Source organism: Malania oleifera, chromosome 11 (genome assembly GCF_029873635.1).
Source record: "Malania oleifera isolate guangnan ecotype guangnan chromosome 11, ASM2987363v1, whole genome shotgun sequence".
Taxonomy (NCBI): domain Eukaryota; kingdom Viridiplantae; phylum Streptophyta; class Magnoliopsida; order Santalales; family Ximeniaceae; genus Malania; species Malania oleifera.
The window spans coordinates 67,166,635-67,238,723 of NC_080427.1; the positions used below are offsets into that span (position 1 = coordinate 67,166,635).

General features: G+C 36.0%; 2 protein-coding genes across 2 annotated transcripts; one reads left to right on the forward strand and one right to left on the reverse strand.

Moving 5' to 3' along the window:
- The first annotated feature begins 11,520 nt into the window (after positions 1 to 11,520).
- LOC131167769 (late embryogenesis abundant protein EMB564-like) lies at positions 11,521 to 12,461 on the forward strand. The gene is made up of 2 exons (XM_058126653.1): positions 11,521 to 11,815; positions 11,930 to 12,461. The coding sequence occupies exons 1-2, from the start codon at positions 11,689 to 11,691 to the stop codon at positions 12,091 to 12,093; spliced, it is 291 nt and encodes a 96-aa protein (XP_057982636.1). The 5' UTR covers positions 11,521 to 11,688; the 3' UTR covers positions 12,094 to 12,461.
- Positions 12,462 to 13,656: 1,195 nt separating this feature from the next.
- LOC131167770 (chlorophyll synthase, chloroplastic) lies at positions 13,657 to 35,606 on the reverse strand. Its single transcript, XM_058126654.1, has 15 exons — positions 35,323 to 35,606; positions 35,178 to 35,222; positions 34,972 to 35,060; positions 32,608 to 32,695; positions 23,264 to 23,349; positions 23,090 to 23,176; positions 22,942 to 23,011; positions 22,779 to 22,858; positions 22,603 to 22,664; positions 21,537 to 21,612; positions 21,380 to 21,442; positions 21,176 to 21,257; positions 15,958 to 16,034; positions 14,124 to 14,171; positions 13,657 to 13,977 (listed from the first exon to the last, which is right to left on the reverse strand). The coding sequence occupies exons 1-15, from the start codon at positions 35,426 to 35,428 to the stop codon at positions 13,915 to 13,917; spliced, it is 1,122 nt and encodes a 373-aa protein (XP_057982637.1). The 5' UTR covers positions 35,429 to 35,606; the 3' UTR covers positions 13,657 to 13,914.
- Between the last annotated feature and the right edge of the window lie 36,483 nt (positions 35,607 to 72,089).

A 72,089-nucleotide genomic window follows, 5' to 3' on the forward strand; every position in this document is an offset into this window, starting at 1 on the left:
ACTAGCTTTAATTTTCATTGAAAATTTTCATGTAATTATAAAAATGTCACTTTGTTTTTATTATTTTCTACATTTATGATTTCTTTATATTGTAGTTGAAAGCATCACATTCATATATTGAATTTGGATTTGTTTGAATTAAGAATTTTTTTTTTTTGGTCTGACACTTGTAGAAGGACCTTTAAAGGCACTACTATGGGAAGACTTTGAATTAAATATACAATTCACTTATGGAAAACTACTATAGCTACAAATATTCCACTACTACATTCGTTTAATATAATTTGAACTTCAAAAAAATTCTCTTACTTGCTGAAAGACCATTGTTTTCTTGCCAACTTTCACCCGGCTTTCCCTACTTAATGGAAAGGGGAAATCGCCGAAAGGTTCCATCTCTAGAAGTCTGGCTTATGCGGCATCCCTCTCATCACAAATCCAATATTCACAAAGTTATATCTTGGGAAGTTGTCTTTAAAAGAACCAAGGTGGTATACATTCTTTCTCCGATTCATATTCAACACCTCAAAAGTATCAATCAACCATCTCATCACAATAAACATCAACAAATATGCAAAGGCAATCCAAATATTCTCGCAAGGAAATAAAATTCTCCATCTCCGCTAACGGAAAATGGAGAGGTAATTGACTGAGCTCAAAGGTTTTCCCCTATTCAATTCAAAATTATAAAACATTGAACTACACAAAAATCATTAAGCGAAGATAACATTATAATGATAAATAAAAATAACAATAACAAGTCTTAAGTCCCACTAAGTAATGGTAGTTATATCAATCTTAGAAAGTGATATTGCAATGATGCTCTTTTTAATTCGAGCTTTAACTTTGAATTTGTGTAGATTTGAACAAATTTCAATACAATTTTATATTACATTTTGTTTAAATTTACATAAATCCATATTTAAAGCCTCTCTCAAACACAATCTTAAACTATTCAGTATAGTTACGATAATTTAGACATAGTTAGGGAGATGAATTTGTAGGGTATTAAATCATAACTACATGACGCTCAAGTTTAGACATCATACACAAAGAAGGATCTTGCATCAAAATTGGACCCGAATGGACTTGGCAAGTATGGGTCTATAGCTATATGCAATTGGAATTTTGGATCCAAGTGGAGTTCGGAATGTCAAAAATGTTGAATTTGTAAAATTTGGGTCGTGGCTTGGAAAATGATACCACCTTTGAAATAGGTTACAAAATTCAATTATAGAATTATTGTAAATATTAACTACATGTTTGGTAGGTAAGAATTGAATGAAATAAAAGATCATAATGGAATTAAATTTATTATCTGATTTTTTTGTATTTCTCATTCAAATTTTTATTCCATTGGCAAATCAAACATTTCATTATGCTTTTGATTAAAACCAACTCAAATGTCATTTTGAACTTCATAACAATTTTGAATTTTTTATTGTAATTAGGAAAAAACACTATCTCAAACTCAAGGGTAATTTTTGACATTTTAAAAAGCTGTCCAATTATATTTCTTGTTGACAATTAAAAAATAAATTAAAATATTAAAAAATAATTAGATGATTTTTTATGACTATATTTTGAAAAAAAAAATCATTGAATATTTTGAAGTGCCAAAAATAAACATCATGCAAAATGACATGCACAAGAATTATGTATCATTTGAGTTTGAAGAAATGAGAGGAATAAAGATAATTCAATTTTTCTAAGGGCATGTAAAAAATGTTGTTTCATTCATTCTCATTTACCAAAATATTAAAAAGAAAAATCAAAAAACACAAATATAAAAGAAATTGAAAAAATTTACACAAATGTACCTAACCAACTTTCCAAAAGTCGGTTTGGGCTTTAAAAAAAAAAGTCAGCCGCAACTTTTGACTGCCAAAATGAAATAAAAAATAAAAATTGAGAACCGACTTTCCAAAAGTCGGTTTGAGCTTTAAAATTTTTTTAAAAAAAGTCAGTCGCAATTCTTGACTGCCAAAATAAAAATAAAAAATAAAAATTGAGAACCGACTTTTCAAAAGTCACCCCCCCCCCAACCTCAAAAAAACCAAATCCCAATCCCCCACCCAAAATAAAAAGAATAAAATATATATTATTTTTAATTTAAATAATAATAAAATATATATTATTTTTCAAAATTTAAGATTTAAAAAAAATTGTAAATAAAAAATATTATATAAAAATATTTTTAAGTGTCATTTAATATAAAAAATATTTTCTACTTTTTATTTATTTTTCAAATGAATTAAAAAAAGTAAATTAATTTTTTAATTTCAAAATATTATATAAAAATGAATACAATAACAAAAAAATTGAAATAATTTACTTTTGAGAATAATAAAACAAAAAGGACATCTTACTTCCTAATAACATAAAAAAAATTATTAAAAAAAACTAACTTCCATTTTTTTTCCAAAATAGAAAATTTGTCTTAAATTTTAATTAATCTTTCATTTCCTCGCTATTCTACTTTTCTTTCGAATCAAATAGGACCAATGTACATGTACTACAATGGAATCTATCATCTCTTTACCAGTACAGCCCGAAGGGAACTGTGTAGGGTAACATCATTTGGGCTCACTCCATCTCTAAGGACCTCATCAACTGTATCACCCTTGACCCGACCATCTACCCGTCCAAGCCCTTTGACATAAATGGGTGTTAGTCCGGATCTGCCACCATCCTCCCGGGCAGCAAACCCATCATCCTCTACACTAGACTCAACCCCCAGAACAGGCAGGTCCAGAACTACGTCGTACCCGCTAACCTATCCAACCTGTATCTCTGTGAATAGATCAAACCCTACGACAACCCCCTTGTGGTTCCCATCTCAAACATGAACACGAGCGCGTTTCGTGACCCAACCACGGGTTTGATCGAGCGAGATGAGCATTGGAGAATGGTCGTCAGCAGTCGAAGGAAGCATCGGGAAATGGCCTACTTGTACCAAACCAGAGATTTTGTGAATTAGGTCAAGGCGAAGCACCCACTCCACTATACTCTGAAAATCGGAATGTGAGAATGCTCGGATTTTTACCCAGTTGTGGTGCGCGGGCGGCACGGGTTGGACACATCGGTGATAGGAGAACACGTGAAGCATGTGTTATAATTTTTTTATTTCATTACATTTTTCTTCCATTCCATTATTTCATTCTAATTGTTTTTTGTGCCTAGATTTTTGTGCAAGTTTTTTATTTTGTTTTATTTCTTTTAATCCAAACCGACTTTTGAAAAGTTGGTTAGGTAAGAAATATTAAATTTTAAAATTTTCCTATATAAAATATAATAATATGTTAAATAATTTTTTCATTCTTAATTATATATTAAATAATTTTTTTATGTAATTAGGAAGTAAAATGTCATTTTTTGTCTTAATATTCCCAAAAGTAAATTATTTCAAAATTTTTTGTTATTGTATTCATTTTTATATAATTTTTTGAAATTAAAAAATTAACTTACTTTTTTTAATTCATTTGAAAAATAAATAAAATGTAAAAAATATTTTTGTATTAAACCACACTTAAAAATATATTTTTTATTTATAACTTTTTATTTAAATATTAAAATTTGAAAAATAATATATATTTTATTATTTGATTTTGGGTGGAGGGTTGGGATTTGGTTTTTGGGGGGTGACTTTTGAAAAGTGGGTTCTCAATTTTTATTTTTTATTTTTATTTTGGCAGTCAAGAATTGTGGCTGACTTTTTTTTTTTTTTAATTTTAAAGCCCAAACCGACGTTTGGAAAGTCAGTTTTCAATTTTTATTTTTATTTTATTTTGGCAGTCAAGAATTGCAGCTGATTTTTTTTTTTTTATTTTAAAGCCCAATTACATTTGTATAAATTTTACCAGTTTCCTTCGTATTTGTGTTTTTTGATTTCTTTTTTTTAATATTTTGGTAAAAAACTCGTTTCATTCAACGTTTTTTAATTAAAAATTCTATTTAGCGTACGGCCTTTTAATGATCACGTGTTATCTGTGTACGATTAAAAAATGTTAAATTATTTTTAAATAATTTTTATTAAAATAATATTAAATTTGAAAAAAACCTCTGAGTTTTTTCCCATTTTATTATTAAAAAGAAATAAAATATAAAATAACACTCTGATTGGGAAAATTTTTCCCAAAATAATGCTCACGTAATCTCGCAGTTTCATGCTATGAGATTTAAAAGCCCAGCCAATGAGAAGCTGACGCGTGGCACGGTTGCAGAGAAAATTTCGCAGCATGAAGCTGCAAGATTTAAAGCCTCAGACCAACAGGGTGGTGACACGTGACAGTGAGCAAATCTCGCAGGTTAGTCCTGTGAGATTTACGGCTATAATTACTATCCTTTTTTATAAATTTAAATTTAAATAATAAACATTCCCTTTTAATAAATTTAATCATAACTTTCCCTTATAAATAAAATTTTAAGTTAAATTTAAATTTAAACTTAAATTTAAAGTTAAATTTAAATTTTTAAATTTTAAATATATAATTTTTTTTAAAAAATTTATATAAAAGAAATTATTGATTATAAATAAGTATTTTGTCATAAAATATGGATAAAATCCAAAAAAAAAATTTCAAAATATGATTCTAACCCCTGAATTTACAAAAAAAATACTAAAAAATTTCTTATAATTTAATTTTATTGACGAAATGAATATTTTGTTAGTTAACTATTAAATGCATGTGGAATAACAAAATTTGTCCTTAATAAAATGATATTTTAAAATGACATTAATTTAGTAAATAAAAAAATATATATGATTAATATAATGATTAAAGTCAAATAAGTGGATTAGAGACCAAACAAAAATTTCGAATTGACTGCTTTGATGCTTTGGGCCAACTAATTATATAAGTATGACAAAATAATTTGTATTATTTCAAAATTTTATAAAAATATAATTGGAAAAAATAAATTTCTCAATAAGTTATAAAAATGCCTAGTAATTATAATGCTGCAAAATGTTTATTGGATGTAATATTTAAAATTAACAATTAAACATTTTGCAAGACAAATTTAAATTTATTATTTAAATTTAAATTTAATTTTGTAAAAAGGGAAAGTTATAATTAAATTTAAATTATAACTTTAAAAAATTTAAATTTAATTAAATTTTAAATTTATAAGGAAAAGTTATATTTTAACAATTAAACAATTGTTATATTTTAAATTTAAGTTTTATAAAATTTATAAACTTAAATTTTATATTTTAAATTATAATTAAATTTAAATAAAACACATTGTTAATTTTAACTGAGAAATGATTAAAATTATACGAAAATTATCTTAGGATACTATCATATGGGTAGGTAGATTATTCTTATTTAATTTATTATTTTGAGATAAGGTATAAAATTGTTTTATTAAAAAGTCATTTATTAAAACTCGATTACAGTTAAATACAATAAATAGTCTTAAACACCTATGACACTAGTTTCCACGCACACTTAAATGTCTAATTTGTTTTCATAGTCTTAGAAAATTATACGAAAATTATCTTAAAAAAAATGCAAGCTATTTTTTTTTAATACACAAGTAATCTTACTTTGACTGCCCACAACACTAAATACACCGCAAAAAGTAAAATCCATTAACCAAATACCATACATATTTTAGCGATACGAATTTTGCAGTAAAAGACAATTCAATTTAAGGAATTAACTTAACTAGACATGCAAATTTTAGCGATACGAATTATGTGTCATTTTTTATATTTGGCAGTATTGAATTCTTTAGAGATACGAATTATTAAATGATATATACAAAAGAATAAAAAAAATAATCAATTATATACAAATGAAATCAAAACAATCATTGATATACATACAAATAAAATGCAATTAAAATAATACTAAACTACTCCGTGCTGCAGCGAGGTCATCTCTGGGGTCGTGGTGACTGCCGTCTGCGTCTACCCTCTCCTTGCTGGTCAGCATCATCAGGTGTCCTGTCCCGTCGTGCTGGATGTGGATCCTCTCCCCCAAGAGGTGCTGCATAATCATCATCAGCCATGCGGAGCGCACATAGTGAGAAATGATACGATGTCTCGGGACGAAAACTAGGCGGCATAGGGGGTGCATCGACCTCCACCCCATCGAAAAGATCGTCCAATAAAAATGACATCGATGGGGTAGCAGCAGAGTCGGATGGGGCATCAGTCGGTCTGCTCGACGATCCGGCAATATCAGTTGCAGTGGAAGGCGCATAAGGCGCTGACGGGCTGAACAAGTACTCGGCCTGTACAACTGGTGGGGAGGACATAAGAGTCCCTGGACGACTAGAGGAGGCATGTCGTCCTCCTCGTATTGGAGCTGGTCGACCTCCTCGTTCTAGGATTCGTCGACCGTCCTCGTGGACGAGATCCAGTGCAGCACTCATCAATCGGTGGATTGCAGGATCCGACGAGATCTGGTCTGCCTCAATGACTATGTCAACCTGCAGGATATGAATATATATTATTAACGCATTCAAATCGGAACGTATATATCATAAAATGAGTTGTGGCATTAGTCTTCTTACGAGGCTCAAATATACAGCTGCGGTCCTGTCGACGAAGCGGCGTGTGATAGACCTATACCAAGTGAAGTATGGGTCATCTAGACGCATCGGACCATGCTCCGCCACTCCTCGTACGATGTAGTCTCGCCGATGCTCCCACGCAGTGACGAATATCGCGTGCGTACTCGACCAGTCTGTGACCCCCTCGACCGCGCCCATCCATGCCGTGGAGATCGTCCCCAACAATATCTACCCCCGAAGTCATAAATGGGGTGGGAATGACCTGTCGAAACCCGAACTGTCGCATGACTCGATCGGGGAGATACCACTCAATAATATGAAAGCATATGAGTGGCACTCAAGCTACCCACAAGTCCCTCCCGTTTGCATAGGCAGGCTGCATGTCGGCTAAAATCTCTTCCGTGTAGGGCATTCATAAAAACTGCACTTACACAAAACAAAAAGATAAGCGGACTATACACAATTGAAAGAAATAAAGAAAATCATGTGTTATGTTTTAACTGATTTATACCTCATGCTCCCGGTGCATGTCCAACTCGAACCTGTACCAGGGTAATGTGTGAAGCGCAACCATCGATGCCCTCAAGTCGTCCCTCCATCTATATAAGATGAAACGTAAGTTCTCAAATGCGAGAGGAGTTCATTCAAGCATGTGTGGGGACCACCATATTGAGTGATTTCGAAGAATCGATGTTTCTGACGATACATCGCATGCAGTCTCCAACTGCATTCAAAGTTCTTACACCTAACAACCCATAATAGTGGGGTCGACTGCAGGACGTGGAAGTCATGGTGCGTTCGAGCGTGATATATTCGCACAACAGCTATCAATTAATCTTTCGACCCGAATAGCATCCCTTTACTCAGTTCTGATGATTCATCCCAACGAGTTACCCGTATAGAAAGCTCGTCACCATGGGACAAATCTGCAGCATCTACGTCAATTACACCATACATAGGAGGTTCGTCCATGAAATCTGCCGTATACATCGCATCGTTCGATTGACGGGGGGGTGGGTCGACATCATCGGGGAACTCGTTCGTCCCTTCACCAATTTCCTCCTCGTACATGTCATCTTGTAAATGAACATCGTTCGTGATGTTCATCCCCACATTTAGCGCGTTGTTCGCTATTGCGAACAACGATCCTGGTTGTTCTGCTGAAACTTCTTCGCAAACACCATGATAATTCGTATGAATAGTAGTTCCTTCGTACGTGTACGTCTGCGGCTTGAATGACGATCGTGGACATTCGTTCATATCCACAACAGGCATCCCACCAACATCTACATATTCTTCCTCCGCTTCAACCACGTGCTCAATAGACGTTCCCGGTTGCCCATCTGCGGCGACACCCATCTGAGGAATGTTTTCGACATACAGTTGCACAGTCAAATATGTTGTCCTTACGCAGTGTGCATCCAACACCATGCGCAAACCGTAATCACTAGTTACGGGAACAACCTCATAGAAGATTGTATCATGATGCCCCTTAATCGGGTATCTTGCGGTTACCCGCAATGCATATTGATTTGGATCAATATGCAAGTGCTTGTATATCTTCGTATGCAATTTAGTTAATTACACCTATGACCAATTCTAATAGGTTGAACTGGCGGAATACTATAACTAACACCGGTTTTTCTGGTTATAATGTTACCCCTCATGTACAACAATACCGGAATCGGAATACTGCTTGAACTTCCTACCATCTAGATTGACGCCCAGGAAATATAAAAGACCTACGCAAAACAATAATTTTATGTATAAGTGATATGCTAAGTGAATAGTAAACAAAAATTATTTTCACTACGTTCATGTACATGCAATATTCTCTAAATGTTTCACTTGTCACTTTGAAAATATTTTTACTTGCAATTCTGACTTTTCTAAGAAAAGTCGTATCGAAATTTCGGTAGCATGCCGAGTGTAATTTGAACATTTACCCATTTTTACAATGACCCTTAAAAGTTTGCAGACAATATAATAATATAGTTTAAGCATGCGAGAACCTATGATATCTACTAGCATGCAATTCACATCACTGCATCAGCCATGCAGGAGGCATTTAAATTCGTGCTTAGAAAAAAGAAGACTTCTTAGATATAACATATAATATCTTTGAAACTTTTTTGTAAGCAAGCCTTCAATTAATGCGTGTGTCACAAATATTTATTTAATATTTTATAAAAATTAATTAACATTTTATATTCATATTATATAATAAAATTAATTATATATATATGTATGTATATATACATATCTCAAATATAGATTGCAAAGCTCCAAAACATCATGTGCCATTGAGTGTATACTAAATAATTAACTTATAATTCCTTCAACTTATATGCATGCCACTATCATATTCACATTGCTGCCAAACATTAATAAAAAATTATTTTTAATATATCATTTATCTCCAATGAACTCATCTTGTCACTAATTTAGAAAGTTATTTTTGATACATAAGAAAGAAAATGAGATTCATTTTTCTATTTTTTCTTAAACAAAATTTGGGAGGAGTGAGAATCCACACATCAGTTATGATTAAAGTTTAGGCTATGTTGAATTTTAAATATAAATGAAAAAAATTTCTTGATGACAGTGACTTAGGGATGTTTATGGACTAGTTTATATATATATTGTATTTTTTATGTTTATGGACTAGTTTATATATATATTGTATTTTTTATGATGTCTAATATCGTAAGCTTATCGACAAATTTCAGTTTTATTTTGGACACATCGAAAATAAGAATTTAATTACTACTTTAACTTCAACAAGTACTTGCAATTAAAGTAAGGTAAGTTTCGATTGTTTCAAATATGTATTTGTATTTATCATGTTTATTTACTTACTAGCTAATTAAGATATTAAGGACAAACATTTTAAAAGTAATTAATTACTCGAGATAAATAAGGGATGTTATGTACACATCCCGCGTTTTCATTGATTAGTTTGGTGAAATATTTTTTTGTGTATATAATTTTTAGTGTTTGATATTATGAGCTCGTGGTCCCATATTGATATTTAAAATTTAAGTAACTTCATTTAAGCCAATTGTCTTATTTAATGTAACCAATCCTTATATATTTCAACATAATGTATGATAATCTTGAAATATATAGCCCTTTTATTTGCATATATGCATGTCAAAAGAATAAATTTCTTTTTCGATTTGAAAAATTTTGATCTCCTTGAAAATAAAAAGTAGTATCTACAAATGTTGGGCATAGTTTGGTTAACTGAACAATGCCCTCGAACCGTTAACCGAACCAATATTTCGATTCTCTACAAAATGCGAATTGAAATTAGTTCACTTAAAATGGTAATTGAAATTCGGTTGATAGATTTTAAAATTAATTTCCATGGTTAATTGAACCGAACTATTAAGTATAATTTGAAAATTTAAAGACACTACAAACAGTATTTTTTCTTTGATATTAATGAATATGTAAATTTAAAATATTCAAGATAAAATTTGAAGCATGAATATTAGATCAATATACTTTTTTTAATTTAAAATATTCAAGATTAAATTATTAAAAATTTACATGATATTATACATAATATGCATTATATATATATATATATATATATATATATATATATATATATATTTATAGTATATTGGTTTGGTTTGGTTAATTGTGATTATTGAATGGGCCAAATAAAAACCAAACTGATAAATGAAAAAAAATTAAAATTTTGTGACCAAAATTGAACCAAAGAAATGGTTAACCAATTTTTCGATTTGGTTTGGTTTGATGTTGCGGTTCGATTTTTTATTATGAAACATAGAATCTTAAGTAATATCAATTAAGCAAATAATAAATAAATTTTCTAAACTGAAATATTCAAAACTATTCAAGTGACACAATTGAAATTAAACATTGAATTTCTAAAGATAGTAATAATAAACCTGGAAATGGAAAAAAAAATTATTTTCAAGAACTAAACAGGCCCTAAGTGTACAGCAATACCAAATTCTACAAATCTTTATGCACACGGAGTATATACACATACTAACAGAGACACAAACATTAATGAAATTATTAATTAAAAAAACTAACCTTCCTCTAGATGCAGCAACGAATCCAAATAGTCAGAACGAAAATATGATACGAAACCAACTCAAAATATAAAATAAATTTCAGTAAGTTAAATAATATATTCACGTTTTTTTCTAAATAAAAAATAGCATACCCTATCTTCGGCCCTTAAATAGCCTCGCCTTCACCCGAATGGTCACCTGCCACCTCGAACGGTAACCTGCCACCTCGAACGGTCCTCTGCAAGCTCAGCTCAAACGGTCCTCTGCAACCTTTTCTCCTCTACGATATTGTCTTCTGAGAGAGCTCGGGAAGGATTTGAGTAGACAAAACAAATCTCGTAGAACTATCCTGCGAGATTTATCACGTGTCACCATGCGGATGGATTTCAAGCGCAAATCTCGCAGCTTAGTCCTGCGAGATTTACGTGTCACTACGCAGATGGATTTCAGGCGCAAATCTCGCAGTTTAGTCTTGCGAGATTTCCGCCACGCGTCACGTTCCAGTTCGATGCCTCATTAAATCTCGCAACTCCAAGCTACAAGATTTCGTCAAGCGTCGCCACGCGTCACCTGCCCGCTGTTTCTCTCCTTGCCACGCGTCGAAGGCAGAGTAGTCGTGAGTTTAAATCTTGTAGCATGAAGCTGTGAGTTTAAATCTTGTAACATGAAGCTGTGAGATTACGTGAGCATTATTTTGGGAAAAATTTTCCCAATCAGAGTGTTATTTTATATTTTATTTCTTTTTTATAATAAAATGGGAAAAAACTCAAAATCTCTTATGTTGATGCATGCCGCATGAGGTGGAGGACACGTGGAGGAGAGGCAATGGACATGTTGCAACGTGTCATTCTGGTTGGCAGCTGAGACTCTTCGTAGACAACCTACGTGTCCAAAGCGCGTGGCTGCTCTCCTACACTTCTGCCGCGTATGCATCCTACTCATCACCTTCCCTCTTCCCTGCCTCTCCCACTCCCCGCCTATTAAATCTATCCGACATCTCGACCAAGCGACTTAAACACTCCAGTCAATTGGGAGCAGTGAGATCTAGCGAGCTTGTAGCGTGCGATTTGGTCGGGTTAATTCTATATATAGAAAACATCGTGATATCATCATGTCGTCGGGGCAGTATCAGCAGGCGAGTAGGGAGGAACTGGACGCCAGGGCCAGGCAGGGAGAAACCGTCGTCCCTGGCGGCACTGGTGGCCTGAGCCTCGAAGCTCAGGAGCATCTAGCTGAAGGTACTTCCACCTCATCTCTCTCTCTCTCTCTCTCTCTCTGTGAGCGTTAATGGTGTTTGTATATATTGTCTTGTTGAGTACTGATTGGTGCTGTGTGTGTGTGCATACATATAGGGAGGAGCCGAGGAGGGCAGACTCGGAGGGAGCAGATGGGAAAAGAAGGGTACCAGGAGATGGGGCGGAAGGGTGGGCTGTCCAGCCTGGACGCCTCCGGAGGGGAACGTGCTGCTGAAGAGGGCATTGAGATCGACGAGTCCAAGTACAAGATCCGAAACTAGATAGCCTAGATCGCCTCTTCCTCTTTTTTCCTTGCTTGTTACGTGTAGGGTGCTCGGTAGCGTAGCCTTAGGCAGCTAGCTTTCTTTGTCTGTATGTTTGCGTTGTCTGTTCCTGGGTTTAAATTAAGCTAGTAGCAGTCTGTTTGTAGTAGTAGGTAGCAGCAGTACTTGTGAGTCGCCGCTGCATGCACGCGCTTGGGGTCTGCATGCGGTGGGTCTAGGTCTAACTAGAAGTGGAGGTCGAGGGCTTCCCGGCGCTCTGGTGGGGTAGTCCTGTTTTGTTGTGCAGTGGTTTCTGCACTGCGCCTCTTCCTGTCTATGTAACATAATGTGGCGACTGTTCATAATGAAATAACTCTTTTATCCAACGTCTCATCATTTTTATCATTACTAATCCTTATTAAGGAAGATGGTAGAGGTAAGATTCTGTTTTCGAGGGGAAGTCTTGCTGAATACTGAACGGATCGAGTAGGGTATTAGAGCTAATTAAAGTTGCCGTGCGAGTGCTGGAGCGACCGACTCTACAAAAGCTCATCTCACGTACATGTACTTCAAAAAACTCTATGGATTGTTTGGATTTGGGTATGATACATTCTAACTATTTTTAAAACATTAAAAGGTAAAATTATATCTTTCATTTTGCGTTTTTGAAAAATTCACTGGGTAAATTTCACTTTGTGTTGTAAATTTTAGATGCCTTTTCCAACTCCAATTGTCATTTTTAAATTTTTTCACGTCTTTTGCTGTCTCACTTCATGGTTAAGTTTTGTGTGAAATAATTATAGCAAGCAATTCAAACAACTATCATGTAACATATATTTGTGAAAGTTAATAGTGACTTCGAACTTTTCTTAGAGATATGATATAAAATATTATTTGTGTAGCATTTTAGAGTAACTTCCCAAATTCAGTCATTCAAGGAGCATGGTGATTAAACTTGGTTGGAAGTTGGTATTAAGGTATTTGTGGTGGAAAGTTGTCATTGATCGTTTACTACTGGAAATTTATTAATTTAAGGTCAATGAACTCATTACTTTCGAGTATATACATACAATCAAAATTGATCCTTCGATATACAATTTGTTGGCATTCTGACTGATCTATTATGTATAGTTTGCGCTGTGAGTTTGGACCCTTGAAAATTCCCAAGGCTAAAATTCGGACTGAAAACCCAACGAGCTTATGTGGGTTCGGGTCCAAATACGACTTCGTTGGCTAATATGAGTTCAAATTCAGAGAATTAAAGTTTTGCTAGTTTCAAATTCTAGCATTCTTGGAAAGCAAATATATGCTTTAACATAAAAAAAATACTGCTGCACTTGCACAGATGTTAATAGCTATTACCGCAGGCTATGTTAGATATAAAGACCAGATGCTGCTAAAAGGGTTTCAGCTTTATGGCCGATTGAATTCAAGACGAGCTGCTTCTTGGATTGTGTTTTTTCTTATATTGTACTGCCATTTATTGGTCTATTGTTCTATCGTAATGCTAAATAGCGAGCCCTACTTGGCTCAAAGCTCATAAATGAATCTCACTTTGTGCTAAAAACAAAAACAAAACGAAAAAGCAAAATAAAACCAACTAAAATAGGCTGCTCGGAAGATACATAAGGAACTACCCCAACAACATCTTATCATACAACAACTGCTCGAATCCTACTCCTGGGAAATAAACAAAATTTTACGAGGGAGAATTTTCGGCATAAATGTTACAAACAGCATGCTCGGGACAGGGGCAGCTCAGCTAAACTGGTGCATCACCTTTGCCATTTTGCATCGCTGGGCTTATTTCATTCTGCACTCTTAAGAGATCACCAAAGATCAATGGCTGGTTGCCAAAGCAGTCACCAAGAGACCAAGCACAAGAAATGGCTGGGCACTGGCCTGAAATAACAGAACAGTGATTAATTAAGGAGCGAGCATCAGCCATATTTGATGGGCAATTCGGGCGAAAGTACTTCCCACTTGAATGGTTTCAGCCGCAGTTTACATAAGCTGGGAAATTATTGACGAGCTAGAGGAGAAAATACCTGATATTTGACGTCATATTTAACTGGGTCTTTGAGGAAGTACTGAAACTGCATCATTGCGCAAAGAGGATTGGTTCAAATTAGAACTAAAGCTAGCGTTTGTTTACACCACAATAAACATTCTCTTGAAATGTTAGGTTGGGAGAGAGTAGACACTATAATGTTCTCGAGTGGCTCATGTTTATGCATCTACTGTGTGGGTTTCCTTTCCCATCCTCTGCTCCCCCAGTCATCTATCATGTGTCCTTCGGAGATCAATGGTCATAATAAGCCACGTTGTCAACTAGTGACGAGGAAAAAGTGCATTTTTTTATCTTGTTACGAAAAATTGTGATAAGTGTTCTTCTACATGTCTCTGTGTCTTTTGTTTAGATATTGAAGCACGTCATGTAAATCCAATTAACGTAGAAGGGCAGTCACTTTCTATAGTTCCTCTACATTTACAATGTGCCCTATCATGGTCCACTCAACGCCAAAAGGGGCCTAAAAGGGCCATGTGATAGAGAACTGGCTCTTACACACCATGCATACTTGGGTCACTAAAACCTATTAAAACCTAAAGTTCAATCCCAAAGAGGAATCCAAAGAGAAATCAGCAATGTCCGCATGTGTGTGTGTACATATATATATATATATGATGTATGCATTATGACAATAATATTACACTAATTTAAGATAATATTTTAAAAATTATTAGTCATGAGCACCTATTAGGATAGGTCAAAATTTGCTATTAACACATTTTAAATAAAAATTAGTAATTTTTTATTAAATAATTTTTGAAACTTATTATTATTCAAAATTTAAACAAGCATTTACTTGATATAAATAACTTCTTAATTCAATTAATAATTTTCTTATGCTATGTATAATATTAGTGTATTTATTATTTACTTTGTGATACACAAACAAAGTAAAGCTGATATAACAGTACTTCACATCTTGAAAACATGTCCAGGTACCAAGTTCAAGCTAGGTGGCTTTCTTTCTTTCACTTTATTTTATTTTATTTTATTTTTTCAATGACGCACCAGGTTGATCCGCGCCTCACACTGATTTCAACTAGGTCGGTCTAGCTGTCACTAGCACAGCTGGGTAAATTCTGGTTTGTGTTAATTTCATATTTCGAGATTTGATCAGAATGACCTCAGACCGCAGGTCCAAGTTTTAAAACCTCGATCGATCTACAAGTGGTTTGTGAATATGATGGGTGGCAGGACTCAACCAATAAACCATTTCATAAATAAAATTCATGAAATATGAAGTGAAGACTTTCAAATGTATAGCTCACTTGCACTTATGTTTGGGTCCAGTTCTCCTAAAATATCCACGTTAGGTTAAATTAGGTTAAATTAGAATATATATATATATATAGGGAGAATTCACTTTAAAGCGACGACTATTCCCTATATACATTCAGCGTGACATTTTCTTTCACAATTGAATCTATTTTAAAAAGTAACATGCCCTTAATGCTCATTTAAGATTGGGTCAAAATGTCAAGTCTTGAGCTACATGTTTTCTAAATATCATAGCATACTTCAACAACTTCTATAGACACTTCCAATCAATTGATCTTCGTCCACAGACCAGGCTACCTTTTACTTGTAGAACACTCGACTGCTAGCAAATATTTGTTTTACACAATGTCCTTTGTTCTTTCATTGCTAGCAACTATATTCAAAGTCATGCTTGCAATCAAATAAAAGAATGTTTGAAATGTACATATAGCGATGCAATAAGAGAAAATGTTGGAAATTAAGTATTGCCAATAAAAAATCAGTACAACCATAAACCTCAGCAATGACACAAATTTTCATAAAATATGCTTTACCTGGAAAACAACCTGTGGAATAATCAGACCAAGTAAGGCTAAGGCATAATATGGTTTACCAGCCCCTAGTAAATATCCTGCAATCATTAAAATACTACAATGAAATTACATTGTTGATCTGTTAAAAGCAAACAGTTTATTCAAATGCAGTGTTTAAACTGCACACAAAATTACAAAAATAAAATTTAACATGATCTTTAGCTCGGAAAGTGAAGTTGCACAGTGTCATCAATGCAGACTAATAAAACCCAAATGGGACAGAAATTAGAATAGTGGCTCCTGTTTCAGCCCATTCTTCTCAAAATGTAATTTGGCCTTTTCAGTTTTCATTAAAACTGAAACTGGGACCAAAACAGAGCATCAGTTTTCTTTTTTACCCAAAAAAATAAAACAGAATTAAAATGAAAAACAGCTTGATTTTAATCCATTGTCAGAATTTTTTTGTTAAATTTTCTTACACCCTTATCTATCAGCACCACACTACATGACCATCCATGGGCCTATTTAATTCTTTTGAACAGTTTCCTACCAGTTTCAGTCTCTGATTCAGGATCACAATTTTTATGTATTCTGCTCCATTCAAACACGTGAATGCGCTCACACACAGAGATGTATTATAGAAGGGTGGTTCTGACCCCATTTTGTGCAAATAGAAATATAATCAGTGACTGCATACCCCATATTAGCTATGTGCCTTTCAACATAAATGTTACAGTAGCTAATTGATTCAAAAACAAAATAGCAAACTCATGGACAGACCACAAGCATGGATCAACAGCCCAAGTTTAGAGATAGTCAAGAGTTATCTTAAATTCAAGATTTTTTAGAGGGAATATTTTTTATTTTATTTATTTTGAGATATTTTTTCCTAATTTCCACAGGAATTTTAGAGGCATATTTAAAGACCATACTTTAAGATATTTTGGTATTTTAGGGCCACACTTTAAGATATTTTGCTAAGTTCTTGATTAGGAAATTAGTGATTGAGCTACAGTTGGTGGTATTTGTTTCTTCTTTTCCAAACATATTTAAGATGCCCTAGAATGTACTGCTTTTTTAGGAGACTTGATTTACAGGTTTATTTTAAGTGTTTCGAATTTCCCAAGGTGCGTCCTCCATCTGCTGTATCCTCTTTCTTTCTTCTTCTCTCTCTTTCCTTCATGTTTGCTCTCTCCTATGCCTATCCCTCCATATTTTGTTTCTCTTTCTTCTCCATTCCTCCTCTCCTACATCACTCAACCAATACCATTACAATCAGCTATAGTCGGGAAACCCCAAAACTCTCCACAAAAATGACTTTACAACTTTAATCAGACAAAGTTGCAAACAAATATATTTATGCCCTCCAATTGATTGCACTAAATGCCATGGACTCTTCAAAGTTACTTCTGATGCCTAACATAAAATGTGTGCAAATGTCTAGCAAGCTTAAACATAAGAATATGTAGAGATTTATCATTATTAGAGTGATATAGCTGCTGCTTTTAAATAAATAGGATTACACAATCCAAAATATACAAAATTGAAGTACAGGAATGCTTATAGGCCACTAATGCACAAGTGCGTTCTTGAAGCCCTTGCACATGTCAACATGAAAATGATGCAATCAGGGAAAAGAAGCAAAAAAGGCAAATTTATAAATCAAATGACTTGGTATGGTTGAATTGTGGGACAATGCAAAGGATTGAAATGAATATCGCGTTCAATTACTAGTCAAAGGACTGTAGCCAATACTGCTCCTGAGCAATGTAGAAGTCCTAGACTCCCACATTACTGCAGTACAAGCACTGTTCTTGATAACTGTAGCAATGTTCAGAAGGGTGGGGGATTTTCATTTCATCATGGGGTTCTGTATTCTTTATTTTCAGTTCTTTACTAGAATTCTTTTTTATTTTATCTAGTTCAATTTGTATTATGAATACTTTTTGAGGATCTTGCTTGGTCAAGATTAGTAGTTTCAAAGTTCGAGATCTTTTTTTAGTAGTGTTAAGCTACCAAGAGGCACATATATAATATTTGTACAAATTTTCTCAAATAATTAACTAAGAATTGTCTGCAGTCATTTTAGTAGTGCTAAGCGACCAAGAGGCACATATATAATATTTGTACAAATTTTCTCAAATAATTAACTAGAATTGTCTGCGGTCATTGCTAAACCTTAAGAGGTAGTGGTTGGGAGCATGGATCAGGGATTGGATTTGTAATTGAGTTTGGAAGAAACGTAACACAATTTTATACTACATTTTGTTCAAATCCACACAAATTCAAATATAAAATTCCATGCTCCAAAACACAAGGTGAAAGATTTTGTTCTCCCAGAAGCAATTCCTAGAACCTATTAGTGTGATACTAATATTTTTACGTAACCCAATCTCTGTTAGTTTTTGATTTATGGCCTCCAAGCCAGACTTAAATCCATAATTTCTAGCCTGATTTCACTGATTCCCAATTTTTTCTACAAACCCTATGCTAAATCAGTTTCCCTTTTTTCCCCTACTTGGCCTGTGTCAGATAGGTATCAAAGCAGGGCAGCAGGCACCACCATGATGTTCTCATATTGTGGGAGATCTTGTACACCTACTGCAGCATGTTGGAAGAATTTGAAGATGCGCCTTCAAGAAACTGTTTCAAGATTGAGAAAAGCAGAACCCTATGACAAGCTCTTAAATTGACTCTGATTGATTATGCTCAAAAGTTTGAAGAATTAACCATCATATGTGGAGTTATTGAGGATGAAAGAATCCCTATAGCTTGATTTAGGAATGATCTCAAATATGAAATTTGAAAGGAGATGTCTCAGGCACAAATAGTTGACTTGAAAGATGCTATTGAAGTGGCTGTCATGTGGAAGAAATTATTTAGGTTCATGAGATCAGATAACCATGCCCTGGAAACTGCTTCTTGTAACCCCTGCCAGCCATCAAATTGGCAAGGCAATAAAGGTAGACAAGCAAACCAGAAAGCTTAAAGAAAAAGCAGAGAAGGCTATACAGAAAATGGAACGGTTTAAGAAACAAGTAGAAAAGCCTCGAGAGCAAGCAAAACTAGACAACATTCATAAGCATGAACAGTGAGCTGCAAAGCAAATTCAGTAATGGGAACACCCAGAAAATCAAATTTGAAGTTCAGATGTTCAGGCTACTGGCAAGAAGAAACAACCCCCCCCCCCCCCCCAGCAACTTGAAAAGTTGAAATACTGCTCAGCCCAATGTTACCTAGAATGTGGAATGCTCTGGTTCATGGAACAAGAACGGGATCAAAATACAGCACTTACTCTAAAATGTGGAACATTAGGGGTATACATAAATTGATATATTGGTGCAAAAAATGTAAAGGCACTTGTATATTTTGGAGAGGATGTTCAGGTGTTTCTAAATGTTGAAGAGATTTTCTGTTGAAAAAAAGATTAATAATGACAGAAATAGAATTAAAATGTGATGATTCCCCACTTTTAACAAATAAAAAGTTATGTTATGTGGAAAATATTGAATTATCATTATATTTAGCATTCTAGAATGAAAATGTCCACATTTTGGAACATTTGTACCAATACGTGGTTCATTAGGGTGTTGAGCTTTCTGGTAACTATGGCTCAGCCTAATATAATGTCTCAAAAAGTTGCAAAGCCTGCTAAATCCGAAGCAAGTTTACGTGCAACAAAGGGGTTGATTGGAAGTACAAAAGGCAAACCAGTAAGTTGAAAGGCCTACACAGGGTACTGTAATGCAAAAACAGCAAGGAAGCTAAAACAGATGGAACATCACACCATAGAAAGCCTAGGCATCAAGAAAGTCTATTAGAAGATTGTGAATTGCTTGTTGAATCACCTGTACCAGGCACCAAGGGTTAAAAACAGCTTGCTGGAAGGAAGACAGTCGAGGTTGATTCTCCAAAGGAAATCTAGAAGCGCACAAGACAGGGAAATTGAAGTAGAAACTAATTAAGGACACTTAGGAAAGATTTGGTGATTTGACAAGCCTGTTACAGCACCATATATTCCTCATGCAGCCAGTTTTATTGTCCTAGAGGAGTAAAAGCACAGGACAATGGAACATACTGGTTTTTTATCAGTATAGTGATTGTTCAGTGTACAGATGGAAGATACTTTGTTCACTGAAAGATTTAAAGAAACTAAGGCTAATCAGCGCACTACTTTAGTTCACAATCCAAAGCTTAAAGCCAACTTACTGCATAAAAGTCATATTTCTGCCATTGAGTTTGTAGTCATGACAAGTTCAATAGCAGGGTTGACAAGCAATTCACTGTGAAATCATTCCAACCACCAATTAAGAATGCGAGGCGGTATCAACATCAGCCCTGTCATTATGAGCTATGCATGCAATCCCAGAAATCAAGGCGTTTAACTCTAGACCATTTCAAAGCTCAAATACAAATTTTCCCCATCCAGGGCAAAACGATGCAATCAGGGCTACTTTTATTTCACCACAGGTCCTATATTAAAGTATTTTGGGTCATCAATTATTTCTGAAGTGTTATTTTATTTAGTCCATTGCTAAGGTTAAGCTACCAACAGGTTCTTATATTATCTTCGTACTGATTTTCTCCAATAATCAATGAATTGTCAACTTTGTTGCAAAACCTTAAACCTTAGAAGGTGATAATTCTTCCCCTTGGAATGACTCCTATAACTGTAGAACCTACTAGTGTTATACAAATATTTTTATGTGATCATATCTCTGTTACTTTGATTAACAGCACTCCAAACCTTAAACCCCTAATTTTCCTGCCCACTTTCACCTATTTCCCAATCTCTTCCACAAGGCCTACACTAAATCAATTTCTCTAACCATTTAATTAGAATACATATCTAGGAAAACCATTTAATTAGAAGAAACCAGACTGGTGTTAGGCTAGAGTTTTGAAGAGGATGTCTAACCGCAGAACCCTTTGTATTCAAAATGAAATTACAATAGAGTGCAGTGAAAAGTCACAATGCTGCTTGCCCTTAAAGTCTACATAAGGTCACGATTCAGAAGTCAGAACACATTATTATCCGCCTGCTGACAACTAATTTATAAAAAAGAGCAGGATGCAGAGCACGCACTGCTATCACCATTTTAATCTAATCCACAAGTCTCAAACTGATTAACAAAGACATTTAGTGAAAAATGCCTTTAATGATAAAACAAAACAAAAAAAAAAAAAAAAACAGTAGCATGAACATGGAAATAATTAGAAAAAAATTTATTTAATTTACCTGCCACAGATATCTGAGTAATGTCAATAGCACCAACACAAATCCATTTTGCAGCCTCAGGACCAAAAGCTACAGGAATTGACTGTTCACACAGCATTTCCATACAGAAGGTCATAAAAGAAAATTTTATTTAAGAATGTTTTATAATTTATTTTTAGATTGGAAAGATGTTCATGTCACTAGCATGTAAAAGAGAGAGAAGACCTGAAGTCCCAGAGCTCTATCTCCTTCAACACTTTTGAAGTCATTCACAATGGCAATACCCAACTACAATGCCAAACAGTAAAATTAAATTAGTGTTGGGTTGGTTTGCACTAAACCACTATGTAAGATATATTTTGTGATTTTATGAAATGCATACCCCAGCTAAGCTGTACAAGAGTGTGAGAACTATTATGTCAGGTGTGAGGGTCCCAAACAATGCTTGACCAGCCCACCTATCATTAAATAACTGAAATATATCATGTTACCCAACATAGTGAGAGTGCAGAAAATAACTATTCATTGATGAAATCCCAAAAGAGTAATAAAATAAATACAATGCAACACACTAGCCATTGCTTACACTAGATGTCACTATGATGCAGGACAAGATGCCAGATATTGGATGGATTGATTTGACCCTCTCTGGAGGCTGATACCCAAAAATAGGATCAACAATTTGTTGGGTCCTAATCCCATTTATGTTTAGTTAATTAATGAGTTATATTTATGCAGGTGCTTATTTTAATTACTGCATCTTATGTGTGTTTTATGTAATTAGTAAAGGATTGATCTGTAATCTCCCCTCTCTCTTTAATACTCCTCTCGCTGTCTCCCTCCTCCTCTCAACAGTTTGTTGGGTCCTAATCCCATTTATGTTTAGTTAATTAATGAGTTATATTTATGCAGGTGTTTATTTTAATTATGGCATCTTATGTGTGTTTTATGTAATTAGTAAAGAATTGATCCCTCTCTCTCTTTAATACGCCTCCTCCTCCTCTCTTCACAGCACATTAGACTGTCAAAGGCATCCTGGATGTCATGTTTTGCATAATCTTATGGAAAGGATTTTAACTAACAAGTTAATAGCTGTTCCTACCTAAATGAACAAGATTATGGGGATAATACACAATTATTGTTGTTCTTTTTGACAATCTATTGTACTCCTTTAATGGAGTATCCATGTAAGTAGCACAACCTCACTGAATTTCAAGAAAAAATTTGGGATTGATCACTCTTACGTCAATTTTTTATGCAAAAATTATCAAATGTGCCTCAACCCTTGTATATGCATTATGCGCATGACATCGTTTGTCATCAATTACTGACTGCTATACAGATCCCTTGCAGTTAAAATCAGCAGGAATCAAATCAATCAGTTAACATGACATCATAAATCCATCTACATCAAGGCCACCAAAAGCAGTTAACAGAAAATATCCTACCATGGCAAACTGATATAGCTTGCTCCTAGGGCAAAATTTCCAATCCATCCATTTTGTTTAAGCTGCCAGAAAATTTGGAATTTAAATTAGGTACTGTGCATAGTCCTTCTCCAATGTTAAAGAGATATATATATATATATATAAAGTGGTTAAAAAGAGATGAACAAGGACTTTACCTTCAAAGGAGGGGCAGAATATATGTATGACAATAAGGACCCACCCAGAGCAAGGTAAAAAACTATTGGGAAATCATGCCCTGCCTAAAAGGGAGAGCGATTCAGACACTGACATTTTTACAAATTAACAGGATTAAAAAAAATTGCTCTGTGCTCAAAAGACTTGCCCATATGTCTAATAAACCAGCCAAACCAAGGCCCCCTAAAAGTAGCAACCATATTTGTGTGATGACCTGAATAAAATCCAAGACAAACATTAAAAACAAAGTAAATATTAAGCGTTTGTATAAGACAACAGTTATATCACGTACCTCATGCTCAGATATAGCCCCAGAAGGTATTGGCCGATAAGGTTCATTAATTGCATCAATTTCTCTGTCATACCAATCATTCAGTGTCTGCAAAAATAATAGGTGCACAAATGTTATATGATTTTGAACGTCATTCAAGAAAATTCAAGAACCATACATCCATAAGGAGAGCACCTGTGTATAACCAGTGAGACATGGGCCAGACATCATCATGCAAGCAATAGATTTGGCAATATCCTCAAAATTCCAGTGGAAGTTTCCTGCCAAGTCAAGGGTGACACTTCAGAGGCATATAGAAGTTTATAAAGGCATATTATCCCTTCAAAATTCTATCACCATTCACCAAAGACATCAATCAAAACACGAAGAAAGAATATCAAAAGTGGACTCCCTCATATAAAGCATTTAGCTGTCAACATCCCAAATCAACAGATCTATGAACGACAAGCCTCAAAATAACTGTAATCTGGTGCTCACTTTAACCTCGATCTGAGGCACATCATATTTGATTTGGCAACAGGAACAAATACTAAGCCCTTGTGCAAACAAATCACACGCATGTAGAAACTGCCCAGGATCCTAGATATATTAAACAAAATTTTTATGCATAAGGAAATTTTATAGGACTATTATAATGCTCAATAACAAGAGTATAGAACAGTGTATTTGGAGGCTAATGCCCTTGGAGATCCTGGACAGCACCAGAACCAAATGCGCTCAGGGTGGTTCGGTCCATAGTATTGAAGGGGCTTGGAGGAATATGATGCTAGAGAAATCAGATTCTCATGTTTGGTTTGCCATAGAAATCCCACATTCTGAGAATCTAAGATGCCTCCAGAATGTGATATTACCACAAACCATGGGAAGCTAGTATCCACCCTCATCTTATGTGATGTTTGATTCTTAGAGGCATCCAAATTTATGGGACTAAAAGGTCCAATATTTAGCCATTTGAGACAAAAAATACCCATTAAAATGAAGAATTATCATACAACTATGGTATTCATACTAACAAATTATAATGATATTAAAAATATGAAGTAATATCAGAATTAAGCAGGTAAGACAAGGGCTCAGTTTTGATGATAGGGCCAAAAGAGTTTTGTTAAAGAAGGAGCTGACCGAGGCTATAAGCCTTGAAGAGATCTACTAGGGGCAGATATCTAGAGCCTAATAGCTCAAGGCGGGAGACTGGAATACCAGATTTTTTCACCGAACCACGAATGCCCATCGTAGACTGAACACCATTTCCAACATTGCAATCAGAGAGAACACCTTCACTGAGGAGGCGGCCATTAAAAGGGGAATCTGCAATTTTTATAAAGCTCTTTACTCTGAATACAAAAGCTGGAGATTTGTAGTGGACACATCAATTTCAAATCTCTCAGCCCCTCCACCACAGAGTGGCTTGAGAGACCCTTTGAGGAAGCTGAAATCCACCAAGCCATTGGAGATTGCAAGTAATTTGCAACAGAGACAAAGTGCAAGGGCCAGATGGGTTCTCCTTATCATTCTTTCAGTCAAACTAGGGTGAGCTTAAGCAGGATTTTACCAACACTTTTGAGGAATTCTATAGATCAGGAAGATTTTTAAGCAGCATCAATGCCACTTTCCTTACCCTGATCCTGAAGAAACCTGGGCCAACCAACATTAAGGACTTTCATCCAATTAGCCTGGTGGGAAGTATCTATAAAATCCTTGCTAAAGTCCATGCCAGTAGGCTTAAAAAAGCCACTCCGGAGGTCATTGGGCAATATCAACACGCCTTTGTGGCAGGAAGACAAATCATGGATGCAGCCCCAATAGCTAACGAGGTAGAGGATACTTACTGAAGGGAAAAGAAAAACATAGTGGTGTGCAAACTCGATATGGAGAAATATTTCTCTTTTACTCAAGAAAATGGGTTTTGGGGAGCATTGGTGTAGTTGGATTGCTCATTGCATCAACACACCAAGCTTCTCTGCAATAATCAACCGGCAACCCACTGATTTTTTCTGCTCCTCTAGAGGTCTGAGACAAAGGGACCCTCTATCCCCCTTTTTGTTCATCGTGGTGATGGAGGTGTTGAGCCTCATGTTGATTAAAGCTACAAGAGAAAGATTGCTTAAAGGCCTTAGAGTTGGCAGACACAATAGGTCTATGGAGGTCACACATCTCCTGTTCGCTAATGACACTATCACTTTTTGTGAGGATGACCCTCTCCACATTCTGAAACTGTGATGTGTCTTGGCAGGGTTTGAGGCAGTTATGGGTTTGAAAGTTAACCTTGAAAAAAATGACATCATTCCGATTGGATAAAATGTAGATGGGCCTCTCCTTGCTGATCTTCTGGGCAGCAAAATGGATACTTTCCCTATTAACTACCTTGGGCTACCTCTCGGAGCCAAATTCAAAGACAAAGGAGTGTGGGATCCCATCATTGAAAATTTTGCAAAAAGGCTGGCAAGATGGAAAGAGGAATTACTTATCAAAAGGTGGCAAACTCACTCGCATCAAAAGCACCTTGACAAATCTCCATGTTTACTTCATGTATCTCCTTCCCTTTCCAACTTCAAATGCCAAGAGAGTTGAAAGAATTCAAAGGAGGTTTTTTTGGGGGAGCTTTGGGGCAGAATTCAAATTTCACCTTGTCAAATGGGGCATTGTGAAACAGCCCTTTCATTAGAAGGCTTGGGTTTAAAGTCCCTCCACATTTTCAATAAAGCCCTGTTAGGGAAATGGTTATTCATGATTGAGATAGATTACCTTTGGCGGGGAATCATTGCTGTGAAATATGGGCTTGAACATAACAATTGGATCTCCCACCCTAATAGAGGACCACATGGTGTAGGGGTGTGGAGTTTTATCAGGAAATGCTGGAATGATTTTGCTATGGGGAGGGGGCACAACATTTATTTTTGGCATGACTCGTGGAGCGATCAAGAAGCTCTTAGTGCCTTATTTCCAGCTATCTATAACTTGGCAAGTGATAAAGATGCCTCTGTCAGTCAACACCTCGAAACCTCAGATCCCCCTTAGAAATGTGGACGATTGGGAACTCAACCAGCTCACAGATTTTTACAGCTTTCACTACAGCTTCCAACACCATAATAGCACCAATCTCCCTATTTGGACCTTGGATGTGAAGGGGCCTTTCACTATTAGATCCTTCCTCGAGAAGTCCTTCCCTTTGGTGTCAAACAACTTTATTTTCCGTTGGACTCAAATTTGGAAGATCAGCCCCCACAAAAGTTGTCTTCCTTGCTTGGGAGGCAACCCATGGTAAGATTTTGACCATGGATAATTTGCAGAGAAGGGGTCTATCAGTTGCAAATAGATGTCCCCTTTGCATGGTTGACGCAGATTCAGTTTAGCACATCCTCCTTCACTGTGATTGGACAAGGAATCTCTGGAATATGATGCTGACTCTGATCGGACAAAGGTGGGTTATTGCTAACACAGTGGGAAGGGAAATCTGGGCCTAACTCAGTGGGAGGGGAACTCTGAGCCTGGAAAGAGATTCAAGCCACAAAGGTGAAGAGAAGAGCTATATCCCTCATTCCCCTTGCAATTTTCTGGTGCACTTGGAAAGAGAGGAATAGGTGAGCGTTCAAAGATTCATCCTCAACAATCCAAATCAGCAAAGAACACTGATTAACTGAGGTCAATAGCTCGCATGGTAGGACTGTTATTAATGACTTTGATGTAAGCTTTGATTTGTGTGGCACCCTTAAGGGTGCTTGATTTAGTGTACCATGGGTTGGCATCCCCTTGATGCCTCTTTAATAAAGTTTCCTTTACTCATAAAAAAAAAATCATTATGAATATTAATCTTATTCTGTTACATTATATAGTATTATTGTAAGTTTAATGCTATTATATATTTATATTCATAAAATGACATAATAATGTATTTTACTTATAACAATCACGCTTTATTTTTAAAATAATAAATTTATGGAATGGTGTCCAACTGTAAGCAGCAAACCTACGCCGTGTGCATCCACTAAAATACCTTGATCCCACAAGGAATTGAACTAGAAGATCCAAGTTGGTGACTCACCTCAAAGCTCACCCTTATCATTAAGCTACCATACAAGGGATGCAATATATATATATATGACCTAGACCTCCAACCTAGGCGAGCATTTTGGACCCACCAAGGTGGCACCAAAACGGGGGATGAAAAACTTGCCACCCGCCTAATGACTCATCCCTAGTAATTCACTAGGCAATTATGTCATAATAACATAATAGAGATGATTACTATATCATATATAAAAATATAATATAATATTATCATAAAGTAAACTAATACTATAATATTAAAAATAATATCTAAATATTATTTATTATTTTTTAGAAGATGATTGTTTATGATGGTTGGAATTTTTGGGGCATGATTTTAATTTGTTAGATGTTATTAGCAAGAACTCCATCTGTGATGCACTTAATGTCCTGATTTTTTCACACACAGCCAGTTCCAAGCCCGGGTAAAGGAGGAGGGTTGCGTTAGGTAGCTAAAAGCTAGCGTAATCAAATCACTATGATATGAATCCTTACCGAAAATTTGTCAGGACATCCCCTATAAGCGACGCGTTCCACTTGTACCACCTGAGTGTAGCAAAAAGTGAGCGATGGTGGACTAAGTCATCGCCCCAAAGCGACACGCTGTGTTGGCGCCCAGGTACATTGTCAAATATGTGAGGGTTGCTGCATCATTCGGGACATGGGCAGGTAAAGAAGCTAGTTCAGGAAATTAGGATTAGATTAGCAACTTGGAATATAAGGACAATTACGGATAAAAGCATAGAAATTGTGGACAAAATAATTAGAAGAAAAAACTAAGTGGGAGGGGGAGAAAGCTAGAGAAATTGATAAATTAAGATTTAAACTTTGGTAAATTGAAAAATAAAAACATAAGAATAGAGTAGGAATTATTGTAGACAAAAACTTAAAAGCTAGCGTTGTTAATGTAAACAAAGTAGGGGATAGAATTATAAAAATCAATATGGAATTAGGCCAAGAGATAATAAATATCATTAGCGCTTATGCTCCTCAAGTAGGCTTAGCAGAAAATCTTAAGAGACAATTTTGAGAAGATATGGATAGTATTATACAAGGCATACCAAGGACTGAGAAAATATTCATAGGAAGATATCTGAATAGACACGTTGGAAGGGATAATAAAGGTTATGAGAGGATACATAAAGGATATAGATATGAAGACAAAAATGACCCTAGGAAGATGATCTTAGATTTCTCTATGTCATATAATTTTATTATAATGAATGTTTGCTTTAAGAAGAGAAAAGAACACTTAATAACCTTTAAAAGTGGACAAAATAGAAGTCAAATAGATTTTTTTTAACTAGGAGGGTAGATCGTTTATCATGCAAGGATTGTAAAGTTATTCCACGTGAAAGCCTAACCACACAACATAAAGTCTTAGTGTTAGATATATGTATTAAAAAATAGAAGAAAAGGGATAAAATAAACCAGTGTAAGAAAACTAGGTGGTAAAACCTAAAGGGAAAAAATATAATAAAATTTAAAGATAAAATGATCAAAGATGGGGATTGGACTACAGAGGATGGGATAGATACAAATACTCTTTGGAGTAGATTAGCTAGCTCTATTAAAAAATAGCAAAAGAGATTTTAGGTGAATCAATGGGAAGATTCTCGAATAGCAAAGAAAGTTGGTGGAGGGATAAAGATGCCCAAAAAGCCGTAAATACAAAAAGAATTTGGTATAAAACATGGCAAAAATGTAGAAACATAGATAACTTTGAACAGTATAAAGAGACAAGAAAAGATGCAAAAAAGGCTGTTAGTGAAGCTAAACACAGATCATTTAATAGTCTGTATGATAGATTAGATACAAAATAAGGGGAAGAAATATATTTAAACTTGCTAAAGCTAGAGAAAGGAATAGTAATGACTTAGGAAATGTAAAATGTATAAAAAGTGAGTATGATATTGTCTTGGTTAAGGACAAAGACATAAAAGACAGATGGCGAAGTTATTTTAGTAAGTTGTTTAATGAAAACCAAATAGAAAGCTTAAACGTAGAAATGAAAAATGCGAAAAAGACTAAAAAATGAGACTTATTCACAAAATTAGAGTTAATGAAGTTAAGTTTGCATTAAAAAAAAAAAATGAAAAATCTATAGGACCGGATAACACCCCAATTGAAATTTGGAAATGCTTAAGTGATAACATAATTATATGGTTAACTAATTTATTTAATACAATTATAAAAACTAAGAAAATGACAGATGAATGGAGGAAAATCACTTCAATACCTATATGCAAAAATAAATGAGATATTCAAAATTGTAATAAATATCATGGAATTAAACTTATGAATCATACGATGAAACAATGGGAAAGGATAGTTGAACAAAGATTAAGGCTAGAAACGAAGGCCTCAAAAAATCAATTTGATTTTATACGTAGGAGATCTACGATAGAAGCTATATATCTTTTAAGAAGATTAATTGAAAATTTTAGGGAAAATACGAGGAACTTGCATATGGTATTTATTGATTTAGAGAAAGCATATGAGTACCTAGGGAAGTTCTATGGTGAGTTTTAGGAAAAAAAAAATGTGTATGTAGTAGGTATACTGATGTCATTAAGAATATGTACGATGGAGTAATGACTACTGTAAGGATTCTAGATGAAAAAACTAGAGAATTTCCAATCACCATAGATATATATCATGAATCTACTTTGAGCCCTTATCTTTTTGCTTTAGTGATGGACCAACTAAGAGCATTCAAAATGAGGTACCATGGTATATGTTGTCTGCAGATGATATTGTATTGATTGATAAAACTAGGGGAGAAGTAGATGTTAAGTTAGAATTATGGAGAGAAACTTTGGAATGTAAAGGCTTTAGGATAAGTAGAAATAAGAAAAAATATATGAAATGTAATTTCAGTAATAGTAGAAGAATATTGGAGACAAAGTTAAACTTGATGATGAAGAAATAAATAGAACTTATAGATTTTGATACCTTGGATCTATTATGCAAGCTAAATGAGAATTGAAGATGATGTGATGCATAGAGTTAAAGCAGGTTGACTAAAATGGAGAAGTGCTTCAAGTGTGTTTTGTGACCGTAGAATACCCTTAAAATTAAAAAGGAAGTTTTATAGGATGACTATAAGACTAGCTATGCTATATGGATCAAAATGTTGGGCAACAAAGAAACAGAATATCCCAAATGTAAAACTTGTCGAGATGAGAATGTTTAGATGGATGAGTGGTATAACACTGAAAGATAAATTAAGAAATGAACATATTCATGATAAGTTAGGTGTAGTTCCCGTTGAAAATAAGATAAGGAATGGACGACTAAGATGATTTGGACACTTGCAACGTGAGCCACATAGTGCGCCAGTGAGGAAGAGCGAGTTAGTTACTATGGGGGCAGTAGAAGACCTAAAATAACTTGAAATGAGATAATGAGTAAAGACTTAATAGCCCTGAATTTGTCAAAAGAAATGGTCAATGATTGCATAAATTGACAACAAATGTTTATATATCTAAACCCACCTAGTGGGACTTAAGGCTTGGATTCGTTGTTGTTGTTATGTTCTCAACAAGTTACTATGGAAGTATGAAAACTTATATTTGTAAGCCTGTATTTAGCTTAAAGCCTACTAATACAATAGTTGTCATTAGCTTTCCTAGAAACTATTAGCCTACCCCTTACATCAAACAAAATCTTACTAACAATATTAACAACTTATGGCTAACTAGCATATAGTTGTCAAATTGAGATTCGAATCATGAACCAAAATTCCATTTTTGGGAATCAAGAATCAAATCGTAAGATTTGGTACAAATTTCCAAAATCAATTCTAAATGACATGCATATATTGATATACAAACAACAAGAAAAATGATCCAATACATTTAAATTTTGACAATAAAAATACCATGTGTATGCTTTCCTTAAACAATCGAGAAGTAAGAGAAATTAAAATAGTGAACTTTATTTTGTTTATAGGAAGGAATCAAGAAACAATATAAATAAATAAACTTTTTGTGTTTATCAACAATTTAAAAAATAATAACAATAATAATTCATGCAGATTCTTTCTTGGATTAGAAAGAAAAAAATAAGCTAAAAAAATGATAATAATTGAACAAACTACTAAAACTAACTTTTGAATCTTAACAACACAGCGAAATATGAATACCACATTACCCAGTGAGTGTTCTGTCCCTTCTTCTAAATGACAGAACACTATACCCCTACTAAAGTGAAGAATAATTTTGTGAAGGCAGCATAAGATCTAAAGTTCTATTTTCTCCTCTTTTTGAACACAAAATTGACGTAGACAAGGAATGAAATGTAATCATGTAAAAATAAAAGCAATAAAAAAGAAAGAAATGTTTTTTTTTGGAGGGGGTGGGGAGATCTAAACTAGTCAAGTTTGTCAGAATATGATAGGTTTAGAATCGTGTGACTCAATAGATTCAGATCAATTCGATAGATTCAAAAGGTAAATTGATAGATTTGGCTATGATTCAATTGTTTTTAGATTCGCTAGTAAGATTCGAATTGATTTGGCATGGGATTGATACAAATCGTATGAATCAAATCGTTAATTGTAAGATCTAACAACTATGCTGACTAGCCTCATAACAACATGGATTCTTGGCTCACCAAATTGATTTATGGTAGCTGCCCAAACAAGTTTACAGTGATATGAATGGAGAGAACTAATAAAACCAATATGAATTATCCATTGTGTCTCAGAAGCCACTTTCCACATCCTTTATCTTCAAAAGCGTCACAAAACCTCTTGTATAATCTTTAGCTGAAAAATAAATGATTTCTTACTACTATATACAAAAGATATGAATGGAAAGAATAAATAAAGCCAAAATAGATTACCCATTGTATCTCAAAATCCCAGTATCCACATCATTTATCTTCAAAAGCATGCACAAAACCTCTTGTGCAATATTTAGCTGAAAAATAATGATTTCTTACTATTATGTACAGATTAATTTGTTGCAGATTTCCATATTGAAGCATTGAACCAAAATTGGCAATTTGGCATCCAGTGTAGATTCCCAGTATCTATAATGCAGACCAAATAAAATATTCCCATAACACAGGCAACCCAACTCTTGAGCATGTAATTCCCATGAATCTCATTCTAAGGGTGACTTATATTTTCTGAACCAAACAACCAGGGAAAAGCATTTTTCTTTTTACCTAAGAAGCTTTCACTGCAGAACAGAATAAAAATCCATTGTTTCTGACAAGCAAATAATTGGAGAAAATCTAGATTTAAACTCCAATAAAAAATGAAGTAAAATTCCAAAATGTCACCTCCTTTCCTAAACCTCTACCCCACCTAAAGAGAGGTTATATACTTTTCTGTCATAAAGAAGTTCTATATGTTAATAGATCAGCCAGCAGAAGTAGAGATTCCAGGCAAATAGTTACTATCAACATTATAATATAGGCTTACAAAAAATAATAATAACAATAATATATTTCAAAAATACCAGACGCAGCAGCTCCACAAACCACTCCCCAAACCAGTGGGGGCCAAGTAACAGGCTTAGTAAGTTGAACGCGAATTTTCCACTTATTCTGCAGGGACCAAATCATACAATCAACATCAGTCTCATTTTCACAGGAATAATTTTACCATCAGCCCGTAATTCAATCAAGAACATACAAACAAAAACCAAAAAATATTAATAATTACTGGTAGGCATTGCTAATCCACACACACACACACACACACACATATATATATATCCATTACTAAGAGGGTTAAATCTCAAAATAAAGAAGTGGGCTCATCAATGCACATTATGAAAACACTCCATCACACATACACATAGAAAACATCCCATTCTCATCATGTTAGGTTTCTTAGTTCAAAACCAAAGAATCCCATACAGTGAGTACAAAAATTTGTCCTCCATTGTCATAGTGGGGGAAGAAAAACATGAATAGACTTTATTTTAAGTAGCCTCTCCAAAGGATGAATAGTTATTCAATGCAGTTGCTGATAAGCAAAACAATTTTTTAATAATGACCATACATTCCATGCTACTATGTTGGTGGCCACAGAAACTTTCTTCAGTGGGGGCAAAACATGTGGGAAAATAAATAACTAAAAAAAGATGAAAATAAAAAATTGAAAATTGAGGAAATTTGGCATTATTCTCAAAAAAATTCTTCAAATATTTTGCAGTAAAATCAAAACTATCCATATTTTTATGTGTTTACATAAAAACTCTTTAACTTTTCATTTTAGGTTGTCTCAATTTGTGATATAACAGTATTTCTAGTGGGAGCAACTCTTTAGATTATTTATAATCACCTCTTTTTTGAAAAAAAAAAAAAATCTACTTGGGGCACTTGTTCACACAGTGCTGAATGAATTTAGTTCATTAATTTCACTTAGCACTTGCCTGTGAGAATAAAACATTTGAAGTGTAGCCAACTTGGTGTTACTTTGTATCAATGTTCTTCCATTGGCCTCTAATAAAGGACAAAATCCTAATGGTTTTCAATGGCATCTGATGATCTGAATCTCTTATTTTCGTTTTTCTGTTAAGAAAACTCCAAATTTTTACTTCCATTCATTATCTAGAGTAGCTTGCACCACTGTATAATACTAATTGTTGCTTTGGAATCTAATGAGGAAATTTTAAGTATCATTTCAATCCACTCCTAGAGAAGAAACCATAAACCCCCTTACTTCTCCAGCTCCTTAAATTGATTTTTTTTTTTTTAAATGAAAAATAAATGCTCTCATTAACTTTTCTCTACACCATAAAGTTTGGTTTCCAAGCCCCAACATCCCCCCAATCCCCATACCCCAAGCATTTTAATGACTTTGAGGACAAAATTCATTTGGACGTTAACTTTACCCACCATGCTACCCATTGTAAAACAGAAATATAACTTAAAAGAGCATCAAAACACATGAAGGTCTTTAAACCCTCCCGCACCCTCCTCTCCCTAAACACATGAAGATCTTTAAACCCTCCCGCACCCTCCTCTCCCTAAACAGAACACCACCAGAATAGCCCAGCACCGAACAGATCCACCATTATACCTGCTTCTAACGCCAAAGTCTACCCTTTCAATATGTACAAGTACAGCTACTGATTCTCCTTTAGATAACAATTTTAAATCAACACAAAATTCAATGCTCAACTTTGAACACCCAAAATCTCATGGGCTTCATTCAGGACTTGGAAATTGTGAGGACTGCGGAAAGGAATCCCGTTGGTGTCTTTGGATGTTGAGGACAATGAGAAAGAGATTGATGTGTGTGTGTGTGTGTGTGTCTATATATAGCGAATTAATGAACAAAAATTTATTTAGGTGTCATTCACATTTGATTTTTCTATATTTTCAATCATTTTTTTATTAAATATCCACTCTTAATATTGTTTGATGTATAAAGAAAATGAAACTAAAAAATAATTTCCTTTTTATTTTCATTTCCTTTCCTTTCCTCTCCTAACAACATCCCTCGTACAAATGGAGGCACAGGGAATTAGAGCATACAGATTCTCTTTCAAATGCATTGGGACTTCCTAGCTGTCCCTATGAAATTCAATACCCATGGCCAAAAGAAAAAAACAAACCACTAATTTCGTCACATTATTCCACTGCCATAAAAAATAGATACAACTAATTTTTCGGATCCAGGGCGAGACTATTTTTCGAACTCCTTTAGCTTACAGCCAAGAGTACCAGCTTTAAATAATAAAAAAAATCAAATATTAGTAGCAACAATCATAGCAACACTAAGAACAGAAGCATATAACTTCAAAAGGAAAAAACTAAGCTAAAAAAATTATGGTAGGCAAGAACGAAGGAAAATTACAATACCCACTCACCGTTTCTTGCGCTGCTCCTTTAATGCCGAGAAGCTGGTTGAAGCTCGAACCGCCGGCCGCCGGCGCCTTATCCGGTGCGCGAGATTTAACTGCCACACGCACCCGCGCACACAATCAAAACATATAAGACCACACACTAAATACCTCTGAGTTGAATTGAAAAACCTGAAACCTCAAAATTCAAAACAGACGCGCAAAAAGAAAACCTTCGTCTGCTTCTGTCTCTGCTGCTCTGACCACGAATCCCCGCCCTGAAAAGTTCATATACAAAATCATACAGTCAGTGCGGATGAAACACCATGGATGATTCGGAGCTCAAACGCGAATAACGAACTCATAGACTGAACTCACGAGCGAGAGAAACAGAACTCGGCGACAGGATGGAGCGAGTTTGGAATCGGTCGGGCTTTGTTCCCCATAATCTGATGGATGCCACAGTGTTCAACACGGCCGCCATTTTCGACGACGGCGCTTCGGTGGCTTGGTGCGACGGGCGCCGGAGTGGGCAGGGGGAAGGTGAAGTGATAAATGTGCTCGTTGCGTAGGCGCAGAACAAATATTTTTTTTTTAGTACGGGAAAAGGGGGTAGTTTGGAGTGTATCACATCGTACCCAAACCAAGGTTAGTTTACTTACAGAGTTTTTTCGTATTTAGTTGTGATTTATTTAAAAATGTTTAAGAAAGATTCAGAAAAAGTTTTTGGAGATTTGAACAAATTTTAACATTTTCTTTTAAGACATAAAAATATTGGGTGGAATTAAACAGACTTTAATTTTTAACTCATAAATTTTTTTATTACTTTCAAACACAAATACAATGAGTGTGTTCTAAAACTTTGAAAAATGAGTAATTTCATTATATTTTTACGTACCGAAGGTATATTTTTAGTTTATAATGGATAATGTTCAATAAATACTGTGTAGGATATAATCTAGTGAACAAACTTTTGCGCGAATAATTTTGTCATTTCAAACTACCAAATAATGATAGAGAAAAGTCCACCAACATTTATTTAAAAAAAAATCCAAACTGCATACACAAAAGGAAAAATGTAATAATCTAACTATCCTAAATCAACAAAAATAAAATAGTTGTTGCTATGATGGGAAGTGTTCATCTAAAATATTGAAGGTAATTATATGTTATTTGTTTCGTTGAGTTTATCGAAGAAGTAAGAAGATGCCCTAACTGCATAAGAGCACAAGTCTTGCCAAGATAAGAAAAATGAAGGTTTTGGTGCAAGCGTCTAGTTACACAGATTCTTTTGTTAATAATAACCTAAGAAGATATACATTGGGGCAAAAGGAGTTTAAGTTTCTAGCATCAAGTTATCATGAAATGATAGATTTAAACTGTTGTAGGTCAACCCTTACAATAGGATAGAAAATCGAAGCACCTCATGTTTAGATTATACTATTAGGTCACATCCTTTGTCATTTGATCCAGGAAACTCATACTGCTTAAAATTTTCGTTCAATCTTCAAACGATACATGCATTGCGTCAAGTAAGCATTCATTTTGCAAATTAGAGCCCCAAATGTCAAGAAAATAAAAGAAATCATCCAATTCCAAAATCTGAGGCTAATGTGCCTTCACAATTCATCTTGGGACTGCAGACTTCAATGAGCATGGTTTTCTTATGAAGTCCTTGAAAAGCCCCTTTTTATAAATTGAAATGCATTTCAACTTTGCACTTAGTTCATCCATTACATGAGGTCTAATTCAAGAATAACAATTGAGCTTGACTTCATTTGCATTAAGTAAATCATTTATATCAAGTCTAACATTTGCATTTGCATAGAATTGTCACTTGCATCTAGTTTAGTTTAAGATTTAGTGTTTCCATATATTATTTCATTTGCATTGTATTTCACACATACATCATCAGGAAAATCAAAACCAAACATCATGTACCTACCTTGAAAGAACATTTTATTTTCATGAAATCCAACACGTTAATGACATCAAATTTAGTCTTAGAATATCACATCACTTCATCAAGGCTTAGAAGGAAACAAAAGAAAATATTATATATAACTGTCATTGGCAATCGATAAAAGTATTTTCACAACTTTTATATAGAACTATACACATTCACCCTACATCAAATTACTATAAAAATTTTGGCAGAGTCTCCTCTTAAAATTGAGTATATCCATCCATGCTTGCACCTGTTCAAAGAAAATAATTTTCATCAAAAATCGATAACAATATTTTCATAACTTCCATACACAACTGATTACATTCACACTACATCGAATTACAGTAAAAATTTTAGCAGAGTCTCATCTTAAAATCAAGTATATCCATCCATGCTTGCACCTATTCAAAGAAAACAAATTTCACCGGCAATCGATTACAGTATTTTCACAACTTTCATACACAACTATCTACATTCACACTACATCAAATTAATGTAAAAATTTCTGCAAATTCTCCTCTTAAAATCGAGTATACCCATCCATGCTTGCACCTATTCAAAGAAAAAAAAATTCATCGACAATCGATAATAGTATTTTCACAACTTTTATACACAACTACATATATTGAGACTATGCCAGCAGTATTTTCCAATTACATATACATATTAGGGGACAACAAATAAACATCTCTAATTATGCAGAAATAATGCAATGAGGTCATACACATGAAAACATAAGAATCATACTAATGTACAACACAATATAGGTCGTAAAGTAAATATACAACAATAACTGCTAAAGTGCCACACGCAAGTGGTCTCCAATTATTGAATTTGGTGTAATCCCAAAAGGGGGAATGAATTAAAATTTAAAAAATTTCTTCTTAGGTTAAACCAAATATCAGTAATACACAACTTAGGGTCTTTTTATGCAATCTCAAATGCGCAGATAAATATAATGTGCGAAAATTAAATCATGCGCAGCATTCATAGTCTATTGAAAATAACATACACGTGCGGTAAATAAATTGCAAAAATATAAAATGCACACCCGGTATGTTATCAGGTTTCGGCCAATACTGCCTACGTCCCCGCCTCAACTCGCAAGGTCGAAGATTCCACTAATGCTCACTTAACGGGTGGAGCGGCACCAGATACAATACCAGGTCAAATTACCAAGGTTGACCTCAACCTTTACAACCTCTTCTTAACAGGGTGGAGAAGACCCACCTCAGGCCACGCCTAAATTACAACAATGAGTATAAAATTGCGTACAATTCAAATGCTTCTCAACTATGCAAATATGTACCAATACGCACAAACAATAATCAATGCAGTCACGGATAATAGTATTTATGCTCCACTGAGATTTTGAAATTTTAATTAAAGATAATATACTCAACGAGTGAATATTCAAGGTTACCTCAAAACCCTAATCAAGTATCACACAAATATTTTATCAAATATAATCACAATAGATACTTAGGGTTTAAGCTTGCAAAAGATTTATCAAAATAAAGTATGCAAGCTTTCAAATCTTACAATTTGAATGCAAAGACTAGGAAGCTAAAAATAAGTTATTCCCAATCTATCTATATACGAAATATTATGGGAATAAATAATCAAGCAAAATTCTCAAAAAGGTTTTTCAAATATGTATGAATATGAGATAGTAATGCCAAGGAAATGATTTGAAATACGCACACAATAATACAATCAAATCTTCCTACACCTTACAATTAATTTGCAAGTGAGGAGAACTACAAAAACAAACTATCTATTTCAAAATTATTTTTGCTAATAAGTATGTAAGAGAGTATGAAAAATATGCTTGGAATATTGAGTATATAGAAAAAGAGGTATAAAAGATTTGAGAGAATTTTTCCTAACTACATTGCTAATCTGGTTGCTAATTAAGGCAAATGAGGGGGTATATATAAAGTTGGGCAAAAATATAACCGTTGGGGACATCAAGGGTATTTTGAAATTTGTTTAATTGAGTTTAATGAAAATTAATCCTGATTTACTGCGGTAAAAATTTTACCAACCCGAGAGGTTCGGTCGACCATATTATTGAGTTTGGTTGACCGTGGCCATTTTGAATAGAAGATATGGTCGTTCGTCTCAAGGCGATTTCGAACCCTTCATAGGTTTGGTCGACCAAGGCAAGTTCAATTGACCATTTTCAAAGGTTCGATCGACCAAGGCAGTTTTGAACTAATGGTTCGGTCGACTAAGTTGGTAGGGGTTAGACACGTGTGAGTTCGGTTGACCGTGCAAGGCATGTTCATTTCAGAACGGTCAATCGTGAAGTCAACATTTTGACTTCTGGTCAGTTCAATTGACCGAGGCTTTTGTACTGCTTAGGGTTTGGTCGACCGAGACCGCCTACTATGTGCATTTAAGTCATGATTTGGTCTATGTGTTTCATCAACCCAGTGTAAATAAACATAAGGCATTTTAGGCTATATGGGTGATGATTCCTATGATCATTCTAAGGCCTCTTGAGCATATACACTCTATCATGCATGACATGCAAATATTACAGACCAAGAAACTAAATGCAATTACAATAAAAACAAATGTCTTTAATCTTCATGTTTTTAACTTTATGGAGTATGTTAAGTGCATGTGTATTATCCATCTTGGCCTCTGTTCTCCCTGTCCCTTATATGTGATCTCAATTATGGACCTGCTCACATGCTAAATACACACATAAGTTCACTGTGTTTTGTCAATATCAAAACAGAAATCGGACTCAAAAAGTCAACACTGATGTTGGGTTGGCTATTGTCTGCATCCACCCTCTTCTTGCTGGTCAATTTCATCCGATCTTATGGCCCACCGTTGTCCCATAGGTCTACCATCTCTGCGCTGAAGCACTGCATCATCATCCATATGAAGTAGATGGGGAGATGACTCGTATAATGATGTTGGATAGGAATGAGGTGGCATGACAGGTGCATCCACATCCTCAACATTTAAACTATCGTCCAATAGGAATGACGTGGATGGGGTGCTAGGAGAGTCGTACGGGGTACTCAAACCTAGAGGTCGGGAGGATGAAGGAACATCTCCAGCATATGGTCTACTACTAGACAGCTCGACAATATCAGTTCCCGTTGAACATGCATATGGTGTTGACAGGCCAAAGATGTCCTCGCTCTGTATTGGCTCAGCATGCAATCATTGGAACGACTCCGTGATACATTATCTGCACGTGGAGCATGTCTTACTAGTACTGAACAACTTGACCTACTTGTGTAGGCGGGTGTGCCCTTCATCCATCCTCATGGACAATCATTAATCCAGATCTCACCAATCCCTATACTACAGGATCTAAGTAGATCGGATCTACCTCCTCCAGTATGTCATCCTGCAGTATAAAAAAAAATTTAGTTACACCATTCACATCACAAAATCAACATAACATAAGTATAATGTGTGGTGACCTGGGGAAATTATGGTATTTAAATAATAATGGAAGAAGGAGAAAAGGAAATTGTATTTGAAATACTTAAACAGAGCCTCGTTGATGAACACAGGGAGTTCGTCGACGAGTACACATGAGGGGCTCGTCGACGAGGACGTGTCTCGTCAATGAGAAAACACCAAGAGACTATTTTCCCATCTCTAAATTTCGTCAACGAGAAACAAGCATTCGTCAACGAAATTCCTTCGTGACCTCGTCGATGAGGTGACGTGGTTCGTCGATGAAGGTCAGTGTAAAAATAACCATAAACTCGGATTTCAGCATAGAAACTTGCAAACCTCACTTTCTCCCACTACATTTTCGTCCTCCACCCCTTCTTGCTAAGTTTCTAGGCCGGATTTTTGTTGGTTCGACGATCTGACACCACCACGGCAAACCTGGGAAAGTTCTCTTCAAATCTGCTGGAGTGGATTGTTGGTGGGGCTAGCTTGAATTCCATCCCAGATTTGGGGTAAGGCTTTCTATTAGTATTTCATTTTTTTGCAGTTGTAGAAAATATAGTAGTCGAAGAAATACTGAATTTCTGTTCTAGGAAATATTGTTTTCAGGGTGTTGAACGGGGAACCCTGCGGGTGCAGGACTGGTATATTTTAGGGGCTCTTCAGGAGTCAAGTAAGGGGATAAATTATGTAACGACCCGAACCCTTAAACTCGAGTCCGGTGCGTTATACCTAATAAAATCCTAATAAATCATAATCCATCACATACGCAGTGGAAAACATAACCATAATCTCCATAAACATAGTTCTACAATACCAACATTCCATAATACCAAAGTTTGCTATATTCTAACTAGAAATCCATAAAATTTATCCATCACTTGCATTTCTATATATACATATCTCCTAAAACATTTCAGTATTTTCACAATCATTCATCCTTCAACATCCTTAAAACATAACGACATAAAACATAAACATATATATCCCCAAAATATGTTCAACATATACCCTTTCTTTTATAGTCCTCAAAAATGCTAAAATACCCTCAAGCTCCAAAGCCCGACCTCGAGGATTTCCTGAAAAAAAAACATTCATATTCGGGTGAGACACATCTCAGTAAGGGAAGAAGTATACATATTAAAACAACGTGTGACTAATATTAGGTATATAGATATCATTTTAATACATTTGCAAATCATTAACCTAACTCTGAAATCATTTTCTGAATCTAAACAATCATATGCAAAGGTTTAACACACGAGATTACCCAAGGATAGGAGTGATTACCCACCCATACAAGTAGCACCCCTCTACTTAGATACTTAGGTAATCCTAAAGTCACGACTAAAGCATACCAAGGCACTCAACTTACTCAGTAAGGTCTCAAGTGTACTCACACATTTAACAATAGTTTACCGACAAATGCCCTAAGGATAGGGAAATCTACCCGCCCATACAAGTAGGTTCCCTCCGCCCTAGCACGTTATGCAGCTACTGCCACATCTAAAGCTACTAGTGCACTCGCCTTTCTCAGCAAGCACTCAGGCAAAGAGTTTGCCTCTCCCAATCGTAACATGTTTTACATACATAAATACTTCTAATATCATAATACTTCCTTTCTATCATTATTCATTCATACACATCTGTTCATGTTCATAGCTTAAACATTACATTGCATTTCACTTTACGTAATTCTTCATCGTTACATCATTCACATTGTCATTTCATACCCAGTTATTTCATTGTCATCGCATAGCATTTTCATTTCTTTCCTTTGTACTACAGCTGGTCTTTAGCCATCATCAGTTAGTCTACAACTCCCATCAGTTAGTCTACACAGAAGTGTGCTAGAATCTGCTAACATAGTTGTCTTTCAGTTGTCTTACATTTACATGGTTGCATATAGCATACACAAGCAACATAGTCCATAACATATTTTATTCTCAATACTTTACTTACTTAGTTTGCATGTCATACATTTAACATATATTTGTACAGAATCTCATACTACACAATTTAACAATAAAATTCATATATATTTTTTGTAAAATAAGTCAACCCACATTTAACATTTATATGCTAAAAATACATTTCATTTATTACATAATTCCCTAGAAATCACTTTTCGTTTTCATCAGTTCATTTCCACATATACATAGCTAAATAAGTGGTCCTAGACTAAAAAATCATAGTTTTACATGGTTGACATTTTAAATTCACATAAAAACATAGATATATAAATAACACATAATCCATTTTAATTCATGAAAACCTAATTTAATACATAAATTTCCCCCTTACCTGACTTCTAAACTACACTGGCAGGATCCCCGAACCGATACCCGCAGCGTTCACTTGGACCCTGACTCCAAAAATCTTAATTTAATTCGAATAAATTCCAATCAACTCAAATCTTAAGAAAAATACTTATTTACTACTTCCTAGGCTCCAAATAACATTAATCCTTAAGAAAATTCCAAAATAATTCACTTACCCTGATTTTGGGATATTTTTCAAACCCCTCAAACAACGATCAGCTCCTACAGTCTTGTAGAGAATGATCCTACGAACCTCGTGATGGTTTCGGATCGTCAAACCGGGTCAAATCTGGCTTGAAATCGAAGAGAGAAGGCTAGGAGATAGTTTCTTAGAGAGAGAAGAAGAAAATTCCCGAGTTTTACGCTGAAAATGAAGAAAAAATCTATTTATAGATAGGGTTTTGTTGACGAGACACGTGGATTCGTTGATGAGGCGTTATAGAGACTTCGTCAACGAGAAGATACCTCCGTCGACGAAATTCAGAGTTCCAAAATATACTCTCTCAGTTTTCCTTCGTCAACGAGGAACAAAGTTCATTAACGAGCTTTATAAGAACACTCGTCGATGAGGACAGGACATTCGTCAACGAAGCCTACTTTTTCTTCTTAAATTCTTCCTTTATCCCTCATTACCCATTAATCCATTTAATTCATTATATTTCCTAATTATTAAATTTTCGGGTCATTACATTCTCCCCTCCTTAAGAAATTTCGTCCTCGAAATTTTACTAACTAATCATCTTTTACGTTACTTATATTCATTTGCTAACTACCATCATAAGATCTTAATATACATATCATTATTTAAATCATAATTCAATCATCTCTCATTAAATAAAATTATCATACCTGTTTCTCTAATGGCATCCTCCTCAACTCGGAGTGTATACAGTCGGGGTGGAGCACCTCTTCCAAGGGGTACCTGATGCCTTCCCCAGTCATGATTCTGAGCAGCTACCATAGGCAAGGGTTCTCGTCAATCCTTCTTGATATGCCCTAGCTTGCCACACCTGTAGAAATTCAGAGTGCCAAACCAGCATGCGACCTATGCCTTTTATTACACTTCGGGCATACAGAGCCTACTATTTTCTTCCCTTTCTTCGCTGATCCCAGATTGGCCTCGGACTGAAAACCAGATGGTGCAGGTCTCTTCTTCTGCTCTACAGACTCGGTGCTGCTCTGAATACTCTTTTCCAGCACCGAAACCTTATCAACTAATTCTGAAAAATTATGAACCTGAAACCCGACCACTAGCTTGTAAATCCTGTACCTCAGGCCTTTCTTAAATTTTCTAGCCTTCCCTGCTTTGTTTGGAATCAGAAATGGAGCGAAATGCGACAGTTCTACAAATCTCGCCGCATACTCCGCAACCATCATATCCCCCTAGGTTAGATTAGTGAACTCCTCAATCTTTTCCTCTCTAACAGATGAAGGAAAATACGTGTCAAAGAATAGCTCCTTGAATCTCTCCCAGGTAGAGCTATCTTTATGACCCTCTGATCCTCTAGCAACTTTGCAGAAAGCCACTAGTGCTTCACCTCTCTTATCATCTTAAAAGCGGCATTACGAACCTTCTGTTCGTCCGTGCAGTCGAGTACAACCATAATCTCCTCTATCTCCTGTACCCAATTCTCTGCTGCCACTGGATCAGGTCCTCTTGTAAAGGTTGGAGGGTTCATCCTCATAAACTCTTTTATACTGCAGCCCTGTCCTGTAGGTGGACAGTTTTGTTCCTTTGGATCCTTCTTCATTTCTATTTAACTTGATAGACGATACCTTGCAGCACCTTAGAGGTATCTTGTTGACCCCATGGGTCATATCCCGATTTTGATAATGACAAATACTCATGTATTTAATGGATATCTAGTTCATGTGCAGGTCTATATTAGCATATATATTGATGGCATGTGGAAGCTTAAAGTTGGAAGACCCAATACATGTTGTACTTTATTTCATTATCATTTAAAGAGTCTGTAATAGTAAATGGGGTTTTGATTGTAATAATTGCATGCATCACCTGCATGATGCAATATGTAAGCTTAAAACGAAAATGACCTTAGAATGACCCTAGGGTTTAGATACCAGATTTTTTCGGTGTCTTCAAAAGACCCAGAAATGACCCTAGGACACTCACCTTTGCACTCATAAATGTTAGGCACTTGATTAGGGTGTTTGTAATTCAAAATAGGACCGAAATGCACACTTTGTGCACTTTCGGTCGACCGGCCCATACAGTTCATTCTACCCCGGTCGACCGAATCGGTCTGTGTCAACCAGTTGACCACAATCCAGTCGATCGAATCAGGTTAGTTCAAAAACACCCGGTCGACGGAACCTCCAAGGAGTTAAACATTTTACTACCTAATCGACAGAGTCAAAATTGCATACCAATTACCTGGTCGACCAAGGGTCCTCGGGAGAAATCCCAACTGTCTGGTCAATCGTTCAAAATGTCCCGATTGACCGAACCTCAATAAAATTGAAAAATCACCTTGGACATGAACTTTTGGTCAACCGAGTCCCAAGTTCAAAAATGTCGTGGTCAATCGAACCATATGAACTTCGGTTGACCGAAAAGGTCTCCAGTCGATCGGACCTCTCGGGTTGCCCTGATTTTTTACCGTGGTTAAAATATCTTAAACAGTGTTAAATTTGCTAAAATGTCATTAAACTTTCTTAATAATTCCCAATAGGTCCCCAACGGTTATATTTCATGGGGTGTCTATAAATACCCCCTCATTTGGTATTATTAGAGTGGATTAGCCATTTTGATTAGGAGAGATTCTCCAAAATTCCCAAAAACCATCATACTCATTTCTAAGCTCCAACCACTCATACTTACCTTCTCTTATTGCCAAAAGTCGTTAGTAAGCTGATTGAGTGATTGTCTTGAAAGGTTTGCTCTCCTTGGGTGTTTGATTGAAACGATTTTCTTGAGAGCCAAACCAAAGTGTTCTTAGGGGGCTTTGTTCATAAGCCTATCCTAAGAAGACTTATCTAAGCTTCTAAGTATTGCATTTGTGTTGCAATATCTTAGAAAGCTTGTATTTGTTTTTGGGTTGCAAAAATATTTTCAAAAACACACCCAAATATCTTGTGTGATTTATATTGACATATTTGTGAGAAGATATTTGTGTTTGTGATATTAATCTTTGTTGCAATATTCATTGACCTACATATCATTTGCTGAAAACAAAGATTGAATATCTTTTGCAAACCAAGCATATACATTATTTGATATTTACATGCTTGAGACATCCTGTTGATTGAAATATTTGAGACGATATCTTTGTGTGAACTTACTAATTGAATATCTTGAGATACAAAGATTGCTTGTTAATACTCTCATGCACTCATTACACTAATAAAAAATATGTTTGAGAGTTGAAACATTAGAGCACACTGAGCTTACATATTAAATCATATTGTGGTGTATGTGATTGCGCGTAACTGGGTACATATCTACTTTACTTGAAAGCATAATCATTGTATTGTTTCATTTATTGAGCAAAACTATTATATTCTAGGCATGGGCTTGAAAAGGGAGACTAACCCTTTGAAATAGTCCCGGATTGACTTAGACCCGGTTAGGAAAGCTAGGTGCGCCATCCTGTTAAGGCGTGTAGGTTGAGGTCAACCCCGTTAATTGACTTAGTTGTTAAGGTTGAGATTAGCCCTGTGCTAATTGACCTAATTTGTAATCGGTGCCGCTCCACCCTTAAGTGAGCCTTTAGTGGAATCCTCGGGCTTGCGAGCTAGAGGAAGGGATGTAGGCACAGTTGACCAAACCCCGATAACATATCGTGTGTCTATTTACATTTCCACACTTTATGTTTACCGCATGTATATGTTATGGTATGAACGATGTGCATGATTTAAATTTTGCATATTTTATTTATCAGCACATGTGGAATTGTATAGAAAGACCCTAGGTTACCAAATCATATTGACTTCTAACTTAACCTAGGAAAAAAGTTTAAAATTCTAATTCAACCCCCCACTTGGGATTACACCAATTCTAACATATCTATTTCTTCCTCGCTAGAGGTCACTAAATCCTCCCTTCCTTCAACCTCTATATTCTCATCTCCATAATCTATCTTGAAAATAGTACAAAAAAAAGATAAGATTTCCATATCATGACTTCAAATATCATAATCATTAACTTAAATCCAAATAAAATCCAAAATTTTCATATAAAGACCAGTCTCACAATTCAGAAACAAAAACATCTAAGGTTTACCGTGGCTTTTCTGATGCCATCGACTGCTTCAGAAAAATCACAGGAAATCGTCGACGTATTTTCGCCTCTAAATTACAAAGCAAAATCCTATACTTCCCTACACCATATGTAACAACCCGGGTAATTTTTAAATAATTTAAGATAATAAAGAAGGTAGAAAGGGAAGGACAAATTTGAAAAGGTGGCAGCAATCGTTCATCGACGAACGGATTGGTCTTGTCGACGAATGTTCTTCTGAGCTCGTCGACGAGGATATGTGTCTCGTTGACAAGGAAATACCAAGAGGGGGGTTTTTCACGAATTGAAATTCATCGACGAATTTTGTACAGGACTCGTCGACGAGTCGACGTGTCTCATTGACGAATCCCTGCATATAAATAGTGGAATTCTTTTCATTTCAGTGCGATTTTCTGCATATTCCCCTTCTCTCTCTAGAAATTTCGGCCCTCCCACCTTCTCTCTTCGATTCCGGGCCGAATTTAGCTCGATTCGACGATCAGAAGCTACCACGAGACTCCTGGGAAGATTCTCTGCAGTATAGGTGGAGTAGATTTTTGATTTGAGTAGTTTGGGAAACATCCCAAAACCAAGGTAAATGAGTTATTTTGGAATTTCTTTAGTAAATATGGTCATTTGGAGCTTAGGAATTATTATAAGGGTGTCTTGCTAAGGTTTGAGGAATTTGAAATTTTTAATTTTCAGGGTCTCGCTTTATTGATCTTGGGTCGAATTTTGAGGAGCAGGTAAGGGGAAATATTTTATAATGACTTTTTCATAATTTTAAATGACTAGTTTCGAGTATGAATTCTTATATACATACAGGTATAATTCTTTAAGCCTTGCTGGTATGGAAAATAATGCTTTTAGGTAGATAAATTATATTGGAAAAATTCGTGTGGTTGAAACCATTTTTGATAATTAAATGATTGTGATTAATGTGGAATGAGGAATTATCAATACTGCGATTATTGTTTGACTGTGAAGTCTGCTTGGTCGAATATACTGATTGATTGTGGATACTGATGTTGTGTATTCTGTGGTAGAATTGTGGATGTGTGGCATGATTGGTTTGCGATTGACTTGAGTTGGGGTTCATGTAAATTGCGCTATAGTGTTGGTAGTGGTATAAGGAGGTCGTTATATCGTACCTGGTATAACCATCGTATAATGTTGACAGTGGTATGAGGAGGTCGTTATATGGACGTTTATATTGGGAGGTAAACACTGGCAGTGGTATGAGGAGGTTGTTTACCTATTTACTATGAATGGAGAGTTGTTATGTAGCCCGTGTGGTTTGATTAATCCTGTGTGGACATTGATGCTGTGTGATTTAATTAGTCCTGTGTGGACCAGTCCTGTATGACATTGATGTTGTGTGATCTGATCCTGTGTGGATTGATTATGATATGGGTATATGCGTGAAATTTTGTGAAGCGATTGTGTTGGCTGTGTACAACTATTAATTAATTAAGTATTTAGGGTAAAGTAGATTACTCCACCCAAGGGCTTGTTGAGAAAGACAAGTACGCTGGTAATTAATTGTGGATACCAGAGTAGATGGAAGGCACTTGTATGGGCGGGTGGTCTTCCCTATTCTTAGCGACTTTACCTGAATACATAACCCAAGGGCTTACTCAGAAAGGTGAGTGCCCTGGTGATAGCACTAGAGCAGAGGGAACCTACTTGTATGGACGGGTAGATTTTCTTATTCTCAAAATCTAACATTAAAATCCTGATGGTTATGGGTATGTGATTGGATGATAAAGACGTTGATCTTGTGTGATTATGGGCATGTTATCTGGACTTCTTGTGAACTGTGTGTACACTTTAGATGGATATTTTAGTTGTATTATAAACACTTTAGCCACACACTATTATAAACCATTTCTTCCTTACTGAGAGGTGTCTCACCCGGTCATATGTTAAATCTTTTCAGGTTATTCAGGTGATCGAGCTTAGGTAGCTCTAGGGCAGGGTCGTTTTGTGAGTGAGACTTAACTGGTTATGTTTTAGTTTTTATGTAATATTAAATTTCTGTCAGGCTATGTATTATAGAGAACGTAAATGTGTGAAATGAGTTTGGTGATGTACAAATATAGAACTTTCGTATATTATATTTGAGGTTATTTTATTAATATTTCTGTTGCGTTATTGGTATCAGAGACACGTGTTGTTCTCTTAACACTCCGAGCCCCACGCGGCGGGTCCGGGGCATTACACCATACCTACTTCTCCATACCTAACCTATTCATCTCCTATTTTCATCCTAACTTACTCCTATACTCTGGTATAGATTATTTCCTAAATCCTCAAAATCCCCAAAATCATTTCTCTGATACCATAATGTAACGACCCGAACCCTTAAACCCGAGTCTGGTGCATTATACCTGATAAAATCCTAATAAATCATAATCTATCACATACGCAACAGAAAACATAACCATAATCTCTATAAACATAGTTCTACAATACCAACATTCCATAATACCAGAGTTTGCTATATCCTAACTAGAAATCCATAAAATTTATCCATCACTTGCATTTCCATATATACATATCTCCTAAAACATTTAATTATTTTCACAATCATTCATCCCTCTACATCCTCAAAACATAACGACATAAAACATAAACATATACATCCCCAAAATATGCTCAACATATACCCTTTCTTTTATAGTCCTAAAAAATGCTAAAATATCCTCGAGCTCCTAAGCCCGACCTCAAGGATTTCCTAAAAAAGAAACATTCATATTCGGGTAAGACACATCTCAGTAAGGGAAGAAGTATACATATTAAAACAGCGTGTGACTAATATGAGGTATATAGATATCATTTTAATACATTTTCAAATCATTAACCTAACTCTGAAATCATTTTTAGAATCTAAACAATCACATGCAAAGGTTTAACCCACGAGATTACCCAAGGATAAGGGTGATTACCCATCCATATAAGTAGCACCCCTCTGCTCTGATACTTAAGTAACCCTAAGGTCACGACTAAAGCATACCAGGGCACTCACCTTACTTAGTAAGCCCTCAAGTGTTAACTTGATCTCATACTCACGCATTCAACAATAGTTTACCAACAAAGGCCCTAAGGATAGGGAAATCTACCCGCCCATACAAGTAGGCTCCCTCCGCCTTAGCACGTTAGGTATCTATTGCCACATCCGAAGCTTATAGTGCACTCGCCTTTCTCAGCAAGCCCTCAGGCGAAGAGTTTGCCTCGCCCAATCGTAACATGTTCTACATATATAAATACTTTTAATATCATAACACTTTATTCCTTTTTGTCATTATTCATTCATACACATCTGTTCATGTTCATAGTTTAAACATTGCATTGCATTTCACTTTACGTAATTCTTCATCGTTACATCATTCACATTGTCATTTCATACCATGTTATTTCATTGTCATTGCATAGCATTTTAATTTCTTTCCTTCGTACTACAGCTGGTCTTTAACCATCATCAGTTAGTCTATAACTCCTTTTAGTTGTTATCAATTAGTCTACATAGAAGTGTGCTAGAATCTGCTAACATGGCTGTCATTCAGCTGTCTTACATTTACATGGTTGCATTTAACATACACAAGCAACATAGTACATAGCATATTTTATTCTCAATACTTTACTTACTTAGTTTGCATCTCATACATTTAACATATATTTGCTTAGAATCTCATGCCACACAATTTAACAGCAAAATTCATATATATTTCTCATAAAATAAACCAACCCACATTTAACATTTATATGTTAAAAATACATTTCATTTCTTACATAATTCCTCAGAAATCACTTTTCACTTTCATTAGTTCATTTTCACATATACATAGCTAAATAAGTGGTCCTAGGTTCAAAAATCATAGTTTTACATGGTTGGCATTTTAAATTCACATAAAAACATGGATATATAAATAACACATAATCCATTTTAATTCATGAAAATCTGATTTAATACATAAATTTCCCCCTTACCTGACTTCTAAACTACGTTGGCAGGATCCCCGAACCGATACCCGCAGCGTTCACTTGGACCCTGAATCCAAAAGTCCTAGTTTAATTAGAATAAATTCCAATCAACTCAAATCTTAAGAAAAATACTTATTTACTACTTCCTAGGATCCAAATAACATTATTCTTTAAAAAAATCCAAAAATAATTCACTTACCCTGATTTTGGGATGTTTTTCAAACCCCTTAAACCAACGATCAGCTCCTATAGCCTTGTAGAGAATGATCCTACGAACCTTGTGGCAGTTTCGGGTCGCCATATTGGGTCAAATCCGGCCCAAAATCTAAGAGAGAAGGCTAGAAGATCGTTTATTAGAGAGAGAAGAAGAAAATTCCCGAATTTTACGTTGAAAATGAAGAAAAAGTCTATTTATAGACAGGGCTTCGTTGACGAGACACGTGGATTTGACGACGAGGCGCTATAGAGACTTTGTCGACGAGAAGATACCTTCGTCGACGAAATTCAGAGTTCCAAAATATACTCTCTCGGGTTTCCGTCATCGATAAGGAATACAGTTCATCGACGAGCTTTAGAAGGACACTTGTTGATGAGGACAGGACATTCGTCGATGAGGCCTACTTTTCCTTCTTAAATCCTTCCTTTATCCCTCATTACCCATTCAATTTTATTCATTATATTTCCTAATTATTAAATTTTTAGGTCACTACAAACAAAGTCAGTTGTTTTCATAGAAAATATATGTATAATCTTATAACAGTTAATTTTAGGAAAATAAATATATATTAGCATTATGTTTGGGGAAATACTACTGTAAAAGATAAAATGTTTTAAATATGTGTAAATCCCATTTTGTGTGGCATGAGTAGAATTTATTATGAATTATTCTTTTTGGGAAAATGTTAAATGATACAAAGTTTTATTATGATATACCGATGTACGGGCCGAGAGTTTTTATATGGTATATCAGGTACGGGCCAAGAGTTTTATATGATATATCGGCGTACGGGCCGAGGATGTTTTCACATGATATGCTGGCGTACGGGAGCCTTTTATATGATATGCCGACATATGGGCCAAGCCTTTTATTTGATATGTGATACGGCGTATGGGCCGTGATTAATAAAATACGAAATGCTAGCGTAAGGGTCGAAGAATTTCATATTATGTTATGAAATATGATATAATGATATTGATTTGACAATTATTATTATGGAATAGCAATGTATCACAATTTGAAATATGTTATATGTTATCAAAACCTGGTTGGTTTGGTTTAGGCTTACACGAGCACTGTACCGTAGCTATGTGATCATGATCATTATGATTTTAGTGTTACTGCTATCGTACGGGGCAACAGAAGGATGAATAGTCGATGTAGTTTATTGAAGTGTTGGCACCCCTGGTGTACGGACTAGGTCTGGCGGACCCATTGTACTTACAGATTTTTGCTTTTAACTTGGCAGCGGTCGGCCAGCCATTGTCAGGTCCTGCCTTTGGACCACATAACCCAGTCATATGGGGGTAAGACATGATACCAGCCAGCTAACCTTCCAGGGTTGTTTTTGTATTATTATCATATGAGATGAATTATGTTTATGGAAATCCAGTATATTCTATCATGATATGATTATACATGTTTTTCCCAGATATGATACAGACGATTTCACTAAATATGTTTATGTATGGTTTTATGTATAACACGGAAATACTCATGTTGTCACACACTGGTATTAGTTTATTTTTCCTTATTGAGAGGTGTCTCACCCTAAATTATATGAACATTTTAGGAGCCCTAGATAGGACAGCGAATAAAGCTCCGCAGCGCTAGAGTTCGTTAGTCCTACCCTACCTGAAGGGTAAGTCTTTTGTTAGGGTCAGATGGATTTTTGGGTGACGACCCTAGGACTGATTTTGATTGTTTTGGGATATATACGATGGATGTAGTAAACTTTGATATTGTATGAATGGTAATATGAGATGTATATGATTTTATGTTTCCTACTGCTTAGGCTTCCGTGTTGTACTTCTAATGTATCCTTGGTACCACAGGTTCAAGTTGATTATGATCTGCAAGGTTTACTATATCGGTATTTATTATCATGGAAAAAAAATGGTAAAATAAGCAGGTCATTATAGTTTGGTATCAAAGCCTAAGTTGCTAGGTTCTGTAGACTTTAGAGTGCAGCGGAAATGATACTAGAGTATAGGATAATGATTTAAGGTTTTGTTCTACAATCTAGAGGCAGGACTTCCGTGGTGGTTTCTGTGTTTTTCCTGGGGTGACGATTTCAGGAAAACGATAGTAAACTATTGTCGGGATGTGTTCCTAAAATGTAGGACTGAAGTTAGGAATGAGTTGAGGAAGTTAAGATAAGGAATTATGTTAGGTGTGTAAACTATAAGTATAGGGTTTCTAAGTTACGTTCATTATTTTTCAGGATGGATCTATGAGGAGGTAGTGCCTATGCTAGTGGTAGTGATGGAGCAGGGCCCTCGAGTGCAGGCGGGACTGATTCTGACGCAGTACTACGCAGCGTGGCTCAGCAGGTTATGGTTGAGATCGCTAGGAGCTCTAGGGAGCAGGGAGGTCCGTCTGCAGGTCATGGGTGCATGATAGAGAAGTTTACTAAGATGAATCCTCTAGTGTTTTCAAGAGGGGTTGATCCTACAGTTGCTGAGAATTAGATGCAGGAAATCAAGAAAGTCCTGGCTGTATTGTAGTGTACGGAGGAATAGAGGGTCCTCTTTGCCACCTATAAACTGATAGGGGAGGCCGAGAGGTGGTGGACTGCTATGAGACTTCTGGAGCAGCATAGGACGACGCCGATAGCGATGACATGTGACCGATTTAAAGAATTATTCTTTGACAAATATTTTCCAGCTACTGTCAGGAAAGCTAAAGTGGAAGAGTTCCTAAGTCTGAAGTAGGGACAGTTGTCAGTCCAGAAGTGTGCGGCACAGTTCATAGAGCTCTCTCGCTTTGCTACGTATATTGTTCCCGATGAGATAAAGAAGGCGAGATAGTTTGAAAGAGGATTGAGGAGAGGCATATACAAGCAGGTCGTGGTACTAAAGATTCAAGATTTTGTTGAGTTAGTCGACAGAGCAGCCTTGGTAGAGGTTGGTGAGCTTATGAATGTAGAGGAACAGGGATAGAAGAAGAGATCTGCATCTTTAGACTACTAGCAGGGTCATAGGCAGGGTTAGTGGAGGAGAGGAAACTATGGCAGAGGGCGGAGACAAGAGACTAGGGATCGTGAGGTTCAGACAGTGCAGAATCCTTCTGTCTGTCAGACTTGTGGGAGGAGGCACTGAGGAGAGTGTCAAGTGGGACGAGTTGTTTGCTATCACTGCGGTAGACAGGGACATTTGGTGCGAGATTGTTCTTTACCACCAAATATCGCTCCTGCTCCTAGACCATACCGGGGAGGCTATTAGGCACCACGTGGAGGCTAGCAGAGAAATATGGCTCTAGTTAGAGTTTTTACTTTGACGACAGGTGATGATGAGACAGCCAACAATGTGGTGACAGGTATGGTTTGCATGCTTTCCTTTAAATTTATTGTATTATTTGATTCAGGAGCCACACACTCATTTGTGTCTCTGGAATGCACTAGACTATGTGGGGCAAAAATACAGTTATTAGACACTAAATTGTTGGTATTTACACCGACTGAGTTAGCAGTGAGGCGTAGTAGGGTGCTCCGGGGTTGTTCAGTTGATATTTAGGGGAAAATTTTGTCTGTTGATTTAATAGTGCTGGACATGCATGAGTTTGATGTAATATTTGGTTTGGATTGACTAGCAGCTAATTTTGCCAGTATAAATTGCCATTCACGAGAAGTAATATTCAGACCTCCGAAAAGAGCAGAATTCAGGTTTGTAAGGTCGCGAGTGCAATCTCTACCTCAGTTAGTTTCAGCTATTTAGGTGAGGAGACTACTATTGAGTGGTTGTTAGGGATTTGTGGCCTTTGTGAAGGAAATTTCAGGGAATGAATTGAAACTCGCTAAAGGAGTTTATAGATGTTTTTCCATATGAGTTACCAGGCTTGCCACTTGATCATAAGGTAGATTTTTCTATTGATCTACTTCTAGGTACAGCGTCGATTTCTAAAGTACCTTATCAAATGGTGCTAACAGAGTTGGCAGAATTGAAGAATCAGTTGCAAGATTTGCTTGATAAGGGCTTTATATGACCTAGTATATCTCCTCGGGGAGCTTTAGTTCTATTTGTGAAGAAGAAAGACGGGTTTATGAGGATGTGTATAGATTATAGGGAGATTAATAAAGTGACAATCAAGAACAAGTATCCTCTACCCCGTATAGATGATTTATTTGACCAGCTCTAGGGTATACGGGTGTATTCTAAGATTGACCTCAAATCAGGCTATCATCAGGTGAAAGTGAAAGCAAAGGATGTATCGAAGACAGCCTTCACGACCAGATATGGGCATTATGAATTCCTCGTTATGTCATTTGGTCTGACGAATACTCTTGCGTTATTTATGGATTTGATGTGTTGACCTTATAGGTCACGCCCTGGTTTTGATAATGACAAATACTCTTGTATTTAATAAATATCTAGTTCATGTGCAGGTCCATATTAGCAGATCATTAACGGCACTTAACAAATCAAAAGCTTGAAGACAATTTCATATTCCAAATTGTAATATCTCTAAGTGAAATTTGTCTGTAATAGTAATTAGGGTATTCGGTTTGTAATAAGCACACACATCACATACATGATTTATTTTGTAAGCTCACACCGAACCATGAATGAGACAGGACCTTAGAAAGACCTTAGGGTGTACCTTCGGTCGATCGAAGGTCGACCGACACCGGACTTTTTCGGTGTTTCCAAATTGGACCCCAAGTGACCGTAGGACACACACATATTCACATACATTTGTTAGGCACTTGAATAGGACTTGTTTGGCTCAATACGGGACCGAAATGCACACTTGGTGCACTTTTGGTCGACCGAAACCTGTAGTTTAAAAGGCCCTGGTCGACCGAACCAGCCCTGGGTCAACAGTTTGACCAAGGCCCGGTCGACCGAGACCTTATAGTGCATTTGACCCCGATCGACCGAACCACCAAGGAGTCAACATTTTGATCTCCCGGTCGATCGACCAACTTTGTACTCCAACAACCTGGTCGACCGAAGGGTCTCAGGAGAATTCCCAGCGGTCTGGTCGACCGAACCACACAGTTCAAAAAGGCCCGGTCGACTGAACCTCGGAAATTTGCAAAATCGCCTTTCCTCGGTCGACCGACCACTCAGTTCAAAATACCCCTGGTCGACCGAGCCATTTGAGTCCTGGTCGACTGGACCTCTCGGGTTGCTCCTATTTTTACCGCGGTTAATAATTTTTTAAACAGGGTTAAATTGTTTTAAGAGTCATTAAACTTTTCCAATAATCCCTAATAAGTCTCCAACGGTCAAAATTTTCAGTATGTCTATATATACTCCTTCATTTGATGGATTAAGCACTGATTAGCAAAAAGATTAAGAAAATCTCTCTCAAGCCAAAATACTTATTTTTGCTTCTCATTACTCATAATCCTTTTGAAACCTACTCAAGCTTACCTTCTTCATCTATCTAAATCATTTGTAAGTGTATTGAGTATTATTGCTTAGAGGTTTGCTCTCATTGTTTAGAGTGTTTGAATCGATTTTTCTCTCGAGAGCATAACCTAAGTTTTCTTAGGAGGCTTTGCTAATAAGCCTATTCTAAGAAGACTTGTGGTAAACTTCTGAGTGTTGCATTATCATTGCAATATCTTTGGAAGTTTGTATTTGTTTTGATTTGCAAAAACATATTTCAAGCTTACTCAAATATCTTGTAGAATTTATTAAACAATTTGTGAAAAGATATTTGTGTTTGTTACACTAATCTTTGTGGTATTATTTATACAAGTATATATATATATATATATATATATATATATATCATTTGCCGAAAACAAAGATTATCTATTTTGCAATCCAAGCATATACACATTCGTATGATTGACACATTCTATTGATTGATAATGTTGAGGCTTGTTTGATACTCTGTGTGAACACGCTTGACTGAATATTTTGAAGTACACAGATTATTATTATTGACACTCTCACGTACTTGCTACACTGATAGAAAACATTGTTGAGAGTTGACATATTTAGACCACACAGAGCTTACATTATCAAATCATCTGTGGTGTTTTGTGGTTGTGCGCATTTGTGGTACAAATCCGCTTTACGTGAAAGCACTCTTATATTGTACCTTTGATTGTATATCTGAGAGATTCCAGGCATGGCCTGAGGGGGCGGTAATCCAGCCCGGTAAGGATTGGTGTAAAGGTTGAGGTCAGCCCTGTGATAATTTGACCTGGTTTGTATAGGTACCGCTCCACCCGTTTAAGTGAGCAAGGTATTGTGATAATCCTTGTGCTGGTTAGCCAAGGCGGGGACGTAGGCAGTTGGCCGAACCTCGATAACATATCTGCGTGTCATCTTCTCTTTACTGATTTCTAGTACTTGTATGATTGTTTAAACTGCTTTATTTAATTTCTGGTATATTTACATTATGTGCACTAGATTGACCCTAGGCTTGTGAACATACTGCTGTTAGGAGGAATACCTAGGAGATAAAATTTAAAAATACCAATTCACCCCCCCTCTTGGGATCACGGTAAAGCTAACATGATGAATAGAGTCTTCCACCAATATTTAGACTAGTTTGTTGTTGTTTTTATTGATGATGTACTACTCTATTCGAGGAGTTATGAGGAGCACGAGATGCATTTGAGGCAGGTTCTACAGATGCTTAGGGAAAAGAAGTTGTACGCTAAGTTCAATAAATGTGAATTCTGGCTTGAGAAGGTTGTGTTTTTGGGGCATGACATTTCAGGAGATGGTATTTATGTGGATCCTAGTAAGATTGATGCGGTATTGAATTGGGCTAGACCGAGGAACGTCCAAGAGATCAGGAGTTTCTTAGGGCTAGCTGGGTATTACCATCGTTTCGTTGAGGGATTATCAGTGTTATCAGGGCCTCTAACACGATTGACTAGGAAGAATACCAGATTTGAGTGGGACGACAGCTGTGAGTAGAGTTTTCAAGAATTGAAGCAAAGACTTATCACAACACCATTGTTGATTATCCCGTCAAGGGGTGAGGGTTATGTTATCTACATTGATGCATCCTTGAAGAGACTTGGTTGTGTACTGATGCAGCATAGCAGGGTGGTAGCGTATGCTTCTAGGCAATTGAAAGAGTATGAAAAGAACTACCCTACCCATGATCTTGAATTGGCTGTAATAGTACATGCATTGAAAATTTGGAGGCATTACCTGTACGACGAGCGATGTGAAATTTTCTTCGACCATAAGAGTTTAAAGTACTTTTTCACTCAGAAGGAATTGAATATGAGGCAAAGAAGGTGGTTGGAGCTTATTAAATATTTTGACTGCACTATCAGTTACAACCCAGGGAAGGCGAACGTGGTAGCTGATGCTTTGAGAAGGAAGTTTGTGGGACCAGCGTTGGCAGTTATGGAGATCCAATATCCGATCATGATGGATCTGAAGAGACTCGGCATAGAGTTGGTTGAGAGTGGTCCTCAAGTATGTATTGCCAGTCTGGTGGTGCAACCTACTCTGCAGGAAAGGATTAAAGTTGCTTAGAAAGATGATCCAGAATTAGCAGATGTATTAGTTAGAGTGCAGAATGGTCAGGGGGATGAATTCTGTATTGTAGATGATGGAGCGTTGCGATTCCATTTCAGATTATGTGTTCCTACCAATGTTGACATCAGGAAGACCATCTTAGAGGAGGCTCACAGATCTTTGTACACAGTTCATCCCGACAGTACGAAAATATATAGGGATCTGCGAAAGTTTTATTGGTGGAGTGGCATGAAGAAGGAGATTTCCGAGTATGTAGCGCAATGTTTGACATGTTAGTAGATAAAAGCTGAGCACCAGAGACCGGTAGGCCAATTACATCCACTTTTCGTTCTAGAGTGGAAATGGGATCACATATCTATGGACCTTATTTCAGGGCTGCCATTGGCGTTGCATGGTCAAAATGCCATTTGGGTGATTGTAGACCGTTTGACTAAGACCATCCATTTCCTTCCTATCAAGATCAGCTACTCCCTTAACTGCTCGGCAGATATTTATATTCAGGAGATAGTTCGTTCCCATGGGGTGTTAGTGTCTATAGTGTCAAATAGAGATCCATGTTTCACGTCACGATTTGAAAGGAGCTTGCAGGAGGTTCTAGGGTCTCAGTTATCTTTTAGCACAACTTGCCATCCTCAGTCAGTCGGGCAGACTAAGAGGACGATTCAGATATTAGAAGATATGCTTCGAGTGTGCGTGCTAAATTTTGGGGGTAGTTGGAATCAATTTATGCCGCTAGTGGAATTTGCGTACAATAACAGTTATCAAGCCTGCATTGGCATGACACCGTTTAAGGTGCTTGACAGTAGGAGATGTCGTTCTCCTTTATACTGGGATGAGATAGCTGAACGGAGAGTTGTAGGACCAGAGTTGGTACAGCAAGCGTATGATAAGGTTCGGCTTATTAGAGAGAGAATTTGTGTAGCTCAGAGCTGACAGAAGAGTTACGCTATTACTCGTTGCAGGAAATTGGAGTTTGATGTTGGTAATCATATATTTTTTAAAATAGCTCAGTTAAAAGGGGTTATGAGATTTGGGAAGAAAGGTAAACTTAGCCCTAGGTTTGTTGGCTCGTTCGAGATTCTAGAGAAAGTGGGGTCGGTTGCCTACAGGTTAGCTTTGCCACCTGTGTTGTCTAGGATTCACGACGTATATCACGTTTCCATTTTGAATAAATACATCCCAAACCTTTCTCACGTGATCAATTATGGTGAATTAGAGTTCAGTGATTCACTAGTTTATGAGGAGGTGCCAGTACAAATTCTGGATAGGAAAGAACAAGAATTATGTAATAAGAAGATTCCTTTGGTGAAAGTCTTGTGGAGAAATCATGCAATAGAAGAAACTTCTTGGGAGCTCGAAGATCAGATAAGACAGAAATATCCGCAATTATTCCAAGAGGTTTAGTTATAACCGGGTAAATGTAAGTAGTTGGATAATGTTTCTTTTGCAGGTACATGTAACAGTTTAGTTAGTGAGTAGCCTTTTAGTTTTAGGAGAAATTTATTTTATATATGTAATCTTCCAGGACTTGGAATGTAACCACGATATTCCTTCGCCATAAGTGAGAGTAAGTAATAAAATAAGTAGATCGTTTGCCTTTAAGGGACAATGAATCATATGAATAGCAAATTTCGAGAATGAAATTTTTATAAGGAGGGAAGAATGTGGTGACCTGGGGAAATTATGGTATTTAAATAATAATGGAAGAAGGAGAAAAGGAAATTGTATTTGAAATACTTAAACAAAGCCTTGTCGACGAACACAGGGAGTTCGTCGATGAGTACACATGAGGGGCTCGTCTCATGTGTACTCGTTGACGGGGATGTGTCTCGTCGATGAGAAAATACCGAGAGGCTATTTTCCCATCTTTAAATTTCGTCAACGAGAAACAAGCATTCGTTGATGAACTTCCTTTGTGATCTCATCGACGAGGTGACGTGGCTCGTCGACGAAGGTCAGTGTATAAATAGCCCTAAACTCGGATTTCATCGCAAAAACTTGCAAACCTCACTTTCTCTCACTACATTTTCACCCTCCACCCCTTCTCTCTAAGTTTCTGGGTTGAATTTTCGCTAGTTCGACGATCTGAGGCCACCACGGCACTCCTGGGAAAGTTCTCTTCAAATCTGCTGGAGTGGATCGTTGGTGGGGCTAGCTTGAATTCCATCCTAGATTCGAAGTAAAACTTTTTATTCAGTATTTGATTTTTCTGCAGTTGTAGAAAATGTAGTAGTCGAAAAAAATACTAAATTTCTATTATGAAAAATGTTGTTTTTAGTGTATTGAACGGGGAACCCTGCTGGTGCAAGACTGGTATATTTTAGGGGCTCTTCAGGAATCAGGTAAGGGGATAAACTAAGTCAGTAGTTTTCATAGAAAATATATGTATAATCTTACAACATTTAATTTCAACAAAAATAAATATATATTTGCATTATGTTTGGGGAAATACTGCTATAAATGATGATATGTTTTAAATATGTGTAAAACCCATTTTGTGTGGCATGAGTAGAATTTATTATGAATTTCTATTTCTAGGAAAATGTTAAATGATACAAAGTTTTATTATGATATACCGGCATACGGGCCGAGAGTTTTTATATGGTATATCAGCGTACGGGTCGAGAGGATGTTCTCACATGATATGCCGGCGTACGGGTCAAGCCTTTTATATGATATTCCGACATACGGGCCAAGCCTTTTATTTGATATGTGATACGACGTATGGGCTGTGATTAATAAATACAAAATGCTGGTGTAAGGGCCGAAGATTTTCATATTATGCTATAAAATGTGATATGATGATATTGATTTGATAATTATTATTATGGAATAGCAATGTATCACAATTTGAAATATGTTATATGTTATCAGAACTTGGTTGGCTTGGTTTAGGCTTACACGAGCACGGTACCGTAGTTATGTGATCATGATCATTATGATGCTAGTGTTACCGTTGTCGTACGAGGCAGCAGAAGGATGGATAGTCGATGTGGTTTATTGAAGTGTTCGTGCCCCTGGTGTACGGACCAGGTCTAGCTGACCCATCGTACTTAATAGACTTTTGCTTTTGACTTGGCAGTGGTCGGCCGACCATTGTCAGGTCCCGCCTTCAGGCCACACAATCCAGTCATGTGGGGGTAAGACATGACACCAGCCAGCTAACCTTCTAGGGTTGTTTTTGTATTATTATCATATGAGATGAATTATGTTTATGGAAATCCAGTATGTTCTATCATGATATGATTATACATGTTTTTCCCAGATATGATACAAACGATTTCACTAAATATGTTTATGTATGGTTTTATATATAACACGAAAATTCTCATGTTGCCACACACTAGTATTAGTTTATTTTTCCTTACTGAGAGGTGTCTCACCCCAAATTATATGAACATTTCAAGAGCCCCAGATAGGAGAGCGGATAAAGCTCTACAGCACTAGAGTTCATTAGTCCTACCCTATCTGAAGGGTAAGTCTTTTGTTAGGGTTAGATGGATTTTTGGGTGATGACCCTAGGACTGGTTTTGATTGTTTTGGGATATATACGATGGATGTAGTAAACTTTGATATTGTATGAATGGTAATATGAGATGTATATGATTTTATGTTTCCTGCTGCTTAGGCTTCTGTGTTGTATTTTTAATGTATCCCTGGTACCCGCAGGTTCAGGTTGATTATGATTTGCTAGGTTTATTATATCGATTTTTATTATCATGGAAAAAAATGGTAAAATAAGCAGGTCGTTACATAATGTGTGGGTTAATGTCTATTTACGAGGCTCATATATACAGCTGCACTTCCATCCACAAAGCGTCGTGTGATGGACATATACCACCTAAAGTATGGGTCATCTGGACGCAAAGGACTGTCCTCCAGCTCCACTGGGATGTTATGGTCTCTCCAATCCTGTCATACATCAACATACATCCTATGGAAAGTCATCCAATCGATCACCCCTTAATCGCATCTATCAGCTGCATGGAGGTCATACCCATGAAGATGTACCCCCAATATGGAGAAAGGGTCGGGAATGGCCTATCGATAGTCAAATTGACGCAAAACTCAGTCAGTAAGATACCACTCCACAATATGAAAGCATATGAATGGCACTCGAGCTACCCACAAGTCACTCCCAATGTGATAATCAGTGGGTAAGTCAATTATAACCACATTAGTGTACGACCTCCGTATAAACTGCATATTAAAAAAAAAAAAAAAAGTTAAGCGGACCTTACATATCCCCTATAGAAAAACAGATTATGTGTTATGAACTTAAAATTGTGATTCGTGAATAAAATACCTCATGGTCTTGGTGCATGTCCAACTCGAACCTGTACCAAGCAATGTATGTTGTGCAACTAACGGAGCCCTCATGTCATCTCTCCACCTATACAAAATGAAAACATAAATATTAGAATGTAACCAAGCAGTAAGTACTACTTCATATGTTATAAAGTACGACTCCATTATAACAGAAGTTGTTACTAACTAGATGACTATCTGCGTCCTTTATAATCTGCGGCATACCCAGGCATGAAGGACCTAGGGAGGGGCATCTCTTTTATGCCCAGATCAAAAGTAAATGTAGAGGACCAGAGATCTCCCTCCTTGATGGGTGTGTGGCGTGACATATCTCTTAGTACAACAATGCTAAAGTTGTAGATCCCCAACTATATGAACAAATCTGCATAAGGTCCTTTAACAGTAGGAGGAACATCAGATGGGCATAACTACCAAACATATCGCAAAATAATGTCCCACATATCAAGCACAAAATATGGGCTCATACGAAGAAGACGACCGTTTAATCATCCATATTTTCTAGTAAATGACTGAATTACTCCTGCAGATATCGCATGCGGATGTGGGAATTGTGCATCATGGTGTCAGGTGGCACAACTCCTAATAACCAATGGCAATTATAACATAATTTCAATCATCCCTGGTGGTCTGCCTCACCGTTTTCTGGTCCGCACGTATGACAAGTGATGGGCCTTCCATCAATAGGTAGTTCAAAAAAAATCGTGATATCCTAGAACATGATCGTTGCCTCACCATGCGGTAGGTGGAAAGTATGTATCTCCAGCCTCCATCACTCCATGAAGGTCATCACTAAATGCCAATCTAACTGAATATGGCCAATTCGGTATATGTAGTAGAATCTTGTCATGCTGATCCATGCAATGATGCGATCGTCTGCATCGAACAAGTGCTCCAAAAACTGCGTCCCCCCTCGACAATATAAAGGCTCCGCATGATCTTTGGTCCATGCTCGGGTGGACTAGTGCTAATCGATCAACATCAAAATAGAACAGTCACTTGGCCTTGGATCGATGCTGCAAAATGGAAAAGTTGAATACAATCACTAATTAAATCAAAGAATATAAGGTAATAACATATTCTATAAAATAAGGCTTGTATATCTGGACTTCCTCATCATCTTATGCTGAGTTTCCTGATTTTAATTCATCCACAAACGATGTGATCACTCAATGTGATGGCCTAGATCCATCCCAAGGTAGGGTCCTTTTTGGACACCTTATGCGGTTATGTCCTTGTTCATGACTTATGTTGCACGTGTTATTCTTTCTACCTTCCCTTACGTTCATATCATTATGTAGATGTGAGCTTTTAGGACGACCTTTGTGCCGAGCTAACACAACATTTGCGTATAATGTTGGCAATGAGGATGCTGGCCAGTAGTCCTCGTGCCTAATTGGGTTAAAATCAGCTGCATGTCATATAGTGTTCGAGTAGTGCTATAGTATGGGTCAATAAACCTAACAACATTCATCCATGTCTCAGCACATGTAGCTAGCAGGTGGGAGCCGAGAAAGTGTAAATATTACCACTTCCCACGTGAGTCTTGGCACCCATCGATGCTCAAAGTTTGAACATTGTTTCCTTTATGTGGCCTTTGTTGTATCATTGGTATGCTAAATGTACCAGTGGACCTATTGAACGTGGTGACTCAATGTCTAGTGGCCTTAAGCTTCTCTCTTTCTCTGGCTAACATTATGATGTAGGATGAGATTGGTTGACCTATGTCCTACGGTTCAACCCTCACAAGAACATACACTCAAAGCACTTTAAATTAAGAATTCAATTAACTTTCATAAACACCATAAATCAGAAGACATTTCACATGTTGTGAGAATTTTGAAAGGGTGTATAATGTTGTCTAGAAATTAGTCCCAATTGGTTCTTTTATGAAGGTATTAAGTTAGATGTAGCAAAGATGTTATTTCAATATTTCAAGAATAAAATTCTAAGTTTAGCACAACAATATTCCACAATTGATTTCGAGCTAGCAAGCAGAAATATTGAAGTCTACGAATTCAGATATGCTATTCAAGTTTGGAATTTCAGAATTTCAGGTAAAAGGCTTATCAAATATGAAATTTCATAAATTGGAGATACGAATTTAACAATATTTAGTAAAGGTTCAAACAGATACTAATTTACCAAGAGATTCAAAGGATGCTAGATGTTGCTCAACATGCAGTTGGATCACATCGTAGGTCCTTTGATCAAGCTTCAAATTACCAAGACTAATGCAGCGGTGGAGGATAGATAGTCATGGGTGTATGCTGTGATGTGGCTGTGTGGTGTATCATGGTGGTGGTCGTGTGGGTGTTAGATGGGAGGTCGTGAGAGTGGGATAGGGATGGAGTCGCTAGATAGGATAGTGGTCTCTCACCACCTGATCTCCGGGGAGAACGCCATAGCCTCTCACTACACAATCGAAACGATTAGACAAAGCTTAGACAAGCTTCAATAGAGGAAAACCCTTTTAAATTCAATATCTATATCAACTTAAATACTTTTCCAAGTCTTACAATGAAAATATATAAGCTAACATGGGGGAGGGGGAGAAAAGGCAATAAACACACTTGCACTTCCTATACAAGCATGGGAGACAAAGGAAATAAATATAGCAACTTACTAGACACACAACTTACTAAGACACATTAAGGACTCTAATAAGTTACTAAGCACATGCAAGCAAGTTGTCTTGCAATATTACATATTAAATAAAAGTGTTGGAATTGGTGTCATCCCAAGAGGGGGGTTGAATTGGGTTTTAAAAATATTTTGGCTAATTTAAACATTTACGCCGATTCACCGCATATCATATCCCACTCAATGTACATGCGTGTATGTAAAATAATTTTAATAGTGAAAGTAAACATACACGTGTGTAGTATATCTTATTTAAATCAAATGTGTGTATGCAAATAATTTTGACATTAAACAAACATTCATACACATGTTGAAATTTAAGTGCAGGAATTTAAATAAGATAGAAAGAGAATAACACAGAGATTTGTTAACAAGGTTCGACCAATATGCCTACATCCCTATCATGGGCATACCTCCAAGGATTCCACTAAACCTGCTCACTTAAACGAGCGAAGCAGAAGCCATTTACATCATCTCCTTACGGGGCAGGGAAAACCCCAGTCCAATTTTAGGGTTGAACCAAACCGGTCTCACTTACGAGGCTGAGACTCCCCAGTTCAATTGCGGGTTGAACCCAACTGGTCTCACTTACGGGCTGAGACTCCCCAGTTCAATTTCAGGCTGAACCCAACCGATACAATAAAAAAGTTTTTGTACATGAAAATGCTTCTGAAAAATACAAGCATAAATGTACACATTTAAGCTCAAATGCACTCTCATATGATATGCAATAATGCTCAGTAGAGAAACGGTGTAAAAAAAAAACCAATCTTTGATGAAAGATGTAAAGACTTGAAGAATTATAGTAACTAAATAATAAAGAAAGGAAAGAAAAGGAAAATTCCAAAGGGGACTCAGTAGGGTCTCGTCGATGAGCGAAGAGTGTGCGTCGACGAGCAGCCTACTTGGGCTCGTCGACGTGGACACGTGTCTTGTCGACAAGAACTTACCAAGAGAGCTGATTTCAGGGCCTAAAACTCGTCGATGAGGGTTATGTGCTCATCGACGAACTTCCTTCATGGACTCGTTGACGAGGTGTTATGGCTCGTCGACGAGGACACATGGACAACACTCTGTATAAGGCCAAACTTTGCAGGAAACCCTCTCTCTCTCTCTCTCTCTCTCTCTCTCTCTCTCTCTCTCCTTCTCTCTAGATTTTTGGGTTCGTTCTTCGCTGGTTCGATGATCGGAAGGCGCCATGTTACTCCTGGGAAGATTCTCTTCAAGTCTGCCGGAGTAGATTGATGGTTAGGCCAACTTGGGCACCATCCCAAAATCTAGGTAAGTTTGTTATTTTAGGTTTTATAAGTTATTTGGTATTTTTGGATTGAGGAAAATGTATTAGGTGAGATAATACTAGAATTTTGTTGGGAAAATGTAAATTTCAGGGTGTTGAGCTGGGAACACCACAGATGCAGGTTTGGTTAAATTTGTGGGCTTCTCAGTAAGCCAGGTAAGGGGATAAACTAAGTTAGCATTTTTCATGAAATAATTTATTATTATGTAGCATTTTTTTTCACAAAATTATGTATGATATGGAACTGTGTTTGGAAATACTGCTGTTGAACAAGGAAATGGTTTTAATACAAATTATCCGGAAACATGATTTTAGTTCAGATTTTATGTTAGAACATTACTTACACTTGTGTGGCATGAATATGATTTTCCATGAAAATTATGTTACACCAAAATATTATGTTTTCTTCAGAATAAGCATGTTATGGCAGTTTTCAGGAAAATCATAAAAACAGCACAGAAACTATAGTTTTAAAATATTATGTTAAACAATACAGAAATTTCATGATACAATATGTTATGTTATGGCTAGCGCAGATACCGTGATTTATATGTTATGATATGGCCGGCGCAGATGCCGTGATTATGTATGATATGTCAGAATTCATTAAAATATGATCATGTCAGTTATTTCTATGAAATATGAAACAATTATGTATCAGTATTATGAAATGTATTATATGTTATCAAAATCCGGATGTCTTAGTTTAGTTTCACGAAGCACGGTACCATAGCTATATGTTCAAAATTATGTTTATGTTAGTGCTACCACACATCTCAGATAAAGTGTGGTAGATGACAGTCAATGTGACTTCTTGGTAGTGCAGGTGTCCCATTGGCAGTCCGGACCAGGTGGGGCAAGCCCATCGTACTTATATACTTATGTTGACTTAGTGTGGTCAGCCAATCATTACTAGGTCCCACCTTCGGGCCGCACAATGGGGGGGGTAAGACATGACATTCGCTAGCTATCCATCCTGGGTATTATTTCAAGTATTGTACAGTTATATAAGATGATTTACATGTTACAGAAATATAGTATGATATGTCATGTTAAGACAAGTTACGTTTTTATTTAGAAATTATATAGACAGTTTTTCCAGATATGATTTATGTACTGTTTATATTTATCACATAAGAATACTCATGTTGCCACACACTGCTATTAGTTTATCTCCCTTACTGAGAAGTGTCTCACCCCAGCATTACAAACATTTCAGGAAATCCAAGTAGGAGGGCGGATAGAGTCAAACAAGCATATATAAATAAGAAATATGATATAATAAATATTCAGCTATTATGGTCAAGCAGCTTGCATCATAACACCGTGAATCCTTATTTGCCATTATGTAGTGTTGGGGTTTGGCGGGGCCTTGGGGGTAGCGCCCTCGGCGGGGTCGACCTACTCGATCAGGTCATAGGGGTCCAGGTAAATTTAAATTTAAATTCAAATTCAAAAACAAATTCAAATTCAAATTCAAAAAAGGAACAAAAAACCACATCACTGTTTTAGGGTTTTTCTTATTTTTCGCCACTGCTATGCACACGCTGCAACTGTGCCTCCTTCTCGAATGAAGCTGCATCAGATTACAAAATCCTATGCCTCCACAACCGGAGTTCACGTGTTACGAATATTGTAATAAACAATCGCAATCACAAAACATACATTCGTGTGATGAAGTTGCATTAGATTACAAAATCCTATGCCTCCATAACCGGAGTTTACATGCTATGAATCTTGTAATAAAGAATCGCAATCACAAAACATACATTCATGTGACCATAATTTCCAGACATAACGATTCAAAACAGAGGTTAGTGCATACACATGTTCTACCCTAAGCATGCATTGATTCGATTTTTGAAGAACACGATATTATTATCTGTATACAGTATCAACCGAGGCTCTGGTACCAATTGAAGGGACCTGCGGAATAGCCCTAAGATTCGGTTGTAATGCATACAGATAACAAAAAAAAAAATGATCAAATCATCAATCCCTAATTACGTGATTAGGATTATACTTGCGAGATCTGTCTAGTTTGATCCCAAATCTGCAAGCACGAAAACGAGCTCTTGAAGACGACCAGGAATCTTCTACTGTATTCCTTGAACACGTCTTACTCCGAAAGTGGGCTCATAAGCAGCTGTTAGGGTTTTCTTCTCTCATGAAAATGTTTACCTCTGTGAGAGTTTCTTTGTCGTCTCTAGTTGTTGAATGGAGCGCATGTATATAGGCTACAGTAGGGACCTCTGGGCAAATATGATTAGGGCTTTCCATGTAATTAAGAATTCCTAATCCGACCCAAATTCATCCTTAATTACTTTAATTATAATTCATATCATTGAAGAATTATAATTGCACTCCCTGTCATATTCGAAATTTAAATTTCGAGCTCCTATTATTAAATGCTTATTTATCTCCCCACGTAAAGATTACAGATACCTGTCTATTAAATTAAATTATTGACAATTCAATTAATTGACATATTAATTCCCTAAGACCTTCCATTTAACTTATTTGATGTACTAGATTCAAAATCCACTTGCAGGATTTGACACAATCAAAACTTATAAGTTTCCTCAAGAGGGTATCATCAATCCCGATACCCGGACGTGGATTTCATCAATAATTAATGTTCACCATACACATAATGTCATCATCTAACTCACTGAGTATTTTGACCCATAAAGAATCTCACTCTTCTATGAATCAAAGTAATAAACACTATATGCACGTGTCCAATAATAATATCAGGATTAAGAGCATAAACACTCATAATAACCATGAGGTATTAATTGTTTTATATAGTCAGTTTAAAAGCAATTACCCCAAGACGGTCTTATTCAATTCACACAAAGTGTACTAGTACAAGGAGTTGGAACTGTACCATTCCCAATAGTCAAGACATACCTATTAAAATCTTGTGCTACAGTTCTACCAATGATATGTCCAATTTCATTTAAAAATATAAATAATAAACTTATATTTTATAAGAACTGATAATCTAATCTTCTGTGTATAAGCCGTATTTTATACACTAGATCACCTACTATATAGAATAAAAGACACACATGCATTATCATTAAAAAAATAGTGTCACGCAAACATTGCTCACAAAGATTCTCATTAAAATGGAATAACTGAAATTATTAATAAATACTAAAACCGATTACAGAAAACATGTCTTTTAGTATAATTCCCTAACAGTTCACAAGATGATAAAATGAAGCTCTAAAAAAATTGAATATGATTTTATACTTACTGCATTGATTTAGGAAGTTCATAAAATAAGCAACGTATAAGTGAGTAGAGAATGACCCATTAATGAAATAAACAAAAAAAATAAATTGTGGTGGCTATAATTTTTCACAAGTTTCATAAGAAAATACACTACAGAAAAGTTTATTTTCACCAAGTGATTTATGTTATAGGGGCATCTGTGCGCTTAATGACCCTTTTGTATGCAATCCACTGGTCATACCATGCATCCAATAAAGGGTCGCATTCATTAAATTTTGAAACAAACAAATCAATGACTTATTTGTCTTTACAACACCCATCCTTGCCAACTCTATCATGGTTAATCTAAATAGGCAAAGTCAATTAGCTCCCAACGTCATTAAATGTATGTACTACCATTAAGAATCTCTAAAATTAAAAGTCTATAAATTAGAAATTACACAATCCCATTATTTTAGTAAAAAAAGTACCTCTATTCAAGTGAAGGACTGATATATGATTGTGGGTTAAAATCATATAATCAAGGTTGTCTCCCATCCTTAACTTGTTAGAGTTGGCATATGTTTCCCAAAAACAAGCATTATTTTCTTACTCCAAAGTGAAGCTATCTAGCTGGTAGACCTTGCGATAACCTTATTTTTTTATTAAAAAGCCTTAATGTTAAGAAAACTAAGGTCACTCCTCAAGGACAAAAAGGGAGGAAATATTAAAGAGAAAACTAGTGCATTATGAAAATCTAACATATCATATTTCCAATTGTTACACAAGATATTTATAGGAGGCGCTCTAAAGTTTTGATAAACCTAATAAAGATACTCTAATTTAGTTGTGACTTTATGCCTTATAGTTCTAAAAATCCTCAAGATATAAATTGGCATAAAATTGAGATTATTTGTGAGCAATTTCAAGACATGTAATATATTGATGCAAAGAAGATCCTGCAAGAAATGAAGAAGATAGGAAAATTGAAAATATTTGAGATAATCAAATATACACTGTTTCAAGTTGAACTGATAAAAAACAACTTAAATGAATAAAAAAACAACAATATAATTATTTGAGAACAAGCAAACTCAATAAAAAAAAAAACTTCAAATATATGAGTGAATCCAACGCCCATAGGTCCAAACTATAAGGTCATTCATGTAAATACTTAGGACATACTCTAAACATCTTGATCAAAATTTACATTCTAAAATTTAATTTATAAGTAAAGTATATGATGAATTATCCGCCATTAAACATATGCTGTGTTGGGAAAATTGAATTTTAGACATCAAACTTAAATCTATATAAATTCATTAAAAAAACCACAAATTTTGTTGAATATTTTAAAATTAACATAAATGTGAATTTAAAATCTAAAATCAAAGTTTTTATGCTCCCACAAGCAACTAGAGGAACCCATTTTCAGAGAGAAAACACACACATCTTTCACTGAAAGGTAACATTTATCTTATAGAACAAGAATGACGGTAAAACTCATGAAAGAGGAGGCGCTGTTGGTCCATAATGTGATCCTAGGAAGCTCAAGATTGCTAGTGATGGCTTGGGTGAAATGCAAAATGGTGACATACATAGGCACCGAAAGAGTTTAATAATGGAGTGAACACCAATGAAGGTCCCAAATGTGAGGTGAGAGTCTAGTAGGAAATTTTGAATAGCCAAAAAATTCGACAAATAAGAGTGAATATGGAAAAGAGAAATTTGAATAGTTAAAAATTCAAAAGATAGTAGTGAAGATGGAAAGAGGTGTACATTTAATTTTGAGTTGTGGGACTTATTTGGAACTTCAAATTTTTATGAAGACATATTAAGGGTGTAATTGGCATTATAATTTTTGTCACTTGGGGATTATAAAGTTTTCCCCTTTATGCTTTTAGAAGTAGTTTAATAATAAAATAAAAAATTTTCAACAGGCGCACAGATTCGGAAACTAAGAGAAACCGTAAGAAAGAAGAAGAAGAAGAAGCATCAAGGAACCTAATCAAGTAGGAATTGCGAAAATGGGAAGAAGATGGAAAGGGTGGG

Coding starts and splice junctions, on each gene's coding strand:
- LOC131167769 (XM_058126653.1), top strand. CDS start 11,689: ATGTCGTCGGGGCAGTATCAGCAGGCGAGTAGGGAGGAACTGGACGCC. Junction 11,816..11,929: donor TCAGGAGCATCTAGCTGAAG/GTACTTCCACCT, acceptor GCATACATATAG/GGAGGAGCCGAGGAGGGCAG.
- LOC131167770 (XM_058126654.1), bottom strand. CDS start 35,428: ATGGCGGCCGTGTTGAACACTGTGGCATCCATCAGATTATGGGGAACA. Junction 23,177..23,263: donor GTCTCACTGGTTATACACAG/GTGCTCTCCTTA, acceptor TTATTTTTGCAG/ACACTGAATGATTGGTATGA. Junction 16,035..21,175: donor TACTCAGATATCTGTGGCAG/GTAAATTAAATA, acceptor TAATGATTGCAG/GATATTTACTAGGGGCTGGT.